Genomic DNA, 72,089 nt, shown 5'->3' with positions numbered 1-72,089 from the left:
TGATATAGTTATCAATGATTCCTACTTTTCTTTCCATAACCTTTATTATCTTTTGTTCTCTATCTTTCCTAACTGTGTGTTTGTGAATTAAAACTTCCTAAGAACTAAGATCCACACCTTTTGAAGTTTTTTGAATTTATGATCTTTGATCCCGATCACTCAATGGATCCCGATATGTTAGTAATTGATGTCAGGATCGAAATTCCGAAAACCTAGTCGATAAACATTTCCAGAATGATAATTTAACTATGATATAAACTTATCATGGAAATTTCTTTTTTTTATTTTTGAATACTTCTTTTATTAAAAAGAATAAGAGTTTTAAAATCATTTTCCCTATTATATAAGTCTATGTTAAACTTTGGACATCTTTTGGGGCCTTAGTATTAGTCCTTGGGTCACGGTTTTCACAATTCATAATCAACACTATCTTAATAGGGTACTTGTATAGAAATATCACTATTTGTAGCATTGTAGTCCTTGAGAATATATTTTACTTGTGACCTGAACTGTATCTGGCCCACATTGTTTACAAGCAGCACTGATTTTAATTAATAAACTGATTAACAAATACCTGTTCTCTCAACCAATCGCTAAGCCCCTCTCTATTCTAAAGGTTTCCCAACATTAAGTATCAACTTCAGATGGACAGAAGAACGCTCCATCTCTTCTTTCTATCATCATCCAAATTGACTACACAACTCAACAATTTTTACCCTTCACTCAAGAAACAATCGACATAGCGTAGTGGTAACACTCTCGCCTATTATTCTTAGGGTTCTCAGATGGATACGGATGTGCGGAACCAATTTTTTTTTTTAATTCTTGGATATGATTTTTCTCTTATTATTAACATTTTTGGGAATTTTTTTTAATCTTTGTGAAAGGCCTCTACTTTTTCCTGTGAACAATAAGTCTACTAGTTTTAATTGATTTTCACATTTGAACGTACCTAGATTGATAAATACAAGTAAAATGAGGAAAATGAGCATTGCATTGAAATCTTCAACATTTTCTCTTGCATTTAAATATAAGTTTGGTAACTGTTGAATAAATAGTTGCTGACAGAGATATATTATTTTAAAACTTGATGGTCAATAACCATGAATTGTAATTAATTAATTAATTCAGCAGTGGTGGCCATCTTGGCGAAAATTAAAGCAGCAGCCTTAGGGTTAATTTAAATTGCAAAAATGATTTGACAGTGGGTAAGTGTTGATTATTTGTGATATATGGCTGAAATAATGTTAAAATGTAGAAATAATAGGTCTGTTACAAAAACTCAGGGAAACTGGAGTTAAAACATGGGGAGAAGCGTAGACCGTCTTTGGTTCCGACATTAACACATTTTCCAGAATCAAAATATGAGGGCTAACGAAGAGAAGTGGATGTAGGCTATGCCCGTCCACTTCTCAAAAGAGAAAAGAGATGAATCAACTAAAACAGCTGTAAAGGAACAACAAGAAATGTGTTTGATCTGAGTTATTAGATTTTAGAAAATGAAGTGTTTGAAAATCTAAGAAAAATAGAAATTGAATTTGAATTTATATATACATGTAATTAAATGAGATTAAAAATATTTTTCTTTCTTTTATTAAAGTAAAAGTTTGGGCAACTAAATTTTGATGTGGGCCCCTTGAATGATGAAGATTAGTAGCCCACATGGCTAGCAAAAAACCAAGTTAGTGTAAAACCCAGGTGATAAGAACTCAAATTACATGAATTGTTATCAACCCTTTTTTTTTAATTTGTCAAAAAGTTCGTAATATGTAACCCAAAACACGATGGAATAGTGATATGATTCGGAATAGGTCCTCATATCAGACTGCATGTGAACCGGTGGCGTCATTGAAGATTGAACAGTTGAAATCAACTTGAAGATGCAAAATTCGATCGAGAAATGAAACAAACCAAACAAAAAAATAAATACAAGCATGCATAGTAGTGCCTATGAAATACTTATTACCTTCATTGCCTCAGCTTGGATTACTTTTCGATTCAATATGCCCAATAGTTTTTTATACGACGCCTGCGTTCAGCTTCCCCGCCATCGACACGGGTTTTCTTGAAGACTTCCGGTTTACGAGCCCGATCTAATTAAAGTTTCATACCAAAAAACTTCTCATTATCAATCTGAATGTAATATTTAAATATCTACTGTGTAGTCTAAAAAATATTTTTTTCCCGAATTTCAAATGAGGTGACCACTCAACCAATCATCACATAAAATAAAATTTCAATCTCTCTCTCTCTCTCTCTCTCTCTCTCTCTCTCTCTCTCTCTCTCTCTACAATGCATATATATATTTGAGAGAGAGAGAGAGAGAGAGAGAGAGAGAGAGAGAGAGAGAGAGAGAGAGAGAGAGAGAGAGGTAAAAACTGGATTCCAGATGTTCCAATGAGTATCAAAATTCTCATTTTTACCATTTTTATAAAAAATAAATTTCTGTTTTTTCATAGAAGTGCTTTGAAGAAGACATTGCATAAAAAACACTCAGCTGTTTCTCAGCACATCTTGTTTTGTAAATATAGTACTTTAACCAAAGAAAAAAGATAATAAGGATATTTTTGCTTTTACCAATGGTGCCTAGAATAAAAGATTTTATTGGTAAATGTAACCTGAAAATTGATTTTTTCTTCTAAATAATGTTTAAAATTTTCTAATAAAGATTGAACACATTCACAATTCCATAATATATGTAAATATGTTCTATAGTTTCCTCTTCTCTGTGACAAAAGTTTTTGGGTTTACTTTTTTAATTTTGAAAAAAAGGGTTTGTTGCTAAAATTTTGTCAATTATTCTGTATTAGAACCATTGAAGTTTACAGTCTTAATTTTGTTGTTATGAAAGGTAGTTTATTGATTATTTTCCACTCCATGTCCTCTATATTCAATAATTCATTCCAGGCACCTTCTTTTACCTGTTGTCACAGAGATATTACTGAGTAAAATATCATAGAAGAACTTTGACTTTTTACATTTCATAACTGTATAATGTTTTCTCTAATAAGCAGGTTTATGTATGTATGTCTAATGTATGTCTTCATAGCATGGATTACGCTTGCATATTCTCAAAAGTTGACCTTTACATCTGTATACATATCACAATACTTATCAAAACTAAAAAAAGTACCATCTTCTTCCATGATATCATTGATATATCTAGACTAAAATCAAATATTATTGTCAAATAGTAGCTGTTTATTAAAAAAAGATTTCCCTCCAATATGGATCAAAGGGTTATAAAATAATGGTGAGTCTGCAGCTACACCAGACTTTATTGTATTATGCAGGTCAACCCATGCTTTAAATACATCTATCCAGAACTTGTTTTTTAATTATTTCATAAGTATATCAATGTATTCAATATCATGTAATGTAAATTTTGATTAAAATTAGGCATGAATTGAACCCCCTGTTTGTAATGATAAGCTGTCTCTCTCCTTATGTATATACATTTATCTTAAAACCTCTCTCTATTTTTTCTACTGCTCTGCATCTGTTTGATCTCTCTGTCTCTCTGTTTTTCATATTTTTCCTATTTCTATAATCTCTCTCTCTCTTTCTCCCTCTATCTTTCTCTATCTCTCTGTTTCTTTCTCTTTCCCTCTGTCTCTGCATTTTTGGCCTCCAATCAATCTCTCATTTACTCTCTCTCTCTCTCTCTCTCTCTCTCTCTCTCTCTCTCTCTCTCTCTCTCTGCCTCCGTCTCACTGTCTGCGTCTCTCTCCTTATGTATATACATATAAAAACCTCTCTCTATCTGCTCTTCATCTGTTTGATCTTTCTGTCTCTCTGTCTTTCATATTTTTTTTCTATTTCTCTAAATTCTCTCTCTTTCTCCCTCTTATCTCTCTCTCTTTCCCTCTCTCTCTTTCTCTCTCTGTTTCATTCTCTATCCCTCTATCTCTCTTTTTGAGCCTTTTTTGTCTCCAATCAATATCTCTCACTGTCTGTCTGTCTGTCTCTCTCTCTCTCTCTCTCTTTCTCTCTCTCTCCATTGTATTCTTGCTAAATGTCTTTTTCTTTGAGAGATGTTTCTGCATGTCCATGTTTTTATCTGTATCTGTATCTTTTAACTTTCTATCACTTATTTTATTCCCCTTTCTTTCTCATTCTCTCTTTCTCACTCTGTATATATCTCTCCCTTTTTTATATACAATTGTCTTAATCTCTCTCTCTCTCTCTCTCTCTCTCTCTCTCTCTCTCTCTCTCTCTCTCTCTCTCTCTCTCTCTCCGCTCTCTGTGTGTGCATGTCTGTTATGTCTTAACCCTGTGTAAAAAAAGCTTTAAATCTATTCTGTCTGATTTGATCTCTAGCTCTCTCTATATATTTTTTTATTTCATGTGATTTTTAATTTAACCTCATCCTCTCTTGGGGCCCCTTTTCTTCATTCGTTTCTCTGTCCCAGACTTGATAAACGCTGCATATGTGTTTCAGCGGAGTATCATATTTCTAATCTGACTCAGCTCTGGCACGACATTCCAATGTGGTTTTAACTCCCCAACTAGGCTTGCTATCGACACCAGAGAGTTCGTGGACCACCCCCCACCCCCATCTCCAAATTTATTCAGCTAGCTAACATAAAGAAATGTAATGTTACATTATAAAATAGATCTGTTTACAATAAAATGAAAGTTCAAAGAAAACTACCCGGTATTGTAAAATATGACAAAGGATCAAGTTAAAAAAAAATAATGATGTAGTACATATATCTAATGAAAAATGAATAAAATATATAGCCATTAATTAATCTGCAATTGATTTCTCCTGACTGAATTAAATTAGCAATCAAGGTCACATGGAATCTCGGATTAATATTTCATTAAGAAACGAAAAAAATAAAGAAGTACCATTCAGGTTTATAAACACACCTAAACAGAATCAAATGGTCAAAATATAACCTAATTTATCACTGTTCATCTCATTATTTTTATAAATTGAAGTGCATGTATACCCCTCTCTCTCTCTCTCTCTCTCTCTCTCTCTCTCTCTCTCGTTTGTTAATTCTATCTCTTTCTAGTTTGTTCTCTCTCTCTCTCTCTCTCTCTCTCTCTCTCTCTCTCTCTCTCTCTCTCTCTCTCTCTGAGCACATGCATGGATAGTGCATGGAAACAGGCAGAGTATGAGAGGTGTTGCTAAAACGCGGAACGGAAAACGGAACGGAAAGCGAAACGGAACGGAAACTATCACATTCATCGCTTTAAAAGGGTATAGACTGGCCAGAAACGATGTACTTTGTATCATTCATCCATATCTAATGCATGATTATCAACATGTTGCTGTCTTATTGATATTCTTATGAATGTCTATCAAATATAGCACTGTATTCAATTGGCTTTAGTTGAGTATGAAACGGAAAAAATCAAATGCATACGGATTGTGAAACATTAACACGATTAAACAAGCAAATTAATATAGCTGGTATTGCTGGCATATCAGCATAAAGTACGCAGTTAGTGAAAGCGTTTAATGTGTTTTATGAGTATTATGATATATATACTTACATCAACATTGAATTTTCTGTGTTCTATACGATCTTAAATCATACAGACGATACAGTATCATTGAGATGAAGAAAAAAACCCGTACGAATGACGACATAATCCCAATTGTAAATTGGGACTATAATCTGTCGATCCCAAAATATTCATGCAGCGCATTTCTACGATTTAAAAAAAAATACACATACCTGTAAAAGGTGCAATTGAAATAGATGTTGAAATGCAAAACCCCGTAGACTTCTTTATTTTCAGCCGTGCTGATGAGCCAGAGAGGACGTTTTAAAGAAAGAATAATGAAAATGTTTAATGCTTCTGAAAGAGAATCGCTTGAACCCAGAGGTATATATTAATATCGAGTTATTCTGCAAAATGTGAATCGAGGATATTTTGGGACAGAATATTAGTGGTCAATGCATGTACTTTTAATTTTGAGGAAATAATTATTCTTGAATGAATAATTTAATATTGTTAATCTTTCAACAAAATTAAACAACAACATAAAGTATATCGTTTTAAGCATGATTTACAAATCTGTGAAGTAAATAACATTAGATAAGATTTTCCGTTTTCCGTTCCGTTCCGCTTTCCGTTCCGTTTTCCGTTCCGTGTTTTAGCAACACCCGAGTATGAGATATTTTCTACAATGTGTTTATGGAATGGAATACACCTAGGGTAGTTAATAGCCCAAAACTAGTCATTGTTAGAATTTGAATTCAAGATGAGATCTGTTATGCCATTCAATATTTGAAAAAACATTAGAAATTGATCCTTAACACTCAATCTTATATGTTAAAACATGACTTTTTTTATTGGTGATTTAAAAAATTCATCTTATTGTAAAGGGTTTGTAATGATTAAATCCCATAATTTGATAAACACAGTTCCCTTTAGGATTATAATGAAGAGACATGCCAGCTATTTAGTGTTGATCACAATGTGGTATGTGATTTTAATGAATAAATGTTGATGATGTGTAATGATTGATGAATGTAAAGTGTCTTCTTGATCACTTTTCCAATAGCAGAGGAATAGTGCTTATTAGAAATAAGAAATATGAAAGAATTACCCCAAAACTCTAAATGTTGAATCAGATAGGACTTGATCATTTCCCATCTGCACATGAGCACACAGATATAGCATTGAAAGAGTCAGTAGATACATGTAGTTTCCACCAAGATGTGTCCATGGAATTGAACACTCTGGGTTATAGTTAATCGCCTGAAAACCATTCGTCGCTTAAACAGGAACACAAAATGGGATTAATTTTTGCATGTCATTTATATGAAAAAAAAAACAAGAGAGAATGATCCTTTACACGCAATACAATGTGATAAAATATGATATTTTTATAGTCACTTTGTGAAATTCATCTCTCCATATTCTGATGAGTTTGTAGTGATTAAATCTTATAACATGATAGACACAATTTCCTTTGATTGGTATCTGATTTAGAGGAATAAATTTTGATGAGGTGTAATGATTGGTAAATGTAAAATGTTATCTTAATCACTTTTCCAATGAGGAGAAATTGTGCTTATAAGAAATAAAGAATCTGAAGGATTTGACCAAAAAAACTGAAAACGTTGAATCCCATAGGACTTGAACATTTTCCCTCCAAGCTCCCATCTGCACGTGAGCACACGGCTAGTGAATGGCAATAGGCAGTGTATGAGAGAGTTTCCAAAATGTGTTCATAGAATGCAACACTCTGTGTGTAGTTAATCGCCTGCAAACCACTCATTGCTAAAATATAAATTCAAAATGGGTTTTTGCATGTCGTTTATAAGAAAAAAGCCATTAATTAAATGATCCCTAACATACAATTCAATGTGATAAAATATAATGATATTTGATAGTCGATTTGTGTTATTCATCTTATTTAGATGAGTTTTTAATGATTAAATTGTATAATTTGATAGACACAGTTCCCTTTAGGATTAATGAAGAGACCTGCCAGCTATTTAGTGTTGATTGGAATGTGATGTCATTTTTTAGGAATAAATTTTGATGATGTGTAATAAATGGTGAATGTAAAGTACGTGTCATCTTGATCACTTTTCCAATGCAGAGAAATTGTTCTTATTAGAAATGAAGATTGACCAAAAAACTTAAAATTTTGAATCAGATAGGACTTTAACATTTTCCCTCTAAGTCTAAACTCCCATCTGCACATGAGGAGGACATGGATAGTACATGGAAACTGGCAGTGTATGAGATATTTGTTTAAAATGTGTTTATGGAATGGAACACATCTATTATAGGGTAGTTAATCCTTAGTCTCGGGGAGAATGTTTCAAACATACATTGTCCTATATTTTTTCCAGTAAAAGGTTAACCTAAAAGGGAAACAAATTGAAAGTGGGGGGGGGGGGGGGGGGGGGGCTAGGCTAATCATCAAAAATCTTGACAAGCAAAAAAACAAAAACAAAAAACAACAACAAAAAACCTTATTTCCCAAAATCATGAAAATCCTAATGCGTTTGTGTGTGTGTGTGGGGGGGGGGGGGGGGGGGAGAAGTTAGTATACCAATGACTCCAATTTTCAATACCGCTATTAATATTTCAATCTTTTAAGGTTAATTTAGGAACTATTATGTTTGCTGCAAGAAAAGTGCGTGGGGGGGGGGGGGGGGGGGGGGGCTGGACCCTCCTATGTGTCTAATGGTTAGGTCTAACTTTGCAAAAAAGTGGGCTATTAACATGTCTAACATGTTCTTATCATTAAATTGTTTAAAGTACCATAAACTGGAAATGATAATCATTAAAGTATGTAAAACAATACGAATGTAAACCTTTGCACTCTCTCTCTCTCTCTCTCTCTCTCTCTCTCTCTCTCTCTCTCTCTCTCTCTCTCTCTCTCTCCCCTGTAAAACAGTATGTTGGTTACTTTATAATTTGTACTTTTATAATATAAGAGTTGAGATTATTTCATTCAAATATGAAATACCAAATAAATAAACTAAAGTATATACAAAATGTTACATATAGATGACTTAATTTTTGTTTATCACAGTTTTTAGGTGTAAATGTTATATTGTTGTGGGGTTTTTTAATGACAAATAGTAGTCTTTAATTACCATGTTAATTTAAATATTTAATACATTCATTTTGTATGATTTTTCTATAATGTCCTTGTATAAAAATATGCATTAATACTAGTAAGCCTCTGTTATAGTTACCCTTTTATTTAAGGCATATTTCTCTTTCAAATTAAGTTTATATTGAGACAAAGCAATTATCATTGAATACAAAATGTAAAAAATCAAGTTTTTAGCTCCTTCCTGTCCAAAGGTGAAATTTTATATATATTTACATAGTTGAAAAATCACCCACTCCTTCCAATTGTCTCAATTTACATTCTAGTAGGATATGTAAATGTACATTTTACATAAATTAAAATAACATCTGCTAAAATAACTACTTTTGAAATGAACAAGAAGCAACACTATTTTTATCTTTGTGTTGTACTTATGCATCAAATAAGTAGAAAAACATGTAAAATTTGAACATTTTTCGTGGATTTCTTATCCGTCTCCAGCTACCCGGGTGTGTTTGAATTTTATTTTTATTTTGATTAAAGGCAGGCATCACACCGGTAGGTCTTAATTTTTTTATCATGGTTGAAAAGGGAGTAGAATTAGAAACCAGAATAAATAAGATTTTCATTAAATATGATTGTTAAGCTTACTTTTTAATAAAAACAAGAAATTACATGCAGGACGGCATGTATATTTGTCACTAAAAATGCTACAATTCATCCAATTTATCAAAATAGGTCAATTTTTAGTGTCTGTGATACTTGTTTTTAGATATGTCTGAAAACTGATACAAGGAAATTGCCACAAGTTTCATAATATTAAGTCAGTGAAAGAGTTCAAACCACTGCTTTTAATGAAAATCAATACATAGGAGGAGGGAATACATGCAAGGGTATTTCTAAGTGATGTGGTGCTTTAATAATGATAATATCATGTAGATACATGCAGTACTGAAAAAGGTTTCTTATTAAAAGAGTTTAAACAATAATTGACCTCTAAAAGTAAAGATGTTTTGCTGAAGAAGAACCATATGAATCTATGTTAAATAGAGTAAAGTGGAAATGGTGGGTTCACCTAAATGACCATATATTTCTTAAACCTCAATGGAATTGGCAATATGGGGTATACTTTTTTTCAGAATTGCATAAGCTTTCTTATTCTAAGACAGGATGTCTTTTCATAGAATGTTACTGTAAGGTAAACCCTATAAATTAATTAGAAACATTTTTGGACTGTTTTATTATACATGTACCTCATTTATTTACATATTGAAAGGAATTTATAATGGTATTTTGAAGCTATTACATTGTACTTTAACAGTGTTATATAGACAACAAGAAAAGAAAGGTTTTGAAAACTTGCAGACTTTATAGGATGGAACCCTGAAAATCATATAGATGTTCAACATATAATTATTAATAATTCACTAAATTCAAACTTATTGAAATCTCAAAGCAAAATCCTTTTTCTTCATATATAGGCAGTAAAAAAGAATGATGGGTAACCAAGTGATTACCAAGTGGTTAACTCAGTTAACACAGTGTTAGCTAACCAATGCGTTAAATTGCTTTTGATCAACAGAATTTAACTACTGCGATAGCTAATCACTTGATTAGGATTTAAATTTAACCACCTTTCGAAAAACCAGGCCCTGAACATTATTCTAAGGATTCATTTCACTAAAAAAAATTATGATAAGCAATCTTTTTAAAATTAAAACGTTGCATGATAACCTGTATATTTGAACACTTTACTCTGCATTTGCGTTTTACGACTAATGAGCAATACCCTGTGTAGGGGGCTCAAAATTTTAAACACGCGACCGACGTTAACACACAATTCAATGTGTTAAAACAGGACATTTTTGTTATGGATTTGTGAAATTCATCTTACATTTTATTTTGATGAGTTTGTGATGATTAAATCGTTTGATTCCATAGAAACAGTTGTTCTTTAGAATAATGAAAAGACCTTTCAGCTATATAGTGTTAATTGGAATGTGGTATATGATTTGTAGGAAGTCGTTTTGATGATGTTTAATGATTGGTGATTGAAAAGTTTTATCTTGATCACTTTTCTAATGCAGGGGAAGAAATGAAGAATCTGGGAGAATTGATAAGAAAACTCCAATCTGCACGTGAGCACATGGATAGTACATGTAAACAGGCTGTGTATGAGATATTTGTCACCGTGTGAAAAATAATTATTTAGAGTGACATATTGTTTCTTTAACTCAGTGCTAATTAGTTCTAATTAGACCTTGACCGCCGGACATTAAGATGCCACCTGTTATGAAAGCAATACTTAATCCTGAGTAATCCTTTTAATTATTTATCTGTTATGCCAAGAGTAACTCTCTTTAATCACTAATGTATGTCTTGCCTATAAAGTGATCGTTATTCACATTAATCATCAGTTGGAGACTGGACCTTGTATTGTCCATGCCGGCTGCATAGATCGTGTAGAAAAAGTTTGGATCGTTAATAAATTGTAAGGTCATATTTTTTTCCCAGATGTGTTTATGGTATGCGAACGTCTCACTGTTCAAATCAAAGTACTGGAAGTACTGATAGACGGAGGCATCATTTCAGAGGAAGTTAAACTAATGACAATATATGATTTTTTTTTTATTTAAGAAAAAACAGCGCGCTTACCGCTTATCATGTTAGAATATTCGCAAAGCGGTTTAGTATTATGGCAATTTAAAGTCGCGAGGATATTTTTCAAGCTGACACCAGAGTTAGGTAGATAATATTAAAATAATTAGTGTTGTTCTCTTATCTAAACCTTATAAGCTTGTTATATTACTACTTAAATGTGTTTATTATTTACCAAAAAAGGAAGGAGGAAAATATTTTGCATCACAAAACAACATGGGAAACTGCATATGTTATTAAATGCATACAACTCGAATTACTCGAAAAATACAATGCAAACTATTTATGTACACATTTCTTTTCTTCCGTATATTCAGTTTAAGTCTATATTATTTCCTGTGTTTAATGATTTGCAAACCCAAGGTAGAAAACGGCATGTCCAAGAAGTTTTCACACCGTTCAAGTCAAAAGATAACCTCTAAATTGCAAACTACTTCGTCTAACCGTACAACACCCCCCCCCCCCCTTCTATCTTACAGAAGGGGTTTCTTGATTAACGAGTGTCGTCGATCCAGGTATTCTCTTATTATGATCGTTATGAGAGAGAGAGAGAGAAAGAGAGAGAGAGAGAGAGAGAGAGAGAGAGAGAGAGCGTTTTAGGCGTATTTTACATTCATTTGAAATACACTAATTATAATATTATGTATTCATACAATTAGTACAAAAGAATATAGTACACTGTGATTGAATATAGCATGCAGGTTTAGCCACGTGTTACCCCTGTTAATCAAATCAACGCGCGAGATGCACCACGTGTTCCTTCCAAGATAAGGGAATAAAGTTTCGTTCTTATAGTTTTCATATCAAGTAAGGAGAAAAGAAGTATGCATAACAAAAAAGTATTATACACTGTTTGTGATGTTTGATGTAAAGATTGATATACTGTGTTTTTGAATTTAATTCGTATACTTCTTTTTTCTTAACAAATCTCTCTCTCTCTCTCTCTCTCTCTCTCTCTCTCTCTCTCTCTCTCTCTCTCTCTCTCTCTCTCTCTCTCTCTCGTTAAGACTATGAACACAATAAACAAATGAGCTTAATTTTTGCTATTTATTTTGAATTTCCAGAGAACTCAAAATCAGTTATATAGTACCAGTGTTAATGATATATATTATGGTAATTGTTTGCTTCAGTTCTTTTGTCAATTCTAGCTAAAAAAAATTTCACGCGCGACAGAATTATCAGCATGTAAAAACATAGTGACTTCCCAAATCACTTGCCGGGGGGGGGGGGGGGGGGGGGTTGCAGCTGTTAAGAAAGATACGTCTCCGCGGGAGATTGATTGATAATACCCGAACGATATACGACGGAGACAAAGAAGCACACAATGTTTATTCATTGAATCTCATAATTATTCATGATTTCGTCCACCGCTAGATGGTGCTTAAGAAATCCTCATTATTTGACATCACGGGCAAGACAAACACAATATACGGAGGCTGTTATACAGCCTCCGTTTAAAAATGAACAGATAAACACCATATATTTATATATGAAAAACATGAGAATTTGATTATTAACACTCAATGCAATCTGTTCAAACATCTCATTGTTACGCTAAAAATAACAATACAGGAAAATGTAGACTAATTTCTTTATACCTAAGAAATGACATGTGATGTTAACGAACAATGTTCAAAGGAAAAGTACAAGAGCAGAGCAATCACGGAACAGAGGTAGTGTCAGGTACAATGGAGGAGTGAGCATCCTCTTCTGACCGGTCGCATCCATCGGTTGCTGTTTGTCGTAATCGAGAAAAACGGGAAAAAATCATCCGTTGACAGGTTATTGATTATGGCCTAACAATAAGTATGAAAAACGTCAGTCAGCCTGCAACCCAGTGGATGATTGTATTTGCTGACAAGGTCGTTGTATCGACCATAGAACTTACGAAAAGATGACTTCAAACGAGACTGTTGATAGTCCTGTTTTATCAACTTGTTTGTCAGTAGCTTGCCTCGCCTTAGAAACTGTTCATAATAAGTAAGGAAAGTTGCATGACTATAGAAAAATTGAAGTCATCACGTTTATCGTGAAGTTTTGTTGTTAGGTTACCATCAATCCCCTTTTACATTCCAGTAAAATATCCAATTATGAAACAGGTGACGCAAACTCTGTGGTATCTTTTGTTTCAAAATCACTGGAATATATCGAGTCGATGTAAGTATGGAAGTAGCAACTGATATGACAACTGAATGTCAATATACCTGAATGCTGAGTTGAAGACCACAGTGAGCGTTTTATTTTTTCACGTACAATTGCAAGTTTTTGAATAAATTCTGCTTCATATGAATACAAAAATAGGTCTGCTAACAATGGGACGAAACTAGTACCCATGGGAATTCAAACAGATTGTTGGAAGACATGATTTCCAAAAAATACATAGATGTTGTCTTTCAGAAACTCAAGCATCTTTTTAATATGCACTTCAGAGTGCTTATGTACACAATACGAATGGTTTTAAACAAAATAATTTTGCAAATGACCGATGTGACAAGGTAAGTAAATTTACGTGATCCACTTTTATTGAAAAAGCAGGTATCGATGATGTTAAAAAGCCTTGACTTTGATATAAAATATGTGAATTACCATGAAAGACCAAAATGACGTGCCATACTTTTAAGAAGGTTTTATCTGTATAATTTGTTTCCATATGTACAAGGGTAGATCCAAAAGTAATGTCACACTATGCACCACGTTTCACGCTGGCGCTGTTTTGTATAAAATGATACGTCCATTTCCGTATGTACAAGGGTTGATCCAAAAGTAATGTCACACTATGCACCACGTTTCACGCTGGCGCTGTATTGTATAAAATGATACATCAAAACTTTTCTTTATCAAAATTCTGATTTAAAGTAAAATTTTGACTAAATTTCGTTGAACACTTAACAAGATATTGATGTTTGTAGGATGATATATACGTGACATCGCAGCGTCATGAATTTACGTCTTTTTAAAGGTTTGTATTTATGCATAAACTACATGCATCCAAAATTTGAAAAAGACAAAAACAACACAATATATTGAAACAGATATATACTTTTTCTAACTGTTTTGAAAATTTAGGGACCGTTACCGTCCATTTCGGACATATACACAATGCCCTTTGTCTATATATCAAGGAATAAAAATACTGGACCTGTGAATAGTGATACGAGGCATTTTTTGCTTCGATGGATAGAAATCATTAGAAAATGTACTGGAACTGACATATCAATCTAAAATTGAGAGCGAGCGAATGAAAAGGGTTCCCTTAAAGTTGTTCCAATATTTAATAAAAGCATATGTCACGTTAATAAATAAATTAAATAGACAGAAGGTATTCGCTCTGAAGGAAAGTTAAAACTAGGTTCATACGCCATGAGCTGTATCATAAAGCTACGTTCATGACTTCTTGAAGAGATTTCGCAAAATGATTGTACATTAAAAAATATCCATCATATTACCCCATCGATTACAAAAAGAGTAAATGGTTACTTTATGAATTAAAATGGATTAAGAATTTTAAATAGAGCATCGTGGCCAATTTTTATATAGTACCAAATTAAGAAATTCTACAAGAACGTCAAAGAACTAGAAATGACGTCGCTAGCGTGCAGCGATTTTCCTTGCTTAACACTCTAAAATATACATTATCTTCAGAAATATTGATCATAATAATGCATTAAAATTTTTAGATCTGAACTGAAATAGGTAGATATCTCAAAGCACAAGTTTTTTGCCACTTAACGCGGATTTTTCACGATTTTATTGCATTTGTGACATTACTTTTTGATCAACACTCGTAATTATTCTTTTTAAATATGATTCAATACCGAAAACTAAAAATTCAAAATTAAAACGACTAGCAAAGATGTTTGAGGCAGTCATCAAACAGGATGGAAGAGAATTGACAAATGTGTGACCGAACTGGTTAGTTAGGCTAACAGGAAGTGAGTGGTTGATCAAAACTAAATAGATAATTTGTACAAAAGATATTTAGCCTATATTAAACACAAAATAATTAGCTTGTGATAAAGATATTTATACCAAACTGAAAATAAGTAAGTTTATAAAAAAAACTTTTCATAAATCTTAAAATTGAACTATAGACAACACAGCCTGTGTTTTAATAGTTACTGGCATTGAGGAATGGCCGTTACCACAGCTACCGTCTTCCAACATGACGACGACCAAAAAGACACGAAGTTCCCATGTTGATAATTTGCTAATTTGTGATATTTTTATTGCTTTCTAATTATCTTCGTTCTTTTTATACATTTTTAGTGAAATATGAAGCGACAGCATGTTCTTACATGTAACTGAAATCCAATGCAAGCGGTGTTTTATAAGTGGACGATGTTGAATACTAACACGAAGTTAAGAAAAAGATGTAATTTACTTCAGAGACTGGTGTCAGCTACTATAATTTGAATAAATTGAATAATTAAATCAAATGAAAGTTTAATAAATAAATAAATAAATAAGCATTCGTAAAATCATTTTTGGGAGTTGATTTTAATCAACTCTCCTATGCAGTTACTCTGGCAAACCGATAGTGAAACAGTGTTTGGACCTAAGCACAAATCATCACCGCTGACAAGACTTAGTTCTAGAAATTAATAGAAAAATGCGATGTAATGTATGCTGAAGCATTGTTTTTTAAGGAAACTTATCTATAAACACTTTGAAAATAGTCAGATTTTATATAATACGAACAATTTAGATATTTTTGTAGTCTTATGTGTTCCTACGCCAGAGTTTAATAAACAACCAGATGCTCGGCTGTCTCCGTAAATCTCCGAAAAGTAGAGAGGCTTTCTTGCCAATCGCAACTTCTCGGGCCTTTCCGGCAACCTCGGAGACAATGTGTTTTTCGAGTTTGCCAGAAAGGTCCGAGAAGCTGCGATTGGCTCTCTAGTTTGTCGGAGATTAACGGAGACAGCCGAGCGTCTGGTTGAACGAGACTAGAGTTCATAATCAATAGTGCCTGGATCCATACGATTCTTAGAATTGTTTCAATTACTAATACATAGTTTGAAATCTATCTTTAAATATTACACAACATGATTCATATGGGGTTTCTTGAAATTCTTGTCGGAAAAGTCTGAAAATTCATAATAAAAAAAGCGTAATTCAAATACAGACTAGAAACTAATTGCCATGCAAGATAAGTTGATTTTAAAATAAATGATAATCGATAAAATCAACTCCCGTCAGTACTTCAGTACTTTGATTTAAAAAGTACAATCATATTTTTAACAAAAAGTTTTAACTTGCACATTTATTTCCTGTGTAGAAAAAACTAAAGTTTACTCACGGTAGATCAAATTTATTAAAAAATGCATGTCACATTTATTAGACCAGTTCTTGAAAATGCTTCTGTAGTATGGGGCGGTTGTAATATGTTTGACATGGAGAGATTAGAAAAAGTTCAATTAAGTGCTACAAGGATAGTTACTGGGTTACCCATTTAAGCATCTACACAGAAACTGACTGGGAACCTCTTGTCAGTCTGTACAGAAGAAACATTATTGAATCACTTAATTATATTTGTGGTCAAAAGGAGGATGTTTCTCATTTTTGTGTGTGTGCAAGAATTATGTAAATGCTAGAAACAATCTATTTGAACTACTTTTTAATAGGCTTGAAGAAACAATCTTAATTAATTCACATTTGATTTATTGGGATAGTGACAATTTGTCTTGTAATACAAACTGCTTTATTTTTTCAGAAGTTCAAAATTTTATTAAAGTCTGGAGGATTTGATAACTAATTGTTCTTGTTTATGCTATTTTATACTGTATGCCAACACTATTTATTATATATTTGCAAATACTTTGTAAATGCATATTTATGAATATTACTACTTTAACGTTATTAACTATAAGTAACATGTAACATAAGAATGATAATTGTGATAATTTAGTATATTGTATGTATTATCATCAGGAGAGGAACACGTAAGTTGTAAGAACTTGTTTCCAATCCTCTTGTGTAATTACACAATAAAATATGTTCAAATCAAATCTGTGTAGAAATGTAAACTGCATTGAAATAAATACTGCAGTAGCAATATATACATTTAGGCATTAATTCAGGAAAAGTGCTTTTTTGCGTCGTATATCAGAACAAAATATCATGTAAACTTTTATATCTAATTCACTTTATTTAAGACATCCCACCAGCTGTCTTATTCTCAATAAACTCAACAGTAAGCATGTAGATTGTGAACCAGCACTTCTAAAACTAAGATGAACTAATATATACATCATGTAATAGTACTTTGGGATATAAATAAGCACACAAACAATAAATCTAGATGTACATGCATTTGGATGTTATTGGGAGATACAGTTGATGGATTCACTGAATACACCTACCTACATGTATACATTTTTCTTTACTTGTATTTGAGTCTAAATATAATACAAACAACATATGGATGAATTATTTGCGGAAATATTTGCGGGAGGGGATGGTTGGTAACCAGGGATAATATCTAATAATATTTACATTTGCTTTTCGGGAGGGTGCGATGCCTATTTTCATTAAACTAAATATGTGATTCTCCCGTTTTCTATATTTCCAGAAAGTTTTCCATCTTATATATTTACATGTAGATCTAAATGAGCCTTTTTGTAATTTGTATTTTATTAAAAATAACAATATGCGGCCTGATCGGCATATAATATAATATATCCAGTTACAAGAGTTTAAATGTGTATCTTACCATTACTTGTAGGAGGTTTTAAAATTCTGTCTCGGGTCTCGGAGGATTTCGATTCTAAATAAGGTGACCAAGCCTTGCTGATTTTTGAAATGGGAGATAAAATTTAAATACAAAAAGGGACACACTTTTTACTAAACGTATAACAGTCATTCTCAGAATTGTTACTCCATAACACTGGTTACGTTGTTAAAAAAATAAGTTTGCCAGATTGTTTTAATAATTTGTTTTTCAAAAGAACATCATCTATGATACTTTTTCTGAAAATATTCCCCACATAATTTTTTTAATTTACAAATCTAGCTCAGATTCTTTGCATTGGGGGGGGGGATCACAGTAACGGATGTTAATCTTATAAAAACCGTGGGGTTTTTTCAGCAATAAAAAAATAAATAGTTTAAAAATTCACTCATTCTATATATCTTTTAAATTATAGAGCAGTCTATTGCTAAAACCTTTAAAACCGAGGATAATTGAGGCAAATTTGCTTACATACAAAGATCCATTTCAAAGATAGTTACTTTAATGTGAGAAACATATATATGTCTGAGTGGTACAAAATGAAAAGATAAAGTAACGGATGTTAAACGAAACTCTAAACTACATTCCTTTATATGATACCAGGTAAGTATATCTTCAATAGGCAATTCAATATTGCTAATAATAACGTTCATTGACAAAAAATTTAAAACATATAAAATTTACTTTTCCTCTCTCATTTTATTATTTTTGCCCTTGATTTTTTCCCAATACCGGCGTTTGCATTTCTGCTGTGTAAATTACCGCTGAGGAAAAAAATCATGTTAAATTAAATCAGGTAATGTTTTACTGCTTTAAGAATATTAATATAGATTTTACCATTTAAGAATGCAAATATTATAGACGAATTTATATGACGTTTTCAATCTAAATTATTACTGGATTAGCTTGAGCAGATCCACATTTCTTTAAGAGGGGGATCCGAGGATTATCTTCGTTTGCTGAGAGAAGGGGCCTATTTTCGATAAATTTATTATGTACGGTAGATATAATTTTTCAGTTGGGATCCGGACCCCTCCCCCTTCCATATAGAACCGCAAATACACCGTGACCAATTATTTCATTCAATACACTTTTCATGTTGAATTAATTGCTTATAAATCATTATACAAGATAAATATTGAAATGTGTTTTTACATATATAAACAATGAAAACACCTACCCGATAAAGAAATAACTTAAAACTGTATCTTTGTGTAATAAAGGCGGTAACGGGCGTTGTATTATAACTTCTTTATACATAACAAAGCTCCTTATCATCCGTTACCATTGCTCTTAGAGTCAGTGCATATTTTTACCAAAAAGAAAATATATACAGCTTTGAATGGGTGTCGTTATAATGATTTGTATACTCATGTTCTCAATACATGTATGTGCATTGTCATAAAAAATTCATATACGTCATATGATCTATAGTCGAATGTACTAGTACACATGAAGATAAAAACTTTAAGTAACAAATGTTGCGATCTTTCAAAAATGCTGCTGTTGTGGTAAATTTTTTCTTACTAGTGGTTTTTACTTTACTGTTACGTCACGGCTGCCTAGATATTTGAAAAATCTCGATAAGTAATATTCGTTTCGAAAATAAAAGAAAGCAACGCTTGTTCACGGTAACACTTGTTAACAAAAAGTCATATATTTTATTGGGTTTTTTTTTACATCACATCTTTATTAACTTTGAATATCGCCAAAAATTAAGCTATATAACTACCCAATGGATATATAGGATAGGATTATTTAGAGTGTATTGTTTACGCAGAGAAAAAGCGAAAACACTTGTTAACCCATATTCATATTACAGTGAAAAGAATCGGAAGATGGCGATTTTTTTTTACCAACGCAAATGTCATACAGTAAAAACTGATCATATACTTAAATGCCTACAAAAAGATATATTCAAATGAAACTTTATTCACACAATATCGTCTTTGGCTTAGTTTCTATCGGAGGTAGGTAGGTAATGCTAACATTGCGACAAGTTTTATCAATCCTTGATTAAAAAATATTGACGAATGGCAAAAACGTTAGTCTCTAAATGATGGGGTTTTATTACATTAAAAATGTATATTTTCATTTTTTCATTTGTCTACTTCAATAGCAAAAAAAAAAGGACAAACATTATCATTAGCCTATATAGTGACGTATGGAAACCACTGTGCCATCTATAATTCGGCTGTTGAAATAACAATAATGCATTTCAAACGGCGATTTATTACATATAAATTGGAAAGAAACTTCCAAAATCATTTACATGTCCTGCAAAACATGTATAATTTTATCCCTTCACTTTAAGAAAGAACGATCTTAACTTGAGCGACAATGATATTTCAAAATCGAGTCACATAAATGAGAATGACTGATAAATATGTAATGAGTGATACAAAATTGAGCATTGGTGAATCAAATACCACACTAGGGATCTTTGAAAATGTATTTGCTTAATATTCAAGTATTTTTATGATTGACAATCACATTAATTGTTCACATATTTTGTTGATATTTTCATTTTAAAAAGGATACAGTTTATCTAAGATATTTTAATTTAGAATAGCTTCAGTTTATATCCTTTCTAAGCGTGGTAATAAGATATGTCTTAAGACAAATCCCATGACAAGTCTTCGGATAGATCTTAAGATCTTTTATGAACCTGGTCACATGTTTAAAAGCGTTGATAATTTGATTTACTTGTATTCATAATGACGGTGGAATTCTGTTCAGATAACTCTTACCGTATACTAGTAGTTTACTCGACATAATTGAATTCAAAGTTGAAAAATTGACATACATGTAAAACATATTTATTGAATTTCAAATACATATGCATAATGTTTCCGTCGGTTTGGTTGGTGAGGGGGATAGGGTTTAAACATACAGTGTGCTAATTTGTTTAAAGAAATTGTAAACTATCATAAATGCGCTTATAATAAGACTTGAACTCTATTATTGTTCCTTCGTGTAATATATTACTATAGCGGCTGTCTGCTTAATTTTACTTGATGTATAACAAATGCTCCCCGTATTTAAATTGAATATTTATAATAATAATTGATGTATTGTAACTTTATCTCTATATTCAACTGCAACAATAATGGTATCAATACAATCATTTAGGCAGTTGCAAACAATCCTTTTGTTAATCAATCAGTAGTTACCGTCATCAAAAGATATAGTTACTGACATCGTTGCATTTTTAAACGTCGATAAAACTCAATATGTAAGTACTAATGACCTGTCATCACCTCATATTTATAATTCGTCAACGGCGATAAACGTGTTCTAATATTTCTACTTAGCAAGTTATCGTCTTGAAAATGTTATGCCTTTTGTGGTCATCGCCATATTGAATGACGGCTACTGCAGTAACGGACGGCCGCGGAGGCTTAACACCTATGAATAGTGGTTCAAAAGTGATACTTATAATGAAATTCATTCTCATCTGTAATGGAAACAATTATTTCAATAGTGGTTGCAGAGAGAGAGAGAGAGAGAGAGAGAGAGAGAGAGAGAGAGAGAGAGAGTATATGGGATGCATCATATTTGAATTTGCTTTCTGGGAGTGGGGTGGGTGGTTCAAAGACCTATTTTTAGTAACTCTATCTATTGATTTTAGTTGGTTTGAATTTTAAACGACCCGACCCTACACCCCATCTATGTTTGCACATGGCTTATGTATTATTGAGTGCAAAATCTATTTTGAAAATTTCAGAAGATTTTCAGTTTTTATGAATCACTCAAGATCTAACTAAACATTTTTTATCTAATTCAACGTATCAGTAAAATGATGATAATAATATAAGTATCAATATTAATATCTTAACGGGAGAGAAAATTCGTATATTAATATAAAAATTAATCTATATTTATTTGATGAATAGCGGTCAGTTGGACACAATTTAAAATTAATGATCACGTAATGAATATCATTACATGTACATATATCAAGGAAAAAACTTGAAAGCTTGAAATCGAACGTTTCCTCTTTAACTCCAAGACGGTTCCTCTTCAAGTTCTTTAGAAATCCCCTCCCTTCCCCAAATCTGAAGTTACATAGGTTGGATTTTGTATCTAATAACTACTAGAAGGAGTGTTTAACACTATGTCTCAGACCATAGAACTTCGATTCCAAGTATAAGGTGACAATGGCACGTTGATATCTAAACTGAGTGGAAAAAAATACTATTTAGGGAGCATATTCACTGAATGTATACGTAAATGTAATGTTAATACGAAATCGGCGCGCATAAAATGACTAAACGTCATTGGTAGATCAAATGCCACATTTTATAGAGTAGCTGAATATTCAATATATCTATGATAGACACAATACTATTTGAAATTTGAGTAGTTTGATTTCACTTCACATTATATTTTGTTGATATCTTATTTAAGAAAAAACGAATTGTATCAAAATTATGTCATAAGATTTATCCTAAGACATTTTTAATATCTTAAGATACTTTTATGAACATGATCACTGTATCCATAATAAATAAAGATTTTAAAACCCAATTATGAAGATTCTCTAAATACAAAAAAAAACAAACCAATAGAAACAAACAAGCATGAAAGTGATTCGTACGTATCTTCTTTCCTTTCCCAAACACAGTTTAGGTAGCATGCGTAAATAAAAATTTACTGAACAACTGTGTCTAATTTCATTTTGTATGAATTATATTTTTTCCGTTGTCATGAAGAAGATATTTCGGAACTTTTGTATTATTGCCATTACTAGAAATGTTTCTTCAAAATTGACAAAAAGATGCTGATATTAAAATATCAGTTGCAAATTATTTTTATAAGTAAATAGCATCTGAAATATTAAAGATTTTTTTTTCAATTTGAATCAGATTTAGCTCTAGGAATTATGTTATCTTGATAAAAAGTACTGTATGGAGAGTTTACTGGGGTATATCGATTTACACAAATTTCGAGTTAAAGGACACAGCAAGTTATTTCTTCTTCTCGTGTACAAATTCTGCTTCATATGAATATAAAATAGGTTTGCTAACAATGGGGCGCAATTAGTACCCATGGCAATTCCAAAAAATTGTTGGAAGACCCGTTATCCAGATGAGATATTGTTGCACAAGATTTACTTAGCAAATTCCCACCTTTTAACTAAAGATTCTCATCCCTTTTTCAAATAATGATTCAGTAGAAGCTAAATTGGAAGTCCCGTGACAATGCTGTAGCTTCATGTAGTTATCATAACGGAAATTGTATAGAAATTGGTTAAAGAACACGCGTTATATAGATAGCGTATAATTGTTTTTGCTCATTAAGAAATGTAAAATGAAGTGCTGTGATGAGTTTGTTGACGCTGGGTCATAAAATAAAAATAAACGTCTATCGCTGACTACGTTGCGTCAAATCATTAGTATGGACGCATTTACTTATTAGGATGCGAATGTCCGTGCGTATAAAATGGAGGTAAGGAAAACACAGCTCTCCAGTAGTCTTTCTGTCTCCTTTTTTTTTTATACAGGAAAGACCATTGCACTTGTGCGCATTCTCACAAGTAATGTTAAGAGATCCATGGGGTTCAACTAATATTTAATTTTCAGAGATTTTTGTATTGAATATTAATGTTGATAAACTTAATTGTAATTAATATGAATATCTATTGTTAAAATGTTGTATCTGAATAAAAGATACTCAAATGGAAGCTGTCTATTTCATAAATATTATAACACTCCATATGACACACTAGCGGACTATTATGATATGGTAGTAGAAGAGTTAATATATGGCTATCAAGAGTATGTAAAAGCAAGCAGACATGTTCATGAACCTATCCTAGGACCATGCTCTTAACAAACGTCAGTTTAGTTTAAGATCAGTTTCTCTAAGCTCTCCTAAATTCAGGAACCTGCATTAGATCAGCATTAGTTTAAATCACGATTTCCCGAACTATTTTGTGTTTTTTGATGTTATTTGTAAAGATCGGTAGAATAGGGTGTTCAAATCTTTATTCTCATCATCTTACAACCCTTTTATAGATACTTTTTAAAATTATACAACACATTAGCTTGTACGTATATTTTTCTATATATGAATATAACAAAACAGTACATTGACAAAAATAAAAAGATGGACCACCAACCCCCCCTCCCCTCCCCCGTTGCTACGTGCCTTACTGTGAGCTTATGAATTAATCAATTTGTTTTTTTTCTTTTTTCGTTTTTGTTTTTTTTTTTGGTTTTGTTTTTTTTTTTTTTACAAAATATTGTCTCTGTGTGGCGAAAATGAAAATTGTTCATCTATTTAATCATAACATTGATTTAAATAAATTAAATTTATTGCTTTGCAAATTGACCAATAAATTATGAAAATATTTTTTGCTAAAGAGTTAATTCACTTTAATTAGTATAAGCCATGCAAGATAATTTTCACATTTTCATTTTGTTCCTGAAAAATAATTGGAAGAGACTTGCAGCTTTGTTTGATGAATTAAGTAAAAAAATTGTGTTTTTCAGAAACAACGACAGAGTAAAAGATAGTGAGTGGTGGCACATTGGTAATGATGTTTGAGAAATTGTAAATCAATTCACTTACTTAGGAATACTTTTCAACTTTAACAACAAATTTACTAAAGCCGAAAAACAATTATCTGAACATGGTAGAAAAGCATTGTTTGCGCTTACAAAAAATATACGGGGAATGTTTTATTGGCGGAATTGTTAATTATTGTTCAGAAATATGGGGAAATAATATTGGTTGCATTATTGAAAAACTTCATACAGAATTTCTGTAAACAAGTTCTCGGAGTTAAGAAAAATACAAATACTGCTTATTTATATGCTGGATTAGGCCATGTGCCCCTTGTACATTATAGAATGTTTAACATTATTACGTTTTGGAAAAATGTCTAATTAGTGACAATTGTATAATTAGACATTGCTACGAAGCTAATTATATTAATTGTGAAGAACACGGTTATAAAAACTGGGTTTTCGATGTTAAGAAAATTTTCATTGACCTCGGTTTCTTTTATATGTGGACTAACCAAAAAATAAACAATGGTATTTACTACTTGTAAAACAATGAATTTTTGATCAGGCCAAACAAGATATTTTTGCAAATGTTGAAAATTCGAAAAAGTGTTCCTTTTACAAATATCTTATCGATGATATGCATTTTCAATACTATTTAGGAAAACCTATTCCCATTTTAAATTACAGATATATATAATTCAATAACGACTATCGTCACATCGCCTGGCTATTGAAACTGGCAGATATAATAACACAAATAGAGAAAATAGATTTTGTCCAAATTGCAAAACTAGTGTTGAAGATGAATTCCATTTTTTATTTCTTTGTCCTTTAAACAGAACATTGCGCATATTAAACATGAAAGAATATTATTATAAAAAAAACCTTCTATGTTTAAATTAATTCAACTTTTAATACTGAAATTGTTAAAGATCTTGGCAAATTCATTTCTAAAAGAATGCTATTTGTATTATATAATTGTTAGTCTTTTGTTTTGTATTCTCAACCGGTATATATAGTATAGTATATGTTATTATTTGTACGTGCACAAGTTCTCCTGTAAATACACTACCACCTCATGTTATACATATGTTATACTGATACTAGTAAGCTATAAAGATTAAAGAAATAAAGAATTGAAATTGACTTGTGTAATGTATTTTTTAGGTAGATTAATACCAATTTTTTTTATAATCATACTTGTAACTAACATTAATATTCTATTCATTGCAAATTTAAAGTGATTTTATTACCCCCCCCCCCCCCATGAATTCTATGAAAAGGTGCCTTCTCGTGTATTACCCGTATGGTAAGAGTGTCTAATTTCAAGAAAATTTCTTGTTAAAATGATCATTGGATTGTATTATATTCTCATGTTTTACTAGCTACTAATTTCCTTGTAAATCTTAATAGATACCTTTATTTAAAAAATGTATACAAATTGAAATATACTGGTTTTTATCGTGTTAATTAATTTTTTTCTGTCAAAATTCATAGTGATTTTCCCCATAAAAGTCTCTTAAATTAAAGTACTGAATATAATATTATAAAATAATTTTTTTGATAAGGTTTTTCTAGGATACCGTCGATCTACATCATAAGGTATGTCTTAAGCTGATCTAAGGGTTTTTCTAACTTTTTACCTAAGTCATATGTGAGTAACACTCTTAAGTCACAACTTAGGAAAGTTTTGTGAACATGTCTGCTGGTTTATCTTTTGTCTACTTAAAAAATCATATTACAGAACAATATATTACAGAAAAAAATGAACTGTAATAATGAAGAATTTATTCAGGTGCAAAAATGTGCCTTCACCTTTTTGAATAAAACAAGTTCAAAAAATCCGTTGGCCATCGATTGAAATTTTTGAATGTATCAAGATCAGGAATTGAAACTCATTTCTGGTGTTGGAAAACTCAGTAGCAACAGACTGTAGTACAAAATCAGCTTGCTTAATTTCAAGACTCATCAAGTACTTCAATCAATAGCCACACCATATGACAGGATCAACTATCTGAAATAAAATAGGGTTTTTTAAAATTAAAAAAAAAAAAAACAAACACAAATCAAAATGCAAGAAACGGGAAAAAATGTTTTTAAAAATATTTAATTTTCTACATACATGATTCCCGGTATAATATTCGTACGGTATAAAAATCGTACAAATTTTAATTTCTTTATTTACCAAATAAGGCCCTCAAGGGGCAACATGAAGATTGTACATACAGCATCCAATGTACATAAAACATTCAATAAACATGTACGAGAGGGAAAGAGTTGGATGATTGAAAGAGCTAGGACAGACAGGAACATTTAATTAGTATATATATATATGTATGGTTCTATACACTCAATACAATGTCCTCTGTATATTTATGTTTAACACCATACATAAATATGTCAAAATACAAATGTACATACAAACATGAAATAGTTTATCATATGATTAAAAAGTAAAAACTCAATATTTGACCAGGAAATACAAATTAAGGCAATGCCTTTTGTAAAAATATACCAAGAGAGTGAAATATATCTAATTCTTCACAGTTTAAAATCCAAAATAATTTTTGCTTATCTTGCAAACTAGTAAAATGTTTTGCTTTAGATGAAATGAAATCAGTAGTTTCTCTCTTTCCTTTGTAACGTTGCTGCATTTGATAAGAAAATGGTCTTTATCTTCAATTCTATATTAAGTGTACACTTTTTACATATTTAGCTATGTGAAGCATGGTTCATACTTTTCTTATTCAAACCCAATATGGTTTTACAAAATTTGAGATGTAACGTTTCAGCTATTAAGTTGTTATAACACTGTTGTATCAATATATCATTAGACCGTTTTATTTTTATGTTATTGACATTAAGGATTCCTCATATTTCAGAGTCATAAAGTAAAATTGGCTTTATAGTGTGGTCAAACACATTTAATCTAGTGGATATCCCGGGGTTTAGACTCAGGAAATCTTTCCGTAGTTTGAAATAAGCTTTCAATCCCTTGTTGTGTAATTCAACCTTAGCCAGTGAGAAAGCCCCTGATGCTGTGAAATGAATGCCTATAAGTATTTGTAACTTGGTACACATTCAATATTGGAAATTTTGAAACAAAATTTATGTTTTATTGTTCTCCCGGCTTTGTTAAATATGATAACTTTGGTTTTATTGGAATTAACTTGCATACCCCAGTCATCACAATATTTCTCTTAAGCCATTAATTTTTGCTGAAGTCCTTCTGGTGACTATGGTGGTTATGGTGATGATAAACATTTAGTGAATATTGGTTTTGTGACGGCTTTTAATGAATTTGAAGTTTCCTCGCTTTAAAAAAAAAAGGAATTTGGATATTTTACTTGCCATAATAAAGAAAACCCAGAAAAATTATGTACATGCCACATTATTTTCACCGGCCAAAACACGTGTGCTAGGAATGGTGAAGGGAAGATAATTCCCGTGTTTTGCCACTTTGTTTACAAGTTATTTTTAGACTACGGCATTCCATTTACAAGGACTGCAACTCGTTTGTTTACATTTTAAAAACAGGAATAAAGAACATGTACTATTCCTAGTTTCTGGTTAGATTTAGTGGATATCTATACTCCGATTATAAATAATCAAACTCCGATTTTAAATAATCAAAATTAAATCAGTTATACCAAATAAAAAAAACTTGACTTAAATTTTTCAGCAACACCCTGCTTCAACAACAAAAAGTAAAAAAAAACAGAATTTTTTTCTCCTCTCATTGAATGAACATTTTTAGTTTTTTCAAAAAATAACCTACGTTTTTGCGTATAAAAACATATTCTGTTAAGAACGTCATTATATTTTTGTAAAAACTGTAAATGAAGAAAAAAACTTACATTCACCTATGTTTTAATATTAATTGAAGATATTTCTTTTACAATAAATAACAAAATAAACACGTCTTGTGAGAGTATATTTATCACAAAACAATCCATTTAATGTTTTTATATCATATTGATTTCACGCAAAATGCATGTATGGAATATTTTAAATGGTTCATATTCTTGAAAATTAGACGTGAAATATTAAAAGCTTAGGGTTTATATTTCATATATTTGGCAAATTAAGACGATAGATAAATGTATGACAAATAAAGAAAAAATTAAACCGTTCTTTGACCCTTAAAGATAATTGTCACATGAAAATGATAATTTTCTGTACCCAGGACAGTGTTTTGCATTTATCGAATAATTCTCTTGCATCTGAAATACATTCTTGTAGTCAAACAAAATTGCAAAATCAGAAAATATTGATCGGCAAAAATCCTATTTTAGATCTCTTGTGTTTTGTTATATGTATGACAACTTCAACTATTTCCATTCCAATATTATGGGTAAACAAAGTATGCTATTGACACACACATCATATTTTAAGATTAATTAAACGACGCAAATCGATGTAATTCACGGTACACAATTTAATATTTTAATAAAGTTTTTTTTACAGCAGATTCAAATGAGGAATAGTGGCGATAAAGAGAAAATCTAACCCAGAAAAATAACTGTTACTTTCTAGCGTGTAGTTCATGTGTAAACAAAGGAGGTATTACCTACCGAAAATACGAATAATATAGCTAAAAGCATGATCACAAGAATACAATTAATGAAGATACTTACGTTAACAACACCAATGAACAAAAAGTAACCTTAAAATACTCCATTGAACTCGCAAAATTCATGAAAACAATAAAAATTCTCCCGAAGCGAACTAGCCTAGTCCGCCATTGTTTTCAAGCTAAATAAACCGCCTGACGTCACAAAATGTATATACAGTTTGAATGCCGGTTTTAGAGCCTGTTAAAATAGAAATTCCGAAGTCTTTTAAACATTACTGAAAAAATCATTGTGATATCTTCAGGTTATATCAATTCTTTACTACTTTAACGTATGCACTCATTCTTTTATTCTTATATAGTTAGAATTATTAAAAGAAAGTCAAAAAACATGCCTGTCGACATTCTCACTATGATTATCAAGGTGGCGATATATACTTCCGAGGAGGGTACCCTCCTTCCAAAGATAAAAACACGAAAGCAGATAAGTTTAAAGAAACCAAAACAGAGTTTTATTTACAACTAAATGTCAATCTTTCGAATAATAACAAGAAAAACGACATCCAGTAAGCAGATCATACCAAACCAGAAGGGTGCGGAACAATGTCAACACCGATGTGTTGACATTCTTCCGGGTCGACATTGATGCTATGTTTATCCGACGCAGTGTTGACCTTATACAGGATCCTCGTATATATATATATATATATATATATATATATATATATATATATATATATATATATATATATATATATATATACAGTACCCGCAACGTTATTTTTTACAAGATAAACGATAGGAAAGGATTCTTGCACGATAGGATAGGATTAACGCACGATAGAACAGTATACACGCACGAAAGGATAGGATTAACGCACGATAGAACAGTAAACACGCACGATATGATAGGATTGATACACGATAGGAGAAGTATAGGCGTCTGTTTAACCCCCCAAAACAATGGGCTATTGTTTAAAAAAGAACAATAGGAGAACAATGGGGGAGTATCGATTGGAGGCAGGTGGGGATCACCTGCCCCACCTGTCCCACCTCTCCCCCTAAGATTTTTAACCCCCCAAGACAATGGAGATTTATAACCCCACAAGACAATGGAGATTTATAACCCCACAAGACAATGAAGATTTTTAACCACACAACACAATGGTTATTGTAGGGGGGTGGGGGGTGGTCACCCGCCCGATATATGTAGACCACCAAAACACAACGGGGTATTGTATAGAGATGACAAAAGCAAGTATTTGTCATTGACCTTAACAAAGAGGAAAGGGAAAGGAGACCTGAGTGTAGTAACACTGAACGTGTACTTTTAAAACAGGGGTAGAGTAAGGACACGATCCTATGAATGAAAATGGAGTAGATTGATTACCCGAGCGTAGTAAAAGAAAATTCATATGAAGTGAAAGGTGTCCTTTTAAATATACAGAGAGAAAACTATGAATAGAGATCGGCTACATTTGAATATCGGTGTTGTTTGAGTAATGATACGGAAATTGGGTAGATTTAAATCTCGTTGTCGCTTGAGTAAAGATACCTGAACGTAAATGTCTGACTAAAGATGCCTGAACGTGAATATTTTTATATCTATCTTTTTCTTTCATTCTCTATCATGTTTTAACCTAAGGGACACGGTTGCGTGAGAAAATTCCACCTTCTGTCAGTTTGAAGCAATATCGACCAATTGTAATATTGTAGAAAATGCTGCTAGCTACAAGGAATGTTTTTCTGTCTATCTTTTCTTTCATTCTTTAACAGGTGGTTAATCCTGAGGAACTCTACTGCGTGAGAAAACACCGCCCCCTGTCAGTTTGAAGCAATCTCGACCAATCGCAATATCGTAAAATACTGCTGACTACAAGGAATGTAACGACAATTTCATTTTCTGACCAACTCGATCGGACCAACATGGACACGAACTGTCGGTTAATTAACGGCCGTGCTGTGTGCCCGCCAGGTAAATAGCGGTTGCATTACATGTGTTCGAAATGAAAATACGGTCATATATTTTTTGATGAAATATTTATGATTCTGTTTTATTTTCAGTGCATTTTATCACTCCAAGAATGCGGGACCAGGAGTCCGATGAATGTAAGTCATTGTTTGTTGAGTTGGTTTTGTATTAACATTGTTATTTATTTGTGGTCTTGTTATTTATTCGTTTTGTTTGTTTTCTTGTTTTTTTGTTTTTTTCTTGTTATTTTCATTACAAACGCCGAAGAATAGTACTTTGGTATTTTTGCTCATGTTTATTGTTTCTAGTTGTTCGTTTACTTCAGATACAATCCCTCATCGTTCAACCTCGACGAGCATAACGATTGACAGTGAACGGACACGCGTGTTAATCCAACCCCTGGTTACTACCCTGTTATGCACTTGAGTATTCACCCCCTAGCATAACCACAAACATCAATCTATTCCCAGTCTCGTAAACATTGTTCCATTGTCCTTTCTACTTAGGTCAGCACACACACTACCCCCCCCCCTCACTACTCAGGCTGGTACACATACTACCTTCGCCCCCACCTGTAATACTACTTGTTTTAGACATCCCCCCTTTCACTTCTTAGGTAAGGAACCTAAGAAGCCCTCACCACCCCCTCTCCCACTACTCAGACTAACAGCCACACCTTCAGGAACACCAATCATTCAGTAATCAAAGTAATTATGTTTATCTTTTTTAAAACTTATATTTATCTGATTAATAATTGGTTTTGCATGGTTTTATTCTTTCAATTTAGTCCATCATGTTTTAATTATATATGTTCAAGAAATTTTCCTTTATCACATGATGTATTAATACCTGACACTGAAAGTTTTGTGTATGTAAGAAATAAGTCAATTAATGATTTAAAAAAGTGTATTGATATTCTTATTATATTAAAATACCTTACTGTATTGATTTCAACAAGAAAATAGATCAATTTTCATTGGGTTTTTTTTTATTACAGCTCTAGACATCAGTATAACGTCATTGGTTCTGGCCCTCCTCCTCCTGCTCGGGTGGATAGCAAAGAGGCTTATGAGACACTGCACCCGAGTGAGGAGGAGGAGCAGAGGATTGGAAACTATTCCAAAGGAATGTGTATGTACTTATTTGTTTTATATTAATATTTTTGAAACTCTTAAATCATTCATTCTGAGTCATATTAAATTCAGTTTGCATGTAAAGTTTCCCAGTAAAAATTTTTGTAGCATAGATACATACTTATGTCTTTTGTTTTATGCAGAGTTTGAAATGGAACCCCGTCAAGGGATCAACCAACCGCCCCAAAGACCAACTGCACCACCCCCGCCACCCCAAGCTAGGTCTCTACCAGAGCCACCCCCGCGGGCGCCTCCAGCCAGGTCTCTGGCACAGCCACCACCGCGGGCGCCTGCGGGGGGGGGGGGAGAAATAATCTCCGCTCAGCAAAGAGGTAATTCAATGTTTAAAGTTCTCTCTCTCTCTCTCTCTCTCTCATACCAATGTATTTTTTTTACATGAAAATATGAACAAGCTCTTAACATTTCTCTTTCAAAATATGACGAACTGTATTTTTAATTTTCATTTTTTTTCAAAACCAATTTTATATATAGATATATATATATATATATATATATATATATATATATATATATATATATATATATATATATATATATATATATATATATATATATATATATATATATTCTCTTTAATTTCAGACCTAGGACAGAGTAGATGGGGCCAATCGGCAAGGTCTTCCAAGAAGAAGAAGATTGTTTTTTTAAAATAATTAAATTTGTTTTTGCATGATTTCAGTATTTTCTTCTTTTTTTAAATGAACAGGAAGGAATGTCATGCGCGGATCCAAGAAAAAAAATCGAAAGGAGGGGGGGGGGTGTCTGACAGTTATTTGAATTTACCAGGGGATTCGAGGTGTATTTTTTGAAATTTTATAATATAATTTAAAAAAAAAATGGAATTTTGAAGGGTATCTCTGACTCGTCCCCTCCTCCTCCTTTTCTAGATCCCTGCATGAATGTTGTGCAGTGATCCGTCCGCAAGTCGTAAAATTATAGAGGTTTAACCCTCCTAGTAAAATTTACCAATCTTCTCGTAATGGAATCATTGATATATGATAAAGGGAAAAACATATTTTTAAAAGATCACATTGACAATTTATTAACATTAAATTGTACAATAGTTAATTATTTTCCTCGTCCACACAGTCCTGTGATCTGAAATATAAATTGTTGTAAAAAGTCGTTACGAATACTACAAAACAATTATGAAATGAGAGACAATATATACAATTTAAGTGAATGAACTTACACAGGGATCTCGTCGGACTCTGAGAGGTCTCTATCGTTGCAATGAAATAAAAAAACAAAGGAAAAGTTTTATATTAGAAACAAGAGCGAGTATTAAAAATAATATGGATTTTTTTTTTAAAATAATTTAGGTAGTGTATAAAAAAAACTTACAAGGGAATTGCTAGAACTTCCGAACTGAGAAAAAAATTAAAAATAAAATCTTAGTGAAAAACAACCCCATTTTTTTCCCTTAGTTGAATTCTTTCAGCATATGAAAATTGATAGTCTATCCGAAACAAAGAAGATTAAAACCTACGACGAATTGATGATGATGGTGGAGTCTGCACTGTAAAACAGTATATTAATATTTATAAGTTTTATGAAATAATTGGAATTAGTTTTTTTGTTTTATTTAATATTTAAATTAAAAAAGACTTGTGAGCGATAAAAAAAAAATAAAAATAAAATCTTACCCAATGGGCGACAGTTCCCACTGAAGGGAACCGTCCTCTCCCCGGTTAAGTCTTCTTGGTTAACTGAGAAAAGAGAGATAACTTATAAAAAGTGAAAATATTAGATATATTTACTATGAGATCAGATTACTCCTTTCCCCTACTGAAATTATTATATTAATTAATATTACATTTACCAATTCCTTTTTGGGGCCCTGGGTGTGGTATTGGGTCTTTAAATAAAATCTTTATTTAGTGATTTTGAAGAAAGTTTATTTTAATTATCAATGTTTTTCATATAACTGATATAAAGAATGTATGAACTTTAGGATTACCGACCCACTATCGCTGCCGTTAATTGGTGTCATTCTAAATGAAAAAAAAAAGGATGATTTCAATTAAATTAAACCAAAATCTAGTCATGATCGAACTGCAAAATTTAAGAAACTGTGAAATAACGACATGAAAAGATATTGCAACCTACAATGCTGGGGTGGATGAACCTCCTCCAATCCCCCTCGTCTACTGTGTCTTAAAAAAGGTCAACAGAAATTAAAATAAATAAACTTTTTTTTAGAAGTACGGGAACACTCCTCCACTAGTTGTAGAGCTCGCTCTAGGAGCTCTACCAGCTCAATTTTTTTTTATTACAAATGCAGAAACTAAAACATTTTAATTGAAATTATCTTTAATCTACAGTAAACAGGAATAATATTATAGTCATAAGTAAAACGAATTAAAAAATTACTGACCTTGCCATTTGGATAACAATTCCGATCAGGAAATAAGGTGAAGTTTTCCAAATCTTTCATTTTTTATATCCGTTTTTTTTAAAGACTGAATTATGCTGTAAAATTGATTGGCTAAAAAGTATAATGAACGAAACGAGCATGAATGCTGGGGGAGGGGGAATACGGTAAACAACAAAAAGAGGGATTCGGAGGATCCACCCTACACAAAAAATTAATGTAGTCGTTTTATTTATTTTTATTTTTTCACTTTGGTTGACGACACCAAAGGGTACCCCCCTCCCCCCCCCCCCCCCCACGCGTTTTTTTTTCTCTAAATCATAAAAGAAGTTTGTAATAGAATTATGTCTAACTTATAAAATATTGAAGTGGTACTTATTTAACGAAACAATAGTAGATTGTCTAATGGTGTATGGAACCTCTGAGTTTCTCTCTCTCTCTCTCTCTCTCTCTCTCTCTCTCTCTCTCTCTCTCTCTCTCTCTCTCTCTCTCTCTCTCAACTGCTAGTCAAACTGTCGGGTTGTGCTTTTTTAAGCAAAAGTCAGAGTATCATTGATGTAGGGGTTAATAAGCTTTCTTTTTCCCTAACAATATTTAGGTCATAAAGGTACAGAAACCAATGGGGTATTGTTATCTAATTGAGTGATAGGGGCACGCGAGTAAATGTCATATATTGAGTTTATAATATAGACAATGTGGAAAGTCAAATATCAAAATCGAATGACACCGGTATAAAATTTGGTGGCAGACTATTCTAGCTCTACCTTTGGTTTCAATAGATGATCTTTACGACGTGTAATTGCCATTAATGATGATTTTCACAATCATTGTTATATTTCTTAGGATGAGTCTGTCTCAACACCCCCCCCCCCCCCGTGTGTATGTAATAACATAATGGGGATAGCGACCAATCCTTACGTACGTGCATGTCCAGTAAATGCACAGGTCGTCCAGATAGAGTGTCAAACCAATCGACTTGTTTTAGATTTTACGGTGAAACAATTTATGATTCATGGTGAATGTAATGACATACATGTAGAACACTTCAAGAGACTCTGCACCGATCAAGTTGAGGAAATAATAATGCAAAGAAACGGGAAAACTTTTGATTCCTCAGGTGTTTATTTCACAAATAAATAATGGTTAAAATAGATTTTCGTTTGTTTCGACATTAAAAAAAACAAAGACAAAAATAAAAAACACATCAAAACACTACAATTAATAATAAAATTTTCTAATTTAGTACTTTTTTTTTGGGGGGGGGGGGGGGTGTTAACAATCAACCAATTGCACAATGATCACATACTTTATTTGGTTACGTATACACGGCTCTGGGTTATTTGATCTGAATATCACCTGCCTGACACGCAATACTGATAATGTATTTTGTACTTTTTGTGCAAGATTTTATCAGAATCAAGCACGCTACGAAATATACTAAATGGGCAGGTGGTTTGCAGAGCTACTGATGTTTTTTGGTGAATATCATTACTCCGTCGTATTTATTTTTTTATTTTAATTACAAATGATTTGACTTTTTTTTAAAAGGGGCATGCTCACGATTTTTGTCAAAAATTATTTTTTTGATTTTAATGTTTACAATGCTTCAGTAAGGCATTTTTAATAGGCAACTGAAATTTGAGTGTCATTTGATGAGTTATAAGCGAGTTACAGAGCTTACAATTCTTTGCAAAGTAAACACAACTTTTGTTTACATTATGAATGTTGAAATGAAAATTCCAGTTTTAGACCTAAAATGAATGTATTAATCGTTAGGAACTGTTCAATTATGCTTTAAATGAATAATAATATAGACAAACCAGCTTGAAAAAGATTTTACTGGTATATTGAACCTATGTAAACAAAAACAGGGCACGAGCCTTGTTTACATCACGAAGAATTGTGAGCCCTGTATCTTGCTTCAAACTCAACGACTGGCACCCAAATTTCATTTTATCACTAGAAATGCATTGCAAAAATGTATTGCGAATAATAAAACAAGAAAAATAAATTTGACCAAAATCGTGACCATGCCCCTTTAAATTACACAATACGTATCACATTCTAAGTCAACCTTTCCTTTGTTAGAGATTTCAACTATGACTCCATTGTCTACCACCTTGTCGCTATCTGTTACCCTAAACGTGTGGAATTATTTTTTTGTGTTTTTTGTTCATTTGTTAACATCATTTATTATCGTTTTTATTATGAAGTGCAATTTAAGTTTTAACACTCTCTCTCTCATATTCGTCTGTATGTCAAAATAATAATAAATAGCCTCTGTAATGTACTTCATTGTGACCAGGCCATTTCGGTTTAATTGGCACTTTCCTCCCTCGTTTACCCTTTATTTCCACTCTGAGGTGTGAATGGCATAGAGTCTTTTCAAATGCATTGAGTGTACTTAACACAACATTATCCGGTTTCCCACTGCCAGTTTTGATAGCTTCTGAGAATGCTGACAATGTCATACGCTCTGCTTCCCCACTTCTTCTTCTGTTAAACAGTATTACTTGAGCAAGGCAAAATTGGGCTAACTCTGCATAGAGATGGGGATTTTCTTTGACTTACAAGCACACCCTTTTTGCTTCTGTGTCCAAATAAATGTTCAGTTTTTTGACATCCTCAACAAGTGGTATAAGCATTGGTTTGTTATATTTCTTCTCATGAAGCGATGACTAGGCCTGAGATGAAATAATATCAGTCCAGTCATTCTCTTAGAGGGAAACAAAAGTATCTGCAATTTTAATTTTGTCATCATTATTTTATTTTCTTTCAATCGGTTGCACGACATGCGATTTGTGTACCCTTTACAAGATGGTTAAAATCGCCGAATTGATAAAAAAAAAAACACCGGGGCACATCCCGCTTTGGCGATTTAGTTCCTCCAAAAAATATTCCAGTTATGTGGATCTATATCTGTTCTGATCAATACTGATGATTCGTTTTTAATAATGATAATCCATCATCAATTATTACTTACATTATACCTTAAAAAACGATATGTAACAACTTGTTGCGATAACCCACCCCCCCCCCCACATTTTCTTTCCACATTTGAAATATGGCAAATCTATTTTTAAATCAGGGTTACACACGTGCACGGGAAATCTCCCTTTTACCGAAAACACTTGCTCACTATTGCTCATTTTAACGCATGTTACATTTCAATCAATTGTAAATGTACAGTACCGATCAGACCCAACCGAACACCAGAGTAAACCTCAGGTTTACTTTTTTGGCTTACTTTGCGTTTACTTTATGAAAATTTTGGTCTACTCCGGGTTTACTTGGATATTGCTTTTGAGGTCAACAGTATGCACTGACGTGTGAAGCAGACCCGTCTTTTATTTTACCATCTACTGCCTGTAATTTCTGCCCCTCGTGTATTCCGAATACACAGTTAGCATCTGTTTTAAGGGGTATAATTCTAACTAGGTTTACTCTCTGTGTCCACTCTGAGTTTACTCTGGGTCCACTGTAGTAAACCTGAGGTAAACCCAGAAAGTAAACCCAGGGTTTAGTTGGGTTTTACTTTCTCTTATGTTGGGTCTGATCGGTATTTTAAATAATGACACATTAAATTTGCATCGATATATCTTTTTATGAAAAATCTTGATATTGCTTGCTCTTGTTGCCGGCACTGTTTGGGAGATGGTAACTTTTAAACTTTAGATATGCCTGACGTCATGACATCAGGCAATAAAACAAGTCATTTTACTCCGAATCCTCTATTTTGTTGACAAACAGCTTATTTACTAAGTCTTCCAATTTAATTGTCACGGCATCGGAAGTTTTTTTCTTAACAATGTTGTTGGAAACAGCGAAGGAATCTTCATGTTTATCCGAGCCGCCAATTCTGTTTACTTCTACGTCATGTCCGCCCATGTCTTATTTTGGCCTTTTTGGCGCGTTATTAGAAACGTCGTCGGCCTTTCTTGTTGTATTTTGTTTTCCAACCAATTTAGAATCACTGCCGATTCTGCTTGCACCTAAATCAAGTTATTTATTGCGTCAAAGGATATCTTCATGGCCATCATAGCCGAATTTTGATCAACCGTGATTTTTTTGAACATTGATTCGGTCACAAATTCAGTGTTGTGCACATTATTTTGTTCCCTGCACACATCATCTTGCGTTGATAGGTAAATAGTTGTGCCATTAATTCTTGCAAACTAATAATCTTGATTCCTTTTTTTTTACCTTAAGAAGCGGTAAGTAGGTGAGGCAGTGGACCCACTTCTTTTGTAATCTAGGAAATGATTGTGTAGTTTCACTTTTCTTACTCTTTAATTCCTCTAAAGAAACGAAATCAAAGAAAAGTGTGCCAACTATATTACTACATGTACACCTGCAACAAACAGAACTGAACGTAAACACTGAATTTAAACTAACAAAATTCTATGCATACATTCTAATATTTATGTTTATATTAAATTGGTCAAATAAGTGCATTTTAATATGTTGATACAGCTAAAAACAATAAAGAGTATTAACTACATGTAAATTACAGAAACAAAACAGAAATTTCTCACTGACCAAACAAATATTACACGTAATATCTAACGAATCGTCAATAGGAAGGATGCATTATCTTTTCTTAACCTGTACACAAGAACACCTCAGGGCAAATTCAGGTATGGTCATTCTACCTTTTCAACAGCTGCTTATTTTGTTCAAGAGTTTAATCGACCAAAACCCAGGATTTCAGTTTTTAACTGGATGTATGTAGAGGCAGACACTACAAATACCACAGGAAGGCTGAAAAGGCGTAAGTCTTAATGATATGTCAATTCAGCAAAGCATTGACATTGTGATGTCACGTGACAATCTCTTACTAGTAGGATTCAGGGATATGGAGGATGAAACAAATTCAGTTAAGGTCGTATTCTGTCATCAATTTTTACCCCAAGTGGGTCTCCATACATATACATGTCGTAAAATTCAAACTGTTACAATTTTCAACAAAACTTCCACAATAGATTAAATGAATCATATTTTACACAATAAACCCTTATTAAATGCATACGTGCCAAAGGAATAGGTAAAATTTTGTCATTTACGACATACCATAGTCGGCGCGAACAACAATGGAGAGGGAAATCCGAAATGAGAAAGGGTCGCTTCGTTTCATAGCGATGTGAACAGCAGTACGAGTCCTCCGAAAATGAGAACTGAGAGACGAGGAAAGATGAGGGGAAATTTAAACAAAATAATCGCGAAAACAATTATTTTAGAACTGCAACTAACGAGCGAAATGAGTCAGAGGAAATTCCAGTAGAGGAAATCGAGATAGTTTACAGCAAAAATGTAAGTCGTCAGTGCTTTTAGACTTAGTATAGTTAAAATGGCAACGTTTATGCTACACTATGCCCATCATATAATTTTTTTTCAAACTCAAATATCGCATATATACATTGCAACAAGCAGGCGATACATGTGTATATGGCGGCCCATGCGGTTACCGAAATGGCTATTTTATAAGAAACACAAATTTTGAATGTTTATATAGTAACTATTTTCATTTTATTTTAATTTCGGCAATTCTACAATAGAAATAAACCTTGCTAATAAACAGGATATCATAGCTGGAAAGTTATTCTTCAGTTTTATCATTTTTAATAGTGTCAAGTCAAATCCAGTCAAAGAAATATGATAGGGGACAGCTTATCTACAAATCAGTATTGATTCATGAGGGGGTTTTTTTCGAGATGATCCTCTAAATATATTCAAGCCAGCCAATAGTTTAAAATAAATCTGATTAACTGGTCAATATTTTTTCTGAGAATCTTACATTTAAATTCTAATTGAATGTCTGTTTTCATGTAGAGCTACATTTGTATATATATATTCATAGTAAAGAGATACAACAGAGTCTAAGAAATTAAAGTAGTGTGTGTATGCACTATACTTTTTACAGCACTAATACAATATAAGTCACAATAAATATTAAATGTGGCAAATTAATGATTTATTTGTTACACAATGGCATGGACATTTAACCTTTAAAATGTCATTTTTTCTGCATATCTAGTCTAAAGCAGAAAACTAGCAAGTTAACCATAATTTTGCTTATTAATATTAATTTTTATATAACAGGAAATGAATAATACGTGAACAAACAGAAACCCTGAGATTTGCTTCAGTCAGACTAGCCAACTTGGACCTTTAACAGTAATAAAAAATCATTAAATATCATGCAGACAAATGATGCCTAGTGAAAGAAGTTTGCTTGAATGAGATAAGTGGTATATGTTCTTAAGTAAGTAAGGGGCACCCGTCAATTTTAATAATAAATTAAACTACATTATAATCAGAATACTTTCACCAGTTTTAAGTTTTCAAATTTTAAAAGGGTAAAATATATAAAATGCTTGGTCTCATGACGTAAAGAGTAATAGGTGATGCTCAAACTCATTGCGCTATGATGTAATTTTGGATGAAAACATTCATAAAATAATATTTGATTTAATCGTTTACTGTGATAGGAAGAAGGTTTCAATGAGGTGGTCCATACAACCCTAGTTAATGCCAGTACATTTACTATAAACCATTGATCAACTTGACAAATGAAACATTAAAATTTGGGATAATATGTCATTGAACTTGAAAGTCTTTATGACTTGTTCAATGGATGCTCTAAGCTATCTTCAACCTTCTTTTCGCATTTACACAAAGATGCACACACTGTGCAACACATATTAGCTTTTTACATCGATGTGGTAGTGGTTTAACTTATATACAAATAATACAAATATGTTGTACTTTTAAATTTTATCTATAACTGTTTAAAAGTTAAAATCAACATACAATGTACATATGGGATAACTACAACAATAAATAACTAAAACTAAAAGAAATTAGGGTCACATTCAAATGTAGTTGTATATATCATTCATTTAATTTAGATTTTTCATCTCTGTCCGCTCTTCCAAATATCTAGACATGTATTTAGTTGTTTTTTTGGTATTTCAAGTTTCACGAATATGTTAGGAAAGCCATTAAGAAAAATGTTGGACACAAAATATACAAAAATGAACAAAACCGCATTGTATCATATTCATGTGTAAAATTTCCACGCTTGCAGGGGATGTCATGAAGTATTTACAAAAATAACGTTAACACACAGTTGTATTGGTTAATGTCTAAAACAAATTGTTTTTCAACATCACTTATTTCTATGTATTATGTATAACATTTAAAAGCATTTACTTTTAAATGCCTTTGTTCAACCACAGAAAATGTATTAAGACTAGACTTTAATAGAAACGACACATTTTACTATTTATTTATCAAATATTCCTTTTACCTTTTAATGCTTACTCACGAAAGGCGGTGAAGCTCAACAAACTAAAAGCACAAGGTTTTGCGCTAAATGTAACAAGGAATGATAATACTTAAATATTAATTATCCTTAACTTTTTATACTGATGTTATTTTGCTTGCATTAAATCTCTATGAGTTCGCAGAATTTGACATATTACAATCGTGGTGATGTTACAGCTTTTTTTAACATGTTTAAATCGCGTGCCATATAATTGTCGTACAAAAAATTAGAAAAGAATCAACAGAAATCATGCAAATTATTTTGACTTACAAATACAATAAAACTTTTTTTTAGTTCTGCAAAAATAGTCTTGAAGAAAACAATTAAGAAAATTAGATCAAATGTCCCCTGTTTTGCTTTAGATTTATTTTTGTATCAGCTTAATGCCAAATTATATTTATATCATTTAAATAATATTTTGTGCAGAACAGATTTTATTTATGACAATAATCTAATAGTATTTTGAATTTGACAAATAAAACCATGAGAAAACTACTTCCTTAATGTTTGCGGCGAAAGCCGGTACTAGTTTAATCGCATGATATTTCAGTATTAGCTATTTATAATGAAAAGTATCTAAATTTTCAAGTAATTATAGTCAAATTAGTTTCAACATAAAGAACAAAGACAGCGTTTTATTATGAAATTAATTTTATGAAATTTCTAACAGAAACACAATTTGGCATTGTAGACATTGAATGAAAGTTCATCTAAAATGAACAATTATTTCAAGTAATTTTTCTTTTCTTTTTTGTCATAAACAGTCACTGTATCACATTGTATTTTATTAATACTGTCACCAAATATTGTTGACAGTTCTCTTAGCACTTGCATTCGGTAAACCTACCGAACAGTCTTCAACGTTTTAACTTTATGGAGCACAGTTGGCAGTAGATGGTAACAGAGGTACAAACCTTCTCCAAGAAGAGTGTACATACACAGGAGGAAACGACACCAATCCCTGGTGGAGGGTGGACCTACTGACTCTGTATACCATTATATATATCAAAATACTCAACAGAGGGATTGACGCAGGAGGAGGTAAGTGTTCAACGTGACGTTATCAGGTATGTACAGTGAAACTACATTGCTAAATTTTTACTTGGTTGCAAATGTTTTTGTTGAGAAGTAATTAAATTTCTAAGAAAAATAACATGCATATGAGTAATAAAATGAAGAAACAACTTTAACTTGGAAAACATTGTTCTTTAAATTTTTTTGTTAATTTTTACATCTGCGTTTTAATTTTTTAAAGATGCGTCAGACCGACTTCGGGACGTTACCGTCACTGTAGGGTTGACAGAATCTGATGTGAACACTCCTTGTGGTTTCTTTGCTGGTCCCGGTATCGCGTCACAGCTGGTCGTCATCGACTGTACGACATTACGACGGGAAGATTCGTTAAGATCTCCAAGACAACTGAGGCTCTCACTCAATGTGAAATCGACGTGTTTGGATTCTCCTTCTAATTAATATCAAAGATACGATACCGTATTATGTTAAATGTTTGCGCGTTTCCACCCTTTCAGGTTCACTCCTTATAGATGTAAGAGATCATATCGATATTCTTGGAGTTTCACATTAGACTAAATGTTATAGATCTGACACTGCATGCATGGTTTTTATGAACTTTTATATTGAATTTCTCTCATCAAAAATACCTAATCAGAACGTGTTGGGTTTTATTAGGGTCTTCCGTTTCCAACGGAAGACCCTCTTGTTATTCTTCGGTTTCTTTTTATTAAGGTCTTCCGTTTCCAATGGAAGACCTTATTGTTTTCGTACGATTTCTTTTTCCCTATTATTATTATTTTTCTTTTTTTTCTTACAATTTTTGTGCACGCGATTTCTCAAAAACGGCTTGGCCGATTTTCATGAAACTTCCAGATCTGTTGGATAAAGATCTAAACCTGATAGGTTTTTTATTATATTGATGACGTCACTTCCGTTTTTGAGAAATTGACGTTTTAGCGATTTTTAGGGGGGTTGCTTGTCCGTGGAACTTCTCATAAACGATAAAAGATATCGAGTTCAAACTTTCAGGGAGAGTAGACAAAAGATTGTAGATTTGTAATTTTATTTTCATTTTGATCTGGCTTGAAAGGCGCCGAAGCTCGCCTGGACCCGAAAATTGACATGAAAAAAAACGTCGTAATTTTTGTGGTTTTCTTTGATAATCTCTTTTCTGAAAAATATTTTGTTAAGACATGTAATGTAAAAAAGTTTCTATTTACAAGACCTTTTCTTTAAAATCAAGAAAAAGGGGCTGGCACCTCAAATAAGGGGTCCAAACGGCTCTAAAGTATTTAATCTGTAGCCCTTTACTGAGATATATTTTGTGAAATATTAAAGAAGCAAATATGTTTATCTCACAGTTATGTATTCAAGCAATGTAATAATTTTGTCATGAATTATGTAATTAAGGGTTTTTAGGGGCCAAAAGTCCAAAATCTCGATCACCCATATCTCAGGAAGGAAACATATTTTGTAATGCAATACAGAAGAAAAGTTCTTCAAATTAATGTTCTTAACAAAATGCAGCCTTCAAAATTTTGTTAAACGGCCCCTAAAAGGAGATAAGGGATCGGCCCCTAAAACTTTCTTTCTCATATATCTCCAAAACGGTAACGAATTTCTAAACACTTGTTGAACAAAATTTGTTGAGAATTAGATAACCTTTCATTTGATATCAAGATAAAGGGGCTGGCCCCTAAAATTTGGGGACCAAAGAGCTCTAAAGTCTTAAATCTGTAGCCCTTTACTGAGAGATATTTTGTGATATATTATAGAAGCAAACATGTTTATCTCACAGTTATGTATTCAAGCAATGTAATAATTTTGTCATGAATTACGTAATTAAGGGTTTTTAGGGGCCAAAAGTCCAAAATTTCGATCACCCTTATCTCAGAAAGGAAAAATATTTTGTAATGCAACACAGAAGAAAAGTTCTTTAAATGAATGTTCTTAACAAAATGCAGCCTTCAAAATTTTGTTAAACGGCCCCCTAAAAGGAGATAAGGGATCGGCCCCTAAAACATTCTTTCTCATATATCTCCAAAACGGTAACGAATTTCTAAACACTTGTTGAACAAAATTTGTTGAGAATTAGATAACCTTTCATTTGATATCAAGAAAAGGGGCTGGCCCCTAAAATTAGGGGACCAAAGAGCTCTAAAGTCTTTAATCTGTAGCCCTTTACTGAAAGATATTTTGTGAAATGTTATAGAAGCAAATGTGTTTATCCTACAGTTATGAATTCAAGCAATGTAATGATTTTATCATGTGTTACGTAATTAAGGGTTTTTAGGGGCCAACTGTGCAAAAGTTTGATCATCCATATCTCAGAAAGGAAAAATATTTTGTAATGCAGTACAGAAGGAAAGTTATTCAAAATGATGTTCTTAACGAAATGCAACCTTCAAAATTTCGTCAAACGGCCCCTATAAGAAGATCAGGGGTCGGCCCCTAAAACCTTCTTTCTCATATATCTCCAGAACGGTATTGAATTTCTAAACACTTGTTGAACAAAATTTGCTTAGAATTAAATGACCTTTCACATAATATCAAGAAAAAGGGGCTGGCATATAAAATTTGGGGACCAAAGAGCTCTAAAGTCTTAAATCTGTAGCCCTTTACTGAGAGATATTTTGTGATATATTATAGAAGCAAACATGTTTATCTCACAGTTATGTATTCAAGCAATGTAATAATTTTGTCATGAATTACGTAATTAAGGGTTTTTAGGGGCCAAAAGTCCAAAATTTCGATCACCCTTATCTCAGAAAGGAAAAATATTTTGTAATGCAACACAGAAGAAAAGTTCTTCAAATGAATGTTCTTAACAAAATGCAGCCTTCAAAATTTTGTTAAACGGCCCCCTAAAAGGAGATAAGGGATCGGCCCCTAAAACATTCTTTCTCATATATCTCCAAAACGGTAACGAATTTCTAAACACTTGTTGAACAAAATTTGTTGAGAATTAGATAACCTTTCATTTGATATCAAGAAAAGGGGCTGGCCCCTAAAATTAGGGGACCAAAGAGCTCTAAAGTCTTTAATCTGTAGCCCTTTACTGAAAGATATTTTGTGAAATGTTATAGAAGCAAATGTGTTTATCCTACAGTTATGAATTCAAGCAATGTAATGATTTTATCATGTGTTACGTAATTAAGGGTTTTTAGGGGCCAACTGTGCAAAAGTTTGATCATCCATATCTCAGAAAGGAAAAATATTTTGTAATGCAGTACAGAAGGAAAGTTATTCAAAATGATGTTCTTAACGAAATGCAACCTTCAAAATTTCGTCAAACGGCCCCTATAAGAAGATCAGGGGTCGGCCCCTAAAACCTTCTTTCTCATATATCTCCAGAACGGTATTGAATTTCTAAACACTTGTTGAACAAAATTTGCTTAGAATTAAATGACCTTTCACATAATATCAAGAAAAAGGGGCTGGCATCTAAAATTAGGGGGATCAAAGGGCTCTAAAAGTCGTTTATCTATAACCCTTTATTAAGAGATATTTTTTGAAATGTTATAGAAGCAAATGTGTTTATCTCACAGTCATGTATCCAAGCAATGTAATGATTTTGTCATTTATTACGTAATTAAGGATTTTTAGGGTCCAAAATTTCGATCACCCATATCTCAGCAAGGAAAAATATTTTGTAATGCAATGCAGAAGAAAAGTTGTTTAAATTAATGTTTTTAACAATATTCAACCTTTGAATTTTCTTTATATGGCCCCTATAAGGAGATAAGGGATCGGCCCCTAAAACATTCTTCTTCATATATCTCCAGAACGGTAACGAATTTCTAAACACATGTTGAACAAAATATGTTAAGAATTATATGAACTTTCATTTTATATCAGTAAAAAGGGGCTGGCCCCTAAAATAAGTGGACCAAAGGGCTCTAATGTCTTTAATCTGTAGCACTTTACTGAGAGATATTTTTTGAAAGGTTATAGAAGCAAATATGTTTATCTCAGAGTTATGTATCCAAGGGATACAATGGATTTGTACTTTTTCCATATTATGTTTTGCTGTCGAAAATCAAAGTCGATGATGTCATATTTTCTTCAAAAAATCGGACGGAAGACCTCCTCGTTGCTCGCAACGAGATCGTGTCTAGTTATTATTATTTTTCTTTTTTTTCTTACAAATTTTGTGCACGCGATTTTCCAGAAACGGCTCGACCGATTTTCATGAAACTTTCAGATATGATAGATATTGACTTGAACCTTATATGTTTTTGATTATATTGATGACGTCACTTCCGTTTTTGAGAAACTGACGTTTTAGCGATTTTTAGAGGGGTGGCTTGTTACTCTAACTTCTCCGAAACTATAAAAGATATTGAGTTCAAACTTTCAGGGATAGTAGACAAAAGATTGTAGATTTGCAATTTTATTTTCATTTTGATCTGGCTTGAAAGGCGCCGAAGCTCGCCTGGACCCGAAAATTTAGTTTAAAAAAATGTCGTATTTTTTTCTGGTTTTCTTCGTTTATCTTTTTTCTGAAAAATATTTTGTGAAGACATGTAATGCAAAAAAGGTTTATATTTACAGGACCTTTCATTTGATATCAAGAAAAAGGGACTGGCCCCTAAAAAAAAGGGGACCTAAGGGCTCTAAATCTTTAATCTGTAGCCGTTTACTGAGACATATTTTGTGAAATGTTATAGAAGCAAATGTGTTTATCACACCGTTATGCATCTAAGTAATGTAATGATTTTATCATGTGTTACGTAATTAAGGGTTCTTAGGGGCCAAAAGTCTTAAATTTTGATCACCCATATCTCAGAAAGGAAAAATATTTCAAAATGCAGTACAAAAGAAAAGATGTTCAAAATGACGTTCTTAACAAAATGCAACCTTCAAAATTTTTCAAACGGCCCCTATAGGGGATCGGCCCCTAAAACCTTCTTTCTCATACATCTTAAGAACGGTAACGAATTTTTTAAACACTTGTTGAACAAATTTTGTTTAGAATTAAATGATCTTTCATTTGAAATCAAGAAAAAGGGGCTGGCCCCTTAAAAAAGGGGACCAAATGGGCTCTAAAGTCTCTAATCTGTAGCCCTTTACTGAGAGATATTTTGTGAAATGTTATAGAAGCAAATGTGTTTATCTCCCAGTTATGTATCCAAGCAATGTTATGATTTTATCATGTGTTACGTAATTAAGGGTTCTTAGGGGCCAAAAGTCTTAAATTTTGATCACCCATATCTCAGCAAGGAAAAATATTTCAAAATGCAGTACAAAAGAAATATTGTTCAAAATGATGTTCTTAACAAAATGCAACCTTCAAATTTTTGTCAAACGGTCCCTATAAGGAGATATGGGATCGGCCCCTAAAACCATCTTTCTCATATATCTATAGAACGGTAACAAATTTTTAAACACTTGTGGAACAAAACTTGTTTAGAATTAAATGGCCTTTCCTTAAATATCAATATGATCTTTCATTTGAAATCAATAATCTGTAGCCCTTTACTGAGAGAAATTTTGTGAAAGGTTATAGAAGCAATTACGTTTTTCTCACCGTTATGTATTCAAGCAATGTAATGATTTTATTATGTGTTACGTTATCAAGGGTTTTTTGGGACCAAAAGTCCAAAATTTTGATCATCCATATCTCAGAAAGGAAAAATATTTTGTATTCAATACAGAAGAAAAGTTTTTTTAAATTAATGTTCTTAAAAATGCAACCTTTAAAATTTCGTTAAACGGCCCCTATAAGGAGATAAGGGATCGGCCCCTAAAACTTTCTCTCTCATATATCTCCAGAACGGTATCGGTTTTCTAAACACATGTTGAACAAAATTTGTTTAGAAATAAATGTCCTTTCATTTTATATCAAGAAAAAGTGGGGCATGCCCCTCAAATAAGGTGACCAAAGGACTATAAAGTCTTGAATCTGTAGACGTTTACTGAGTGATATTTCGTGAAAGGTTATAGAAGCAAATATGTTTATCTCACAGTTATGTATCCAAGCAATGTAATGATTTTATTATGTGTTACGTTATTAAGGGTTTTTAGGGACCAAAAGTCCAAAATTTTGATCACCCATATCTGAGAAAGGAAAAATATTTTGTATTCAATACAGAAGAAAAGTTTTTTAAATTAATGTTCTTAAAAATGCAACCTTCAAAATTTCGTTAAACGGCCCCTATAAGGAGATAAGGGATCGGCCCCTAAAACTTTCTCTCTCATATATCTCCAGAACGGTATCGGTTTTCTAAACACATGTTGAACAAAATTTGTTTAGAAATAAATGTCCTTTCATTTTATATCAAGAAAAAGTGGGGCATGCCCCTCAAATAAGGTGACCAAAGGACTATAAAGTCTTGAATCTGTAGACGTTTACTGAGTGATATTTCGTGAAAGATTATAGAAGCAAATATGTTTATCTCACAGTTATGTATCCAAGCAATGTAATGATTTTATTATGTGTTACGTAATTAAAAGTTGTTCGGGGCCAAAAGTCCAAAATTTTGATCACCCATATCTCAGAAAGAAAAAATATTTTGAAATGCAATACAAAAAAACGTTGTTCAAAATGATGTTCTTAACAACATGCAACCTTCAAAATTTAATTAAACGGCCCCTATAAGGAGATAAGGGATCGCCCCTTAAACCTTTTTTCTTATATATCTCCAGAACGGTAACGAATTTTTAAACACTTGTTGACAAAATGTGTTTTGAATTAAATGTCCTGTCATTTGATTCCAAGAAAAAAAGGGCTGGCCCCTTAAATTAGGGGATCAAAGGGCTCTAATTTTTTTTTTATCTATAGCCCTTTAATGAGAGCCATCTTGTGAAAGGTTATTAAAGCTAAATTAGGTATAATACGTTTATCTATTCTAACAATATAATGATTTGCTCTTGCGTTACTCAATTAGGTTGTTTATGGACCAGATGTAAACAAGTTTAATTTTTTCAATCTTAATTGGAAGAAATAAAAGTATTTTAAAAAGCGATGTAATAGAACTTATAAAAAGCGATACATTAAAGCATCAGTACTTCACTCCTTTTTCCATAACATGTTTTGTTGTCGAAAATCAAAGCCAATGATGTCATATTTTCTTCTAAAAATCGGACGGAAGACCTCCTCGTTGCTCGCAACGAGATCGTGTCTAGTTATTAAGGTCTTCCGTTTCCAACGGAAGACCTTATTGTTTTCGTACTGTTTCTTATTATTATTTTTTTCCACAAATTTTGTGCACGCGATTTCTCAGAAACTATTCAGCCGATTTTGACAATTTTTTCACAGATGATTGCCATAATGATTGTCATAATTCTAGACGTTTTTTGAAATTTTGAAATCGTCACTTCCGGTACCGAGTTACGGCGGAATTTCTATCTATTTACGACCTATTTTGTGCAGAGCTGATTTCAGAAACTATTAAAGATATGAATACGAAATTTTCAGGATAGGTAGTGTATAGTTTGAAGTTGTGCACTATTATATTGTTTTACGCCAGTGGCGCCATTTCTTGGAGCTCGCCTGGGCTCGAAAATTGGGTACGAATTTCTATTCAAAATTTTCATACGTTTTGATCTGTATCTTTTTATGAGTTGATATTTTGCTAAGACATGTATAACAAAAGTAGTATATAATCATAAGTTCTTTCCAACGAAATCAAGAAAGAGGGGGCTGGCCCCTTTTTTTTGGGGGGGGGGGGGGGTGGCAAGAAACTCTTAGAGTCTATTACAAATTACATAAAAGCGATTAAGATTTCGTAATGCATTATAAAAGCAAAGTTGTTATTTGTAGCAATATCTATCTGGAAAACTCATTGCAACACCCATTTATTACTTAATTAAGGATTTGTATACATTATCTGAAAGTGTGTGTGTGTGTGTGGGGGGGGGGGGGGGGGGGTAATTCTAAAATTATATCGATTATTCATTATTGATTAAAAACAGAAATCACAAGGAAGACCTACTCGTTACTCGTAACGAGATCGTATCTAGTTATTTAAATTTTTTTTCTTACAAATTTTGTGCACGCGATTTCTCAGAAACGGATCGACAGATTTTCATGACACTTTCAGATCTGATAGATAAATATCTAAACCTTATAGGTTTTTTATCATATTGATGACGTCACTTCCGTTTTTGAGAATTTGACGTTTTAGCGATTTTTAGAGGGGTCGCTTGTCCCTCTACGTTCTCCTAAACTATAAAAGATATTAAGTTCAAACTTTCAGGGATTGTAGACAAAAAATTGTAGATTTGCAATTTTATTTTCATTTTGATCTGACTTAAAAGGCCCCGAAGCTCGCCTGGACCCGAAAATTGAGATGGAAAAAACGTCGTCATTTTTTCTGGTTTTCTTTGATTACAGTGTATCTCTTTTCTAAAAAATATTTTGTTAAAACATGTAATGTAAAAAAAGTTTCTATTTACAAGACCTTTTCTTTGAAGTCAAGAAAAAGGGGCTGGCCTCTCAAATAAGGGGATGAATATGCTCTAAAGTCTTTAATCTGTAGCCTTTTACTGAGAGATATTTTGTGACAGGTTATAGAAGCAAATATGTTTATCTCACAGGTATGTATCCAAGTAATGTAATGATTTTATTATGTGTAACGTAATTAAGGGTTTTTAGGGGCCAAAAGTCCAAAATTTCGATCCCCCATATCTCAGAAAGGAAAAATATTTTGTAATGCAATAGAGAAGAAAAGTTGTTCAAAAGATGTTCTCAACAATATGAAACCTTCATAGTTTCGCTAAACAGCCCCTAAAATGAGTTAAGGGATCGGCCCCTAAAACTTTCTTTCTCATATATCTCCAGAACGGTAACGAATTTCTAAACACTTGTTGTTGAACAAAATTTGTTCAGATTTAAATGACCTTTCATTTGATATCAAGAAAAAGGGGCTGGCCTCTAAAATAAGGGGACCAAAGGGCTTGAAAGTCTCTAATCAGTAGCCCTTTACGGAGTGATATTTTGAGAAAGGTTATAGAAGCAAATATGTTTATCTCACAGTCATGTATCCAAGCAATGTAATGATTTTATTATTAGTTTTATGTGTTACGTAATTAAGGGTTTTTAGGGGCCGAAAGTCCAAAATTTTGATCAACCATATCTCAGAAAGGAAAAATATTTTGAAATGCAGTACAGAAGAAAAGTTGTTAAAATGATATTTCGTTAAACGGCCCCTATAAGGAGATAAGGGATCGGCCCCTAAAACCTTCTTTCTCATATGTCTCCAAAACGGTAACAAATCTTTAAACATTTGTTGAACAAAATGTGTTTAGAATTAAGTGACCTTTCATTTGAGATCAAGAAAAAGGGGCTCGTCCCTTGAAATAGGGAACCAAAGGGCTCTAAAATCTTTTATCTCTAGCCCTTAACTGAGGGATATTTTGTAAAATGTTATAGAAGCAAATATGTTTTTGTCACAGTTATGTATCTAAGCAATGGAATGATTTTATCATGTGTTATGTAATTAAGGGTTTTTAGGGGCCAAAAGTCCAAAATTTTGATCATCCATATCGCAGATAGGAAATACATGTATATTTTGTAATGCAGTAGAGAAGGAAAGTTGTTCAAAATTATGTTCTCAACAAAATGCAACCTTCAAAATTTCGTTAAACGGTCCCTATAAGGAGATAAGGGATCGGCCCCTAAAACCTTATTTCTCATACATCTCCAGAACGGTAACGAATTTCTAAATACTTGTTGACAAAGTATGTTCAGAATTAAATGTCCTTTCATTTGAATCCAAGAGAAAGGGACTTGCCCCTTAAATTAGGGAATCAAAGTGCTCTAAAATCTTTTATCTATAGCCCTTTAATGACAGCCATTTTGTGAAAGGTTATTAAGGCTAGATTAGGTATAATACGTTTATCTATCCTAACAATATAATGATTTTCTCTTGCGTTACCCAATTAGGGTTTTTAGGGACCAGATGTAAACAAGTTTGATCTTTTCTATCTTAATTGAAAGAAATGCAAGTATTTAAAAAAGCAAGAGAACTTATAAATAGCAATACAACAAAAGCATAAGTACTTTACTCCTTTTTCCATAACATGTTTTGTTGTTGAAAATCAAAGTCGATGATGTCATATTTCATTCTAAAAATCGAACGGAAGACCTCCTCGTTGCTCGCAACGAGATCGTGTCTAGTTAGGGTCTTCCGTTTCCAACGGAAGACCCTCTTGTTATTCTACGGTTTCTTTTTCTTTATTAGGGTCTTCCGTTTCCAACGGAAGACCCTCTTGTTATTCTACGGTTTCTTTTTATTATTATTCTATATTTTTCCTCTGACATTTTTCGAGAGCTATAACTCTAAAACTATTTGGTCGATTTTCACCAAATTTACAGGACTGATAAAACATACAACGTGCTTGCGAATATAAAATTTTGAGCTGATGACGTCACTTCCGGTTTGAGATTTTGAAGATTTTGTGATTTTTTAAGGACCATTTTGTCCACGTAACTCCTCCGAAACTAAAGGGTATAGAAAAGTGAAACTTTCAGGAATATGTAGATGAATGTCTGTAGATGATCTTCTGTATTTGACATTGTGGAAAATGCGCACGGCGCTGAAGCTCGCCCGAGGTCAAAAATTGGCAACAAAATTTTTGGCAAAATTTTAACACGTTTTGCAAAATATCTTTTAACCTGTAGATAATTTGTTAAAACATGTAAAGCAAAAGTTGTTAAGATTTACACTAGCTTTTGTTTTGTTTTAATAAAAAGGGGCTGGCCCCTTTAATTAGGGGCCAGAAGGGCTCTAAAGTCTTTTAATTTTAACTCTTTACTGAGCAATACTTTGTCATTAATTATAGAAGCAAAAATGTTCATTGTACAGCTGTTTATCTACACAGTACCTTATTTTAAACATTTGTTACGTAATTAGGGGTTTCAAGGGGCCAGAAGACCAAAACTTTGATCATTAATATCTTGAAAAGGAGAAATATTTTGAAAGGCAATGTTGAACAAAAGTTCCTTAAAATAATGTTCTTTAGAACATGGCACCTTAAAATTTATGGTTTGTGGCATCAGGAAGGAGTTTAAGGGTCGGCCCCTAAAACACTGCTGTTCAGATATCTCCAAATCGGTCAACAATTTCTGAACACTTTAAACAAAATATGTTTATATTTATAAGATCTTTTATTTAATATTAAGAAAAAGGGACTGGCCCCTCAAATTACGGGCCAAGAGCGCTCTAAAGTCTCTATATAATAACTCTATACTGAAAAATAATTTGTTATTAATTATAGAAGCAAAAATGTTCATTTTACAGCTGTTCATCTATACTGGACCATGCTCAAGTCATATGTTACATAATTAGGGGTCTCAAGGGGCCAGAAGTCCAAAACTTTGATCAATATTATCTTGAAAAGGAGAAATATTTTGAAAAACATTGTATCACAAAAGTTGCTGAAAATAATGTTGTTAACAATGTGATACCTAAAAAACTTTCGTTGGTGGCCCCAGTAAGGAGTTGAAGGGTCGGCCCCTAAAACACAGTTGTTCCGATATCTCTATAACGGTTAACAATTCGTGAACACTTGTTGAACAAAATATGTTTATTTTTGCGAGATCTTTAATTTGTTATCAAGAGAAAGGACTGACCCCTCAAATTAGGGGCCAGGAGGGCTACAAAGTCTTTTTATAGTAACCTTTTTTAGAGCGATAATTTGTTATAAATCATAAAAGCAAAAATAAAAGCTTATTAAGTTTAATGTAAAACTGAAATCCGTTTTAAAATCGGCCGATGCATTACAAAGATATAGGTGTTTGAAAATTGACTTTTCTGGAAATTTTGATTTCACATTCTTGGTAAAGAAAATAGTGTTATGTTCATAGTTTAATTAACTCGTACCTAAACTATTTCGATAATTGTTAAATCGTACTTAAACACATTCGGATTTGTATTTGTTAAGTCGTTTTTGAAATTGATAATGTTATTGCTAATTCGTACCTAGAATCATTTTGTGAACTTGTCCCAAAAATAATTCGATTTTTTTCTTTTTGTTTTATTTACTTATGTTTATTGGTTTAAGAACTCTGCTTCTTAGAGCAAGTTTTAGCTTTACCTTCGACATTATCGGAAGACCCACTCGTTGCTTTGCAACGAGCTTTGCTCTAGTTATTCTTTTTTTTCTTTTTCTGACTTTTTTGGAGCGCTATTTCTCAAAAACGATACAACCGATATGCACAAAATTTTCAGGACTGATAAAGCATGATCGGTGCTACATATTATTAAATTTTCAAATGATGACGTCACTTCCGGTTTCAGATATTGACGATTTTGTAAATTTTTAAGGGTCATTTTGTCTACGCATCTCCTCCAAAACTAATCAAGATAGAAGCTTGAAATTTTCAGGGATAGTAGATGAATGTATGTAGATGTACCCCCATGCTTCCAATTATGAAAATTGCTCAAGGCCTCAAAGCTCGCCTGAACATGAAAATTAGCACCAAATTTTTTCACGAAATTTTCGCATTTTCCTGTAATATCTTTTGATGTATAAATATTTTGTAGACACATGTAATGCAAAAGTTGTTTAATTTTGCAAGACCTTTAATTTGATATCAAGAAAAAGGGACTGGCCCCTCATATTAGGGGCCAAGATGGCTCTAAAGTCTTTTTATAATAACTCTTTACTGAACAATATTTTGTTATTAATTATAGAAGCAAAAATGTTCACTGAACAGCTGTTTATCTATTCAGTTCAATACCTTAGTCATATGTTACGTAATTAGGGGTTTCAAGGGGCAAGAAGTTGAAAACTTTGATCATTAATATCAGAAAAAGGAGAAATATTTTGAATAGCACTGTAGAACAAAAGTTGTTTAAAATAATGTTCTAAACAATACGAAAACTAAAATTTTGTTGTTGGTGGCCCCGGTAAGGAGTTTAAGGGTCGGCCCCTAAAACACATTTATACAGATATCTTCAGAAAGGTTAACAATTCCTAAACACTTGTTGAACAAAGTATGTTTATATTTGCAAGAACTTTAATTTGATATCAAGAAAAAGGGGCTGGCCCCTCATATTAGGGGCCAAGGGGGCTCTTAAGTCTTTTTATAATAACTCTTTACTGAAAAATATTTCGTTATTATTTATAGAAGCAAAAATGCTCATTGTACAGCTGTTTATCTATACAGTATCATACCAAAGTCATATGTTAGGTAATTTGGGGCTTCAAGGGGCCAGAAGTTGAAAACTTTGATCATTAATATCTGAAAAAGGAGAAATATTTTGAAAAGCAATGTAGAACAAAAGTTCTTAAAAATAATGTTCTTAACAATATGATACCAACAATTTTGTTGTTAGTGGCCCCGATAAGGGGTTAAAGGGTCAGCGCCTAAAACACAGTTGTTTAGATATCTCGATAACGTTTTACAATTTGTGAACACTTGTAGAACAAAAGATGTTTAAATTAACGATACCTTTTATTTGTTATAAAGAAAAAGGGGCTGACCCCTCAAATTAGGTGCCAGAAGGGCTATTAAGTCTTTTTCTAATAACTCTTTTCTCACCAATAATTTGATATTAATCATAAAGCAACAAAGAAGCCTTTTTTATGCTTAATTTTAAACTGAAATCCGTTTTAAAATCAGACGATGCATTACAATAATATTGGAATTTAAAAATTGAGTTTTCCGGAAATTTTGATTCCACGTTCTTTGTTAAGAAAATAGCGTTATGTTCAAAGTAAAATTAACTCGTACCAAAAATATTGTTAAGTCGTACTTGAACACATTCGGATTTTTTTTGTTAAGTCGTTCTTGAAATCAGAAAGGTTTTTGTTAATTCGTACTTAAAATCATTCGGATTTTGTTAAGTCGTACCAGGAATAATTCGATTTTTTTCATCTTTTTATTATCGTTTCTCTTGTTATTGGTTTAAGAGCTCTGCTTCTTACAGGAACTTCCAGCTTTACTTCCGACATGAACGGAAGACCCACTCGTTGCTTTGCAACGAGCTTTGCTCTAGTTATTCTTTTTTTTCTTTTTCTGACTTTTTTGGAGCGCTATTTCTCAAAAACTATCCAACTGATTAGCCCAAAATTTTCAGGACGGATAAAGCATGATCGGCGCTACATATTGTAAAATGTTTAAATGATGACGTCACTTCCGATTTCAGATATTGACGATTTTGTAAATTTTTAAGGGTCATTTTGTCCACGGATCACCTCCGAAACTAATCAAGATAGAAGCTTGAAATTTTCAGGGATTGTAGATGAATGTATGTAGATGTACCCCCACGCTTCCAATGATGAAAATTGCTAAAGGCCTCAAAGCTCGCCTGAACCTGAAAATTGGCACCAAATTTTTTCACGAAATTTTTGCACATTTTCTGTGATATCTTTTGATGTATAAATATTTTGTTAAAACATATAATGCAAAAGTTGTTTCAAATTACACGGGCTTTCGTTTAATATAAAAAAAGGGGCTGGCCCCTCAAATTAGGGGCCAAGAGGGCTGTAAAGTCTTCTTACAATAACTCTTTACTGAATAATAATTTGTTATAAATTATAGAAGCAAAAATGTTCATTGTTGGGCTGTTCATCTATACAGTACCATACTTAAGTCATATGTTACGTAATTAGGGGTTTCAAGGGGCCAGAAGTTCAAAACTTTGATCATTAATATCTGAAAAAGGAGAAATATTTTTAAAAGCAATGTAGAACAAAAGTTGCTCAAAATAATGTTTTGTACAGTATGCTACCTTAAATGTTTTTGTTTATGACCCCAATTAGGAGTTAAAGGGTCGGCCCCTAAAACATATTTGTACATATATCTCAAGAACGGTTAACATTTCTTGAACACTTGTAGAACAAAATATGTTTGTATTTGCAAAACCTTTCATTTGATATCAAGAAAAAGGGGCCTTCCCCTCAAATTAGGGGCCAAGAGGGCTCTAATGTCTTCTTACAATAACTCTTTACTGAACAATAATTTGTTATTAAATATAGAAGCAAAAATGTTGTTTGTACATCTGTTCATCTATACAGTACCATACCTAAGTCATAAATTATGTAATTAGGGGTTTCAAGGGGCCATAATTCAATATTTTGATCATTAATATCTGAAAAATGAGAAATATTTTTTAAAGCAATGTAGAACAAAAGTGGTTAAAAATAATGTTTTTAACAATATGATACCAAACATTTTGTTGTTAGTGGCCCCGGTAAGGGGTTAAAGGGTCGGCCCCTAAAATACAGTTGTTTAGATATCTCGAGAATGGTTGACAATTCATGAACACTTCTAGAACAAAATATGTTTATATTAGCAAGACCTTTTATTTGATATCAAGAAAAAGGGACTGACCCTTCAAATTAAGGGCCTGAAGGGCTACTAAGTCTTTTTATAATAACTCTTTTCTGATCAATAATTTGATATAAATCATAAAGCAACAAAGGAGCTTTTATTAAGCTTAATTTAAACTGAAATCCGTTTTAAAATCGGACGATGCATTACAGAGATATTGGGATTTAAAAATTGAGTTTTCCGGAAATTTTGATTCCACGTTCTTGGTTAAGGAAATAGTGTTGTATTCAAAGATAAATTAACTCGTACCTAAAATAATACGGAAATTGTTAATTCGTACTTAAACACAATCGGATTTTTTTGTTAAGTCGTTCTTGAAATCAGAAAGGTTTTTGTTAAGTCGTACTTAAAATAATTCGTATTTTGTTAAGTCGTACCAGGACTAATTCGATTTTTTTCATCTTTTTATTTTAGGTTTTCTTGCTATTGGTATAAGAGCTCTGCTTCTTACAGGAACTTACAGCTTTACTTCCATCATTAACGGAAGACCCACTCGTTGCTTTGCAGTTATTATTCTTTTTCTTTTCTTCTGACTCCTTTTTTGCTTCATAACTCAAAAAGTATTTAACCGATTTTGATGAAATTTTCAGAGATTTTTGCAAATTGGCGTCCCTCAAAAATGTAAAAGTTTTAAAGAGAACGTCACTCCTGTTTTGACGTGACGTCATTTTTAAAAATTTCAAAAAGTCATTTTGTCCCGGACTTTTCTCAAAAACGCTTTAAGATAGAGGCTTGAAATTTTGAATGGTTATGATTTGATCGATTTACCTCTGTAATAAGGCTGGAAATGAAAATCTATCACTTCCGGTTGAAACCGGAAGTAAAACAAAATTTTCGAAAAAATGAATTTTCTGATTTAATCAAAAATGTATATGTTTTTTGTAGAGCTTATTAAGCTGAATCTAACACTGAAAGCCGTTTTAAAATCGGACGATGCATTGCAGAGATATCGGGGTTTAAAAATTGATTTTTCCGGAAATTTCGATTCTGCGTCCTTGGTTTAAAAAATAGCGTAATGTTTAAAGTAATATTAACTCGTACCAAAAATAATTGTTAAGTCGTACTTTGACACATTCGGATTTTTTTGCTAAGTCGTTCTTGAAATCAGAAAGGTTTTTGTTAAGTCGTTCTTAAAATCATTCGGATTTTGTTAAGTCGTACCAGGAATAATTCGATTTGTCATCTTTTTAGGGTCTTCCGTTTCCGGAACGGAAGACCCTTATGTTTTTATTCGGTTTCTTTTTAGGGTCTTCCGTTTTCAACGGAAGACCCTCTTGTTATTCTATTGATTCTTTCTATTATTATTATTATTCTCTTTATTTTTTTTTCTGACTCCTTTTCGGCTTTATAACTCAAAAAGTTTACAACCGATTTTGATGAAATTTTCAGAGGTTGTGTGCAACTATAATACCTCAAAGTTTGTGAAGTTTCTTTATAAACGTCACTTCTGTTTTTACGTTACGTCATTTTTAAAATTTTCAAAAAGTCATTTTGTCCGCGGCGTTTCTCAAAAACGCTTTAAGATAGAGGCTTGAAATTTTCAATGGTTATGATTTAATCGATTTACCTCTGTAATAAGGCTGGAAATGAAAATCTGTCACTTCCGGTCGAAACCGGAAGGGAATCAAATTTTTCGAAAAAATGAATTTTCTGATCAAATCAAAAATGAATATGTGTTTTATAGAGCTTATTAAGCTTAATCTAACACTGAAAACCGTTTTAAAATCAGAGGATGCATTACAGAGATATACGAGTTCAAAAAATGATTTTTCCGGAAAATTTGATTCCGCGTTTTTGGTTAAGAAATTAGTATCAAGTTCTTGGCTAAATTAACTTGTACCTAAAAATTAATTGTTAAGTCGTACTGTAACACATTCGGATTTTTTTTGTTAAGTCGTTCTTGAAATCGGAAAGGTTTTTGTTAAGTCGTACGTAAAATTATTCGGTTTTTGTTAAGTCGTACCAGGAATAATTCGATTTTTTCATCTTTTTATTTAAGGTACTCTTGTTATTGGTTTAAGAGCTCTGCTTCTTACAGGAACTTCCAGCTTTACTTCCGACATTAACGGAAGACCCACTCGTTGCTTTGCAACGAGCTTTGCTCTAGTTATTATTATTATACTTTTTCTTTTTTTTCTGACTCCTTTTTTGCTTCATAACTCAAAAAGTTTACAACCGATTTCAATGAAACTTCCAGATATTTTAGCAAGTTATCGTCCCTCAAAGATGTTAAAGTTTTAAAGACAACGTCTCTTCCGTATTGACGTTACGTCATTTTTAAAAATTTTAAAAAGTCATTTTGTCCGGAACTTTTCTGTAAAACGCTTTAAGATAGAGGCTTGAAATTTTCAATGGTTATGATTTGGTCGATTTACCTCTGTAATGAGGCTATATAATAAAAATCCGTCACTTCCGGTCAAAACCGGAAGCGAATCAAATTTTTCAAAAAATTGAATTTTTTGCTCAAACAAAAAACGTATACGTATTTTGTAGAGCTTTTTAGGCTGAATCTAATGCTGAAAACCGTTTAAAATTCGGAGGATGCATTACAGAGATATCGGGGTTTAAAAACTGATTTTCCCGGAATATTTGATGCCGCGTTCTTGGTTTCAAAAATAGTGCAAAATTCACACTGAAAGTAACTTCTACTGTAACAATTCGTACTGATCATAAAACTTTATAAAAAACATAAAATTATATGCACATTGTATAGTTTGCAAAGCTAAATACAAAACTTAAATTCGTTTTAAAATCAGATACTGCATTGCAGAGATATCGGGGTTTAAATATTGATTTTCCGGAAAAGTTGATTCCTCGTTATTGGTTTAAAAAATAGTGGAAAATTCACACTTAAAGTAACTCCTGCTGAAAAGATTTCGTACAGGTCATAAAACCGAACTCCTTTTTTATATAGTTAATCAGACTGTTTATTGAAACAATTTCGTTAATTCCGTCGATAATTACGTTGTTAGTTTTTATTAGTCTTATTAGTTTTAATCGAAATAATTATCGTACGATTCACCATGTCAACTCGCCATGTTTTGACTGCGAACAACAGCTGATAGCGGTGTGTCAGAAGAATGGCCTGCAAGACGGCGATTGTGGAAATTTCAGCTCAATTAACGTATGACAGATTATAAAGGTATGTTTCAATACAGGAAATGTCGTATTGACTTTTTCTTTTCAAAGTGTTTGTGCACTTTTCAATCTAATCCGACATTCCTCTGACTCTAACCTCCGCTTTTGACGTGCGTAACAATTTAAAAGCGGGCATTTGAGTCAGAGAAATCTCGGCATATTATCTGTCCAATGTACATGTATTTTCACGTGTATGTTTTGCATACTACTCTTTTGAATTTCTATTTATTATTATGTATAATGTATGTCTTATTTTGTATTGAACAACACACCACACACTGTAAAACAGTGCAACTAAAAGGGGTGGGGGTCCAAAGGCACACAAGAGTAAAATGTTGTAATTAGAGTGCATGTTTGCATGATGATAACTTTACCCTAAATATTTGAATATAGCAGATCTTTACCATATCACCTCCACTTAATTAATGAATTAAAGAACTCGGACAGGCTTGTGCTTAATTAAATAAATATATTTGACATGGTAAATATTCAGTCTAAATAAAATTAGAAATTTTGTCTGGCTCGCCGTTATATATGATTATCGCCTGCGAAAGAGCATGGAAAACAGAGTGCAAGATGAAAAGAACTTTAAGTTCAGATTTTAGCTAGGTTATAATGTTCCCTGATATCTATAAAACATTCTTCTCAAGATTTGATTATTTCACAGAACCATTGTAAATTCTTTGAGATTAGTTTATCTTTTATATATATTGAATTTTATTGATTCATTTTAGGTAAACTTTACATGCAGAACACATCTACATTGTAAACAATTTTTACAGTAAGACAAATGTATGTAATAATTTTTACTACATGTGCCTCAGATCTCTCTCTCTCCCTCTCTCTCTCTCTCATGCTTTTAATCTTGGCAAAGCATCACAGAGCAACATCATTTTGTGCATATCTCTATAGTAAAAGAAATCAACAATGCTTTAAATTTCAAAATGCATGTATTATCGTGCAATTCCTCATTTTTTCATTGTGCAACTAAAATCCAAAGCTTTGTAAAATTGTTTATGGAATTTTATACATACTAAACATAATATTGTTTTTAAAACCTGTCATTAATAAGAAAAGAGAAAAAAATCCTCGCTTAATTTATTTGCCAAAAAAACCGCAGTAGAATTCATTTAATAAAAAATGGTATAGCAGAAAATTATACGTTGAGGCTGTTCGGATGAAATACTGTAAGTCGTTTTAATTCCACCGTGTTAAAATTTCATGATTTTTACTAAAGTATCAATTGCGATGGTTTTAATTTCACGCTGCTTAAAAATTCAATTGATCAGAATAGAAGCATTTAAATTTCATAATATTTGGTTAAAGTGTTCAAACTTATTAAAATGCTTCTTAGGAAAATCAAAAAATAGGGGGAGGGTATACATGTAAGGGTATTTCTAAGTGATGTGATGCTTTTGTCATGATAATATCATGTATATGTATGTAGTTTTGAATAAGGTTTCTTATTTAGGGAGGTTGAACAACAGTTGACCTCTAAAAGATTAGGTAAATATGCTTTATTTATGGAGAGCCCTATGAATCTGTGTTAAATAGAGGAGAGTGGAAATGCCTGGTTCACTTAAATGGCCATATTTTTCTTAATCCTTAATGGAATTGGCAAAATGAGGTATACTTTTCATCAGAATAGCATAAGCTTTATAAGTTTAAGACAAGATGACTTTTCAGAGAATGTTAGTGTAAATTTCAAGACTACATGGTATTTCAGATTTCTCATTTAACTGTAATTTTGAGTGGATTTTGTACCAAAAGTTGTCTATTTTTGGAAAATGGATGATTTTGTTGGTTATATATAATTATATGTCATTACATGATTTATTAGCTATAATATACAAGGGAAGTACCGGTAAATCAATGTGTAGAATGACCGTCACTAGAGTAAATTGGCTTAGAAAGTAGGTATTTCCTATCCTGATGACAATTAATAGGCTTAAGTGAATTACCGAGATAAGAATGAATACTGTAAAAGAGTTTTGATCAATTGAATTATTTAAATTATAAATTTGCAGCAATTTTGCTGTCTGATTTTATGAAATAACATTAAGCAACCTGACTTATATAACTCAATTTTTTTAAAACAGTATATTTTTCTTTCAAATAAAATTCACATGTAGACAAATGCAGTTATCAACTTGAGTCAAAAAACTCAAGTTTTTGCTCCTTATCCAAAAGTGATATTTTAGATATATTTACAGAATTCAAAAAGCCACCCCCTCTTTCCAATTGTCTCCATTACCATTACATGTTGGATATGTAAATGTACATTTGACCTTGAAATAATATCTGCTATAATAATTACTCTTATAATTACTCTTGAAATGATCAAGAAACAACATATTGTTACCCTTTTATTGTATATATGCATCAAAAATGTAGGAAAACATGTAAAATTTGAACATTTATCATGGAATTCTCATCCGTCCCCAGGTACCCGGTTGTGTTTGAATTTCATTTTAACTAAGAGCAGACATCACACTTGTAGGTCTTACTATTTTAGCAAAGTTAAAAGGAGACTAGAAACCAAAATAAATAAGATATTCACTAAATATGATTATAAGCTTACTAGATTTGCAGTGCGCGGATCTAAAGCATATTCTGAAATCTAAAGGCATTCCTTTTTCAAACAAAAGACAGCAAGATTTAGTTGTTTCATGAAAACAAGAAATCACATGTATGGCGGCATGTCCTTTTGTGAAAAAAAATGTTACATTACATCCATTTATCAAGAAAAGATCAATTTTCAATATCAGTGATGGTTATTTTCAAATATGTGTGAGAAATGACTCAAGAGAATTGCCACAAGTTTCATAATATTAGGTTAAAGTGTTCAAACTAATGCTTCTAAGGAAAATCAAAAAATAGGGGGAGGGTATACATGTAAGGGTATTTCTAAGTGATGTGATGCTTTTGTCATGATAATATCATGTATATATATGTAGTTTTGAATAAGGTTTCTTATTTAGGGAGGTTGAACAACAGTTGACCTCTAAAAGATTAGGTAGAGATGCTTTATTTATGGAGAGCCCTATGAATCTGTGTTAAATAGAGGAAAGTGGAAATGCTGGGTTCACTTAAATGGCCATATTTTTCTTAATCCTTAATGGAATTGGCAAAATGAGGTATACTTTTTCTCAGAATAGCATAAGCTTTATAAGTTTAAGACAAGATGACTTTTCAGAGAATGTTAGTGTAAGTTAAAGGTAGCAAGGGACAGTTTCGGATAAAGTATCCGTCAATATTTTTGTAAAATTGAGAGTTGCTGTACTTGAAGGCTTATGAGTGTTGCTAAAATTCATGAAATGATTTTTAATGATTATCATTAGTTAGAGGGATGTCTCTTGTTGAAATTGATATTCAATATGTAGGCCCCATATGTTAGGTACATGAGATTCAGAAGTAAAATGCGAAACCTGCGGCTATGACTGTTGTGTTGACTTTAGACAGTGAAAATGCAAGTTACAGACGGGAAGGTAAATAACACGAAAAGTAGGTTGATGGGGCATTATAAACTATACACCGGTAAGTTTCTGACATGTGATGGTGCAACATGCACATGGTACGGAAGGTCAACTCTTTGCAGGGAATTGGCTGAGGAAGGTCTTAAAAGCTGAAAAATCATGAAAAATTAGCAAAATATGGAAGGGTCAAAATCTCATAAAAACCAGTATGTAGAAAATTTTACAGGTTTTGACTAGTAATTTTCTTCAGATATTGGTGATTGGCCTTATAAAGAGTGAATTAAAGGTATTTGTGCTGAATGGGAACTGAGGAAATTCTAGTTACAGGGTTCCGAAGACACACGTCCCCAGGCTACAATGAAATGTATCAAAAAAACTGTCCTGTGCCATATAATGTCACGTATCGGGATATGTCATACTAATTACACTGCATGGTCAGTGTATTTTTTTCTTCAGAAATACTATGCATATGTTAATGTAAACACAGCTATTATTAGTACCAGTACATGTATTAACACAGCTTATTGATTTTTTAAATTTCAGATATTGGTGGCCACATTGTTTTTACCTGTTGATTCTTTTCAGCTCTTGAGGTTAACCTGTCACCTCTACCCACATGCATATTCTTTAATGTGTTCTACAGACTATGTACCAGTAATTCAAATTAAATCGGATAATTCATGAACAGTTACTGTAATGGAACTTTAAGAAAGCATCATGCTTTGTTGTGGTTTGTGTTTGATAAGAAATTATAACAAACAAAATTATGGCTGTTTAAAGTAATTTACAATTGTTAGATGTGAAAGTTTGTTTTTCAATAAAAGTATGCAATTATGTTTCCTTTATTTTGTTTTTAGCTCACCTGAGCCAAAGGCTCAAGTGAGCTTTTCTGTTCACAATTTGTCGTTGTCGTTGTTGTAAACTTTTCATATTTTCATCTTCTTCTCAAGAAGCACTGGGCAGATTTCAACCAAATTTGGCACTAAGCACCACTAGGTGAAGGGGATTCAAGTTTGTTCAAATGAAGGGCCACGTCCTCTTTAAAGGAGAGATAATTGAGAATTATTGAAAATTTGTTGGTATTTTTCAAAAATCTTCTTCTCAAAAACTATTCGGCCTGAAAAGCTTAAACTTGTGTGAAGCATCCTCATGTGGTGTAGATTCAAGTTTGTTCAAATCATGGTCCCCAGGGGTAGGGAGGGGCCACAAGAGGGGGATCAAGTTTTACATAGGAATATATAGAGAAAATCTTTAAAAATCCTTTTCTCAGAAACTTATCAGCCAGGAAAGCTGAAACTTATGTGGAAGCATCCTCAGGTAGTGTAGATACACAGTTGTGAAAATCATGACCCCGGGGGTAGGTTTGGGCCACAATGGGTGGGGGGGTCAAAGTTTAACATAGGAATATATAAAATAAATATTTTAAAATCTTCTTCTCAGAATCTAATCAGACAGATGATTCTTTATAATTGTTAAGACTTTGGCCCCAGGACAGTTCTTTGGCCTCACAAGAAGGTTCAGAGTCTGATGTAGGTTTATATCCCATATATAAACTTTTGTTAAGGATCTTTTTGAGAACTGCAATACTCAACATGCGATATGACTATAAAATCAATATAAAATCATCCTTTTAGAAAAGGAACTAATGATTATAAACATAAGAATATTTAGGGGGAAAATGGATTTTATTTATACAGGATCTACATGTATTAGTGTACATTGTCCAGATAGTTGCATTGTGAGTCCATTAAGCTGATTTTATCACACCTATTGTTCCTCAGGTGAGCGATGTGGCCCATTTGCCTCTTGTTTTAGTTTTTCATTGTTTTTCAATATTAAAAATTAAACCATATGTAACCTACGGTATATTTCATGATGAGTACAAAACTAAAATCCGTTTTTAAATCGGACGATGCTTAACAGATATCGGGATTTGATTCTGCGTTTCTGGTTTCAAAAATAGCGTAAAGTTCAAACTCGTACCAAAAATAATTCGATTTTTGTTAAGTACTTTGACACCTTCGGAATTATTTTTTTGTTAAATCGTTCTAAGAATCTTTAAGGTATTTGTTAATTCGTACATAGTATCATTCGTATTTTTTTTATCTTTTAGTTTAAGTTGCTCTTGTTATTGATTTAAACACTCTGCTTCTTGCAGGAACATCAAGCTTTACTCTTGACATTAACGGAAGACCCACTCGTTGCTTTGCAACGAGCTTTGCTCTAGTTATTTTAGTTACTCTTGTTATTGGTTTAAGAGCTATGCTTCTTACAGGAACTTCTAGCTTTACTTCCGACATTAACGGAAGACCCACTCGTTGCTTTGCAACGAGCTTTGCTCTAGTTCTGTTTTATAACTGTGTAGTAAAAAAAACCAACCATTTTTTACAGGTAGGAATAACTGTAGAAGCTACAATCCTTACACTGATGATATATTCCCAGCAATGCTAGATACATTATTTGATCAGTAAGAAAGCTTGGTTTTTTTAAATCAGTACCTTGTAAACACACTTATATCTATAAACTTAAATTATATAATCCGTCGACTATTTGATACTTACCATCAAAACTAGAGGTACTGTGAGCACGCTCACAATTGATACCCCCCGCTAAAAAAAATCATAACGAGTGTAAGTTTGCTATTATAGAAAATACTGGATTAATCTATTTCACTGTCCATTTTCTATAAATAACAACTGCTCTATTTTTTAAAACTGTTAAAGCTAATAGGAATAAACAAACCCATTTCTATCCTTTAATTCCATTTTATTTTAAGTTAACTGTTTATGCATGAGAACGTTTGCATCCTTCCGTTAACAACCATGACTTGAATCAAACGAAATCCACATGTCAGTCAGCCATATAATATTTAAACATTTTATTGGTATACTGAACCCGATGAGAATCTAAAAATATTTTTATGTGGCTGGAGACAAGCAAGCTTTGTGTCAAATTTTAGCTTTTAATATTTCCATTTATACAAGACATGACACGGACAGAATTTAGCATTTTTGGAATGTTGACCTTGAACTTCCTCAATTAACATTGGGTCAAGGTCACGACACACCCTTTTGTCATAAGTAATATTTGTGTGAAGTAAGAACTTCCAATAAATGAGGTCTATAGTCTACATTACGATTAACAGCAATATCTATGTAAAGGAAACGCGTAGTTTTAATAAATATTTCAATATCAATGTTACGATACATTCCTTGAGTACTATCGAATGGAATGCAGATTGTGATGTCAAAGTTTAGCGTACCGCCATATTGTTTGAAGTATGGGCAAATGTTTTTCTATACATCGCTGTAGGAAGCCTTAACATACCTGCACGAGGGTGTATCACTCGGGTAGTATACACATAAAGTCGGTTATGGCATCTGCGGTTTCAATAAACACGCTTAGAAAAAAATGCATGTTTCAAATGTTACATTACACTTTGTATAAAGATACAACAATTGATATCAGATTTGTTTCCATTTTCCCAGACATTGTCCTTGACTGCTTGGTAACTTTTATTACAGGGACACTTGGTGAAAAATAAAACACCGTTGAAAAATTAAAATAAATTGCGATTTGTATGGCAGTTACACGCACACTCTAATGTGTTTAAGCTACCACCAGTCGTTACTAAAAAGGTTACTTGACCATTGGCCGATAATGTGTAGATCAAATATTGTCAACTAGTTGATAGTTAGTTGAGTTTGAACCAAAAAAGACTAAACACGAAAATATGATATAAATTTCACTAGCTAAGCTCGAAGTCGGAAGTGAACGGTTATCTTTAATTTTAAAAATCATGTAATAATATTTTTTCATTGTTAAAAAAGTAATATTAATATTACTGTATTGACTTAATGGTACAAACAACTTCAACTTTCTGCAATTTACATACATATGTTGCACTTATATCGGAAATATTTCTTAATATGCGTATGTAATAATTATTTCGCCAAATAATTAAAAATAAAATAAAATTAGAAGCCTGTTCTCTCTTTTAAGTTATAATGGGGAATGCAAAAAACAAAATATAAAAATCCAGGATTTGGTATCAAATATGGACTTTGATAGAAACTAAATTTCAGTTACTTTTTTTTACAAATTATAAAAAAAATAAATGTTGCAGTAGGTGACAGAACAATGCAATGTTTGTTAGAATCTCGTACAGAGGGGTACAGTGTTGGTCAGTAGAGTACATTGCCTCTGTACAGTAGATGTACAGTCAATTAACAGAAGGGAACAATGATTATACAGAAGTGGCAACAATGTCTTATAATTATCGGAAATACCAACAGATTTTGAATTCAGAAGTTAAAAGAACAGCTATAAGTGAAATTGACTGTAAATGATGTAGAAATATCATAAAGAACAAAGTAACTTGCAAAAATATCCCATTCTGTTTACGACATAATCGTTCCTTGAACCAGGTTTTTTGTCGATTCCATTGTTCAAAGACAGCTTTTCTAGAGAATCTTCTAATATCTATTATTAATTTCGTTAAAAGCTTTTCAAGGAAAGTTCTTTGATAGAAATTCATTCAATTTTAATTTATATTTTTTCTGCGAAAAAGATACACGTATTAGGCTGGTGGTATATAATACAAAGTGTAATTGTTTAAGCAAAGCAAAAAACAAAACCTAAAAACCATCATTTAATTTTATACTTAAATCTGAAACAAGCACAGAATGGTTCACCTTCTGATTGGTAAATATTTGAATGAAGTGACATTTACAACAGTACTGCTGTGTGTTGTATCATTGTATGAGGGAGTGACATCTGCGGTTGTTCCCGGTGAGAGGTATCGTGGTCCCGTTGTTCGGGTGTTGGAGATCATTGGACAACAGCAGTGTGTCCGAGAATGTAGACACAGACCCAAGCTATGTCGGGGAGTCAACTACCGGAAACAGGAACTGTTGTGTGAACTCGTGTCGGCCATCGACAAAACGGAAACCAATCCCGACTATGTTAGAATTGAACTTAATCAGGTATTGTTTTATCTCTTCTGTTTTTGACTGGTCAAAAATACGTAAGAAATGTTCGTAATACGAAGTATCAATGACATTTTTTAAAGATCATACATTTTTAATATTGCTTGTTTTATCATATGTCCTGAGGAATTAGAGTTTGTTAGAAAAACGGGCTCCTTATATTTAAGGGGGAATAATAAAGCATTCTTGTAAATTTACAAGATATAGAAAAATATTCTTTAAAAAAAGCTGTAAATTGTGTGCAAGAACCTTCAAATGGTTTAGAGGCTAATTTGTTTAAATCATAGCGTTTTGGATACCCATTATAATTTTTTTCCTGCATCTTGTAAACAATGTAAGTTATTAGTAGGTAGAATGGTAATGTTTAAATTGAATGAAAGATATATCATAGAAAAAAAGTTAAGAAACGTGAGTTTGCAAAATAAAATTAAAACGGATTTTCAGGGTAAAAATGCACCGATTAACCAAAATTCCAGGTATGCTTAGTTACAATACCAATTTGAGACCTACATGTATTGTATAGTTCATCGCTCGCAAATTGAAGCCAGTAAATGGAGGAACAAATAAATGATAATTCTTTCTTACTTTTGAATATTATTGACTTGGTGTGTTTTATCAACAGCAACATAAAATACATTGCAGGAACACCTATAAGTAAAGTTTCAGCGATTGAAATTCGCAAAATTTGTTATTAAAAAAAGAAAACCAAAACTAACAGACAGTCACAAATAATGTACATGTCTATGTTAACCAAAGTAAATAACATGCTTTTATAATCAACCGTGACCGTCTTGTAGACTGTAAATGTACCAGAAATGAACCAGGAATGTCTGGCGTGCTCCTCAGACGATCAGTGTGTGACACTGTCCAGTAAGAAAGTCCATTGTGTTCGAGGTTGGTTAAATGTCGATTATTTTATACAGACAATGTAAATCTGTTCACATAATAAAAAATGAAACTAATAAAACAGTGATCCTCATTTCTTATAATCAATATATTTGTTTCATCTATATGTCTTTTGCAGCAACACAAAGAGTTGGCGCATGCTTATATTTTATTTGAAGATCAATAAAAATAAATACCCATTAAGTTAAAAAGAAAGTACCATAGCCTATACAAATACTTATCGAGGAGTCTCATATATGCATTAAATTAAGTTTCATAATGGAGTAGAAAAATCGTTTTAAATGTTCTGCTTATTACTGATTGTGGTTAGCCAGTAAATACTTTTTTTATTAACAAAATTATATGTTTATTTAGAAATTACAAAGAAAATTGTTGAATTTTGATCATAAAACGTCCTTTTTCATTATATTGAATGATAAAGAACTAAATATTAACAAGCAAAGGAAGACAAGCAACGGAAGATAGTTATATAACGGAAAAAATGGGTTTTTGTTCTATTTGCATCGTTCTTTAAATTCTAATACATTTACTGCACAGTTGAAGTTCTGCGGTATGCTATAAAAATTTTGTTTTAAAAAAATGGAATGTTTGCCTTATTTATAATACTTTCAACAACTTTCAACATTAAACTCTCAAATAACAAGATGATATGTTCCTGGTGCTTTTATCTCACAACCTTAGTGTTGAGTAATAAGCCATGTATACATGCACCTGAAATGATTGTTGAAACCACATAGTTTTACATCATGTATCTGATAAACCAATCATTTTTTTAAAGTTAAATTTTAATATTAACAAGTTGACCCTTTGCTGTTGCCGTTGTTTTTTTTAATTAACGGTCAATGTATTGTATTTCCTTTAAATAATCAATATATATCTGCTTTTTGTAATATTGTTGACAGCTGTTTCCAACCTTGCGTTGCATAAGCCTGCAAAACAATCATCGACGTTTACATGGGCAGAAGCTGGACTGAACTACTCTGCCGATTTGGCAGTTGATGGCAACAACGGTACAGACTTTGTCGTAGACAAGTGTACCAGCACAGAGGGTGGAGACACGAATCCGTGGTGGTTGGTGGATCTGAGGGCTATTTATACAATTAAATCTGTCAGAATATTCAATAGAGGAATGGACGAGTGGGGAGTAGGTAAGGGTACAAAGTAACATTGTAAAACGAGCTACCGGTATAGTCTTCAAGTAACGACATTGTAAAACGACGTAAAATAGTGTAATACAGCTTTGATAACATCCGTGAAAATAAAACGGGGAAAACACCTTTATCTTTTACTTTTTGAGTAAGGAGATAAAAGAAAAAGAAATACAAGGAAAAAACGGAATCTATGCAGGTTTTCGAATTATTACTTAACAGTTTCACATTAATATATCTTTTGGTTTTTTTATTTAGATGCGTCAGACCGTCTGCGGAATGTTACCG

At 32.4% G+C, this 72,089-nt stretch overlaps 2 protein-coding genes and 1 pseudogene across 2 annotated transcripts in view; all 3 read left to right on the top strand.

The window, feature by feature from the left end:
• The first annotated feature begins 30,692 nt into the window (after window positions 1–30,692).
• Window positions 30,693–33,669, top strand: LOC128174607 (uncharacterized). Its single transcript, XM_052840121.1, has 5 exons — window positions 30,693–30,993; window positions 31,083–31,127; window positions 31,988–32,121; window positions 32,269–32,455; window positions 33,572–33,669. Exons 1-5 carry the CDS (start codon window positions 30,945–30,947, stop codon window positions 33,667–33,669), a joined length of 513 nt encoding a protein of 170 aa, XP_052696081.1. The 5' UTR covers window positions 30,693–30,944.
• Window positions 33,670–42,657: 8,988 nt separating this feature from the next.
• LOC128173336 (fucolectin-like) lies at window positions 42,658–43,498 on the top strand (annotated as a pseudogene).
• A 25,832-nt stretch (window positions 43,499–69,330) lies between these two features.
• The window catches only part of LOC128173338 (uncharacterized), a 15,882-nt gene continuing 13,123 nt past the window's right edge, over window positions 69,331–72,089 (top strand). Inside the window, exons 1-2 of the mRNA XM_052839033.1 lie at window positions 69,331–69,744; window positions 70,545–70,617. Coding sequence (XP_052694993.1) covers window positions 69,445–69,744; window positions 70,545–70,617 — 373 coding nt within the window. The 5' untranslated portion in view covers window positions 69,331–69,444. The remainder of the gene's footprint in view (window positions 69,745–70,544; window positions 70,618–72,089) is intronic.

The sequence above is a fragment of the Crassostrea angulata genome, chromosome 2 (genome assembly GCF_025612915.1).
Source record: "Crassostrea angulata isolate pt1a10 chromosome 2, ASM2561291v2, whole genome shotgun sequence".
Lineage (NCBI taxonomy): Eukaryota > Metazoa > Mollusca > Bivalvia > Ostreida > Ostreidae > Magallana > Magallana angulata.
This window is presented reverse-complemented; position numbering and strand designations above follow the sequence as displayed.

Coding starts and splice junctions, on each gene's coding strand:
- LOC128174607 (XM_052840121.1), top strand. CDS start 30,945: ATGGACACGAACTGTCGGTTAATTAACGGCCGTGCTGTGTGCCCGCCA. Junction 31,128..31,987: donor GGACCAGGAGTCCGATGAAT/GTAAGTCATTGT, acceptor TTTTTATTACAG/CTCTAGACATCAGTATAACG. Junction 32,456..33,571: donor AATCTCCGCTCAGCAAAGAG/GTAATTCAATGT, acceptor TTTTTCCCTTAG/TTGAATTCTTTCAGCATATG.